This window comes from Mauremys mutica, chromosome 2 (genome assembly GCF_020497125.1).
Source record: "Mauremys mutica isolate MM-2020 ecotype Southern chromosome 2, ASM2049712v1, whole genome shotgun sequence".
In the NCBI taxonomy this organism is placed as follows: domain Eukaryota; kingdom Metazoa; phylum Chordata; order Testudines; family Geoemydidae; genus Mauremys; species Mauremys mutica.
Genome location: NC_059073.1, coordinates 227,352,549 through 227,424,637, shown reverse-complemented (window position 1 = coordinate 227,424,637; position 72,089 = coordinate 227,352,549). Strand labels below are relative to the sequence as shown.

At 41.8% G+C, this 72,089-nt stretch overlaps 2 long non-coding RNA genes across 2 annotated transcripts in view; both read left to right on the top strand.

Annotated features, from left to right (window-relative positions):
• Nucleotides 1–7,561, top strand: part of LOC123365191 — a 17,997-nt gene extending 10,436 nt beyond the window's left edge. The window contains exon 3 of the long non-coding RNA XR_006577469.1: nucleotides 7,266–7,561. This is a non-coding gene — a long non-coding RNA (uncharacterized LOC123365191). The remainder of the gene's footprint in view (nucleotides 1–7,265) is intronic.
• A 15,694-nt stretch (nucleotides 7,562–23,255) lies between these two features.
• On the top strand, nucleotides 23,256–66,244 carry LOC123364540. The gene is made up of 5 exons (XR_006577159.1): nucleotides 23,256–23,393; nucleotides 23,813–23,975; nucleotides 49,786–49,923; nucleotides 50,628–50,773; nucleotides 66,131–66,244. It is a non-coding gene; the product is annotated as an uncharacterized LOC123364540 (long non-coding RNA).
• The last annotated feature ends 5,845 nt before the right edge of the window (nucleotides 66,245–72,089 follow it).

Here is a 72,089-nt window from a genome sequence, read left to right as displayed (position 1 = left end):
AAAAACCTGTGTTCTTTCACCAGGATATTTCTGTGAAAGTTAGTGCTATGTCCTCACAGGAAAACAAGAGAGGATATATAATTATTTTTACACCGTGAATAAGGAAAATTATCCTTCTTTTCATAGGACTAAAGGAAAAAACATTTGATTGATTTTTGTTAGGGAAATACAAAGTTTATCCAGATTATATATAAAAATATGTGTTTATTCCACTTTAATGTTCACTATGAAGCAATGTATTGTTGGGATTTTTCTTTTGCCATACTATAAAATACAATGTATTATGCATATGATTTATAAGTCGATATAAGAATTTTTACATAGCATACTACCTATAATAAAATTTTATTTTGCATGCTCCAAACCCACCGAGCAGAAAATCCCAGTCGTTTTTCTAAGCAGGTTTTTTGCTTTTGCGTCTCTATCCTCTGTCTCCCCCAGGACCACTAATTAATCTTGAGTAAACACCTCGGACACACAGAGTGACACAAGCTATATGTGCAAAAGTGAAAGAGAGAATTTACCAGAAAAATGACTGGTAATCTCTAGACAGGCAGTGAGAGAGTGAGAAAAACTAGCCTATATAATGAATATTATAGGCTTTAATAGCCTATAAATTATATATGCACATAGTGTGAAATAACTTGCTCACCATGTACTCATACCATATTTATCAAAATATTCTATCTTCCTTCACTTCTCTCAAAACCCTCTATTTATCCTTTCATCAACACTCTCTAATATTTACTGTGTAGGTTCCCAAAACTGATGGAGGGAAGCCAACACAAATTTGTCCTCCTCCACATCCACTTGACCCAAATCCATAAGACAATCACCTGCAAACTCAGTCACATGAAGCACGGATATTGCATGAAGTAGAAAGCGGCATGCGCACTAAAATATACAATTGTACATACGCACAGATCAAAAGAAGAAAGAACACACTAACATATGAATATGAGCTTGGCAGGATAGCTTCATGACACTGCTGGCTCCAACCTCACATTTTTCCTGATTTTATTGGCAGTGAGATTATTTTATTTATTTATATACATTATGAAGGCATGGTCAGAATTTTACCAGTAGCATCTGGCCAACAAAACACTGTCTTAAGAGACTGATAGCAGACTTACTCATAGAAATACTAATTTTAGAAGTGTGATTATTGTTCTTAACTCAGCCCTGGCCTCCCACCTGTCAATAATGAGTAATAAGTAGGGCTGTCGATTAATTGCAATTAATTCACACGATTAAAAAATATTAATCGTGATTTAAAAAAAATATTTTTGATTAATTGCAGTTTTAATAATTTCTGTTAAACAATAGAATACCAATTGAAATTTATTAAATATTTTGGATTTTTTCTCCATTTTCAAATATATTGATTTCAATTACAACACAGAATACAGTGTACAGTGCTCATTTTATATTATTTCTATTACAAATATTTGCACTGTAAAAATGATAAACAAAGAAACAATATCTTTCAATTCACCTAATACAAGTACTGAAGTGCAATCTTTTTATCGTGAAAGTTCAACCTACAAATATAGATTTATTGTGTTACATAATTGCACTCAAAAAACAAAACTTTAAACAAAACTTTAGCACCTACAAGTCCACTCAGTCCTACTTCTTGTCCATACAATCAGTAAGACAAAGAAGTTTGTTTACATTTACGGGACATAATGCTGCCCGTTTCTTATTTACAATGTCACCTGAAATTGAGAACAAGCCTTTGCATGGTACTTTTGTAGCTGGCATTGCAAGGCATTTACATGTCAGATATGCTAAACATTCACATGCCCCTTTATGCTTTGGCCACCATTCCAGAGGACATGCTTCCATGCTGATGACGCTCATTTAAAAAAAAATGCATTCATTAAATTTGTGACTGAACTCCTTGGGGAAGAATTGTATGTCCCCTGCTCTGTTTAACCTGCATTCTGCCATATATTTCATGTTATAGCAGTCTCGGATGATGACCCAGCACATTGTTTTAAGACCACTTTCACAGCAGATTTGACAAAATGCAAAGAAGGTACCAATGTGAGATTTCTAAAGATAGCTACTGCACTCAACCAAAGGTATAAGAATCTGAAGTGCCATCCAAAATCTGAGAGGGATGAGGTGTGGAGCATGCTTTCAGAACCCTTAAAAGAGCAACACTCCAATGCGGAAACTAAAGAACTGAACCGCCAAAAAAGAAAATCAACCTTCTGCTGGTGGCATCTGACTCAGATTAAAATGAATATGCGTTGGTCCACACTGCTTTGAATCGTTATTGAGCAGAACCCATCATCAGCATGGACTCATGTCTTCTGGAAGAGTGGTTGAAGAACGAAAGGACATATGACTCTTTAGCACATCTGGCATGTAAATATCTTGCAATGCCAGCTACAACAGTGCCATGCAAACCCCTGTTATGACTTTCAGGTGACATTGTAAACAAGAAGCGGGCAGCATCTCCTGCAAATGTAAACTTGTTTGTCTGACAGGTTTCAGAGTAGCAGCCGTGTTAGTCTGTATCCGCAAAAAGAACAGGAGTACTTGTGGCACCTTAAAGACTAACAAATTTATTTTAGCATGAGCTTTCGTGAGCTGCAGCTCACTTCTTCGGATGCATAGAATGGAACACACAGACAGGGGATATTTATACATACAGAGAACATGAAAAGGTGGAAGTATGCATACCAACAGGCAGACTCTGCCTGTTGGTATGCATACTTCCACCTTTTCATGTTCTCTGTATGTATAAATATCCCCTGTCTGTGTGTTCCATTCTATGCATCCGAAGAAGTGAGCTGCAGCTCACGAAAGCTCATGCTAAAATAAATTTGTTAGTCTTTAAGGTGCCACAAGTACTCCTGTTCTTTTTGTTTGTCTGAGCGATTCACTGAACAAGAAGTAGGACTGGGAGGACTTGTATGCTCTAAAGTTTTATATTGTTTTGTTTTTGAGTGCAGTTATTTTTTTGTACATAATTCTACATTTGTAAGTTCAACTTTCATGATAAAGAGATTGCTCTGCAGTACTTGTATGAGGTGAATTGAAAAATACTATTTCTTTTTTTTTACTGTGCTAATATTTGTAATAAAAATAATAATATAAAGTGAGCATTGTACACCTTGTATTCTGTGTGGTAATTGAAATAAATATATTTGAAACTGTAGAAAACACCCAAAAATATTTAAACAAATGGTATTCTATTATTCTTTAACAGTGCGATTAATCACAATTAATTTTTTAAATCACGTGATTAATTGAAATTAATTTTTTTATTGTGTGATTAATCACGATTAATGTTTTTTAATCGCTTGACAGCCCTAACAATTAGTGAAGGGCAAGGGTAGGGTAAGGGTATTTGTGTAGCCAGATGTGTATTTTTTTGTCATATTTGAATGAAAATGTCTATATTTAGGGAGAATCTTCTTTTTCCAATGTCTCCTTTATTTATCAACTGAATTTGATAAAATTTGAGTCAGTTTTTTCTTTTTTAGAGGCCCCTCATATTGCTAGGCCCTAAACTGTAGCTTAGTTAGCTTATACCTTAATCCAGCACTGTCCATGAATGGCTATTAGCCTGGATGGGCAGGGATGGTGTCCCTTGCCTCTGTTTGCCAGAAGCTGGGAATGGGCAACAGGGGATGGATCACTTGATTTTACCTGTTCTGTTCAGTCCCTCCAAAGCACCTGGCATTGGCCACTGTCAGAGGACAGGATTCTGAGCTAGATGGACCTTTGGTCTGACCCTGTATGGCTGTTCTTCTGTTCTTATGTCAGTCATTGATGAGCACAGAACTCAGATCTCCAGACTTCCAGTCCCATATTCTATCCACTGGATCACTCCCTCCAGTGTAATACCTGCATTATCACACTTTATTATGCTGTAGCTGTGCTCACCTCCATGGCATTGTGATTATGAAAAGAGGAATTTAAAATGAACAAGTGAAAACTTGTCCAAATTATTTTCTTTCTTGACTTTTCCCCCTTTATGTTCTCTCCTCCAGTCTTTGCAAATCTATATGGCCTGTGAGCTTTTTATTTTTGTTGCTTGTTACTTATATTCTGCTATGCGCCAAGGGATGCCAGTCACTTTGTTCCCCTAGATGACTGGACAGTTTTACAACTCAAGTCCTCAGAAACCTGATGTGGCATCAACTGGCATGAGTGTCTCCCTTTCAATTCTATGTCTGGCTCAGTTTCTGGATGCAATTTTGCATCACTATTCAAAGTACGGTCACTTTTCTAACACTTTCAGAGATAGGCTGCAAAGTCAGACTCTGATATCTCTGGGTTCCCTTGTGCATTGATGATGGATTTTACATCTGGAGTGATCATAGCCCCTTGAGGGGATCACAAGTGAGGTTTCCTGCTATGAAGAGATCTGATTTTCATTCATAGAAGCTATCAAGAATCAAAAGTAGTAATCCTGTTTCCATGTCCAAACTGACTGCCTCTATTGATTGAGGTTACTCGGACAGCCCAGCCATATCATTTTTTTTAAGGTAGGATTTCAGACTGAACCACTGGAATGTGAATGGGCAAGTGTGATATATCATCTTGTACTGGACCATACAGAAACAGCCACCTGTGTTCTTCAGATCCACTACCCCCTGTGTTTTAATAAAGCCTGACTGGTTTTGAATTTTTTTCCCATCCAAAATGTTTATGTAACTCTACTGGACCAAAGACTACACTCAGCTATACAGGTTTTGAATCTGGAGTAAGTCAATAAAGCTGCTGTGGATTAGCAGCCATGTAACTGAAAGTGGTATAGTGCCTGGTGGTGGTGATTTACAAAAAAGTGTATCTCGCTTGATGGAATGTACAGAACTCCTTTTATTCCTAATTACTCCTGATGTTTCACTTCTGATACTGAGGTGGGTCAGAGAATAAAAATAAGCCACCTTTGTGCATAAGGTATAAACAGGATCTATTTAAATGTCACTTTGCTCTTACAGCCCCAACAAAAAGTCCCTTAAGGTTTAGTTTTCTCAAAAGTCTGTGAACTTTATGCAAGACTTAAGGTGCTGTCATTCCTGTATGATTCATAAGAAATAGTTTCTGTTTACACATGTACATAAACCGCAGTAAGTGGAGTTTACAAATAGTTAGAAAGGTGGTAGAAAAATCAAATGTAATAATGAAAGCATTTGGTTTTCCCATAAAAGTACTACAGTAGAACCTCAGAGTTATGAACACGTTGGGTATAGAGGTTGTTCATAACTCTGAAATGTTTGTCACTCTGAACAAAATGTTATGGGTGTTCTTTCATAAGTTTACACTGAACATTGACTTAATACAGCTTTGAAAGTTTACTATGCAGAAGAAAAATGCTGCTTCCCTTAATTTTTTAGTTTATGTTTAACACAGTACTGAACTGTATTTGCTTTTTTTTTTTTTGTCTCTGCTGCTGCCTGATTGTGTATTTCCCGTTCCAAATGAGGTGTGTAGTTGACTGGTCAGTTTATAACTCTGGTGTTCAAAACTCCTGAGGTTGTACTGCAGTAACAAAGTCGGTGTCTGAAACTGATGAGCACATTATTATTAGTAGCATTGCTTCAACAGGGCTCTCAATACACAACCCCTTATTAAGGGGTTTGTAACCTAGCAATCCAAATGTGTTGTGACTGTATCTTGGTGCAAAAGATCTCAGCCAAGAAGTGAGGCTTTTTTTCCTTTATAAACTAAAGTATAGTAAAAGAATACAAGCGGAGTTTTACCATCTTAAAGTTGTCTGAACTGATAACAATGGAAAGTTCCCTTGCATAAGGTCTGTAAGACTGAACCCTATAAATGAAGAAATAAAAGACATCACTTTTGGATACTGTTCTGTGATCATACAAATCAAAAACAAGTTTGATCATACAAATCAAAACCAAGTTTGGGTCAAAATAGATTTGTGAGGAGGAAATGGCCTGATTCCAATTGGTTATATATTGATGATTTGTCAAAGCAGATTTAAAATCATATTTACAACAACTTAAAGAAAGAAATACTCCACTATTTGGGGGGGGGGAAATGCATGATATTTATAATTGACTCTAACTTCTCAAAAGAATGATCTTCCTTGAAAATACTTAAAGAAAAGGCACATCTTCATAAGTGTAATTGCATTAGAAATGGGTTCTTTTAAACATTTCCACCCTGTTTTGAAACATGTTAACTCAAACAGTACCTACTGACTTGATGTGAAATCACATGCCTAACACCTTGTAGAATTCTAATAATGTAGGGGTTGGTACTTTTGTAAGTCATTCTTTTCTGAGTCAAATGATTTGGGGGAGGAGGGGGTAAGAGAACGTCAAATAATTCCTCCATCTGATCTTAGTGAGGCAATATTTGTATAGGATTTTAGCTTATTTTTTTGGTTGTGGGCATGGTGGTTTCTGGAGCTCTTTGAGTTTAGCTACTAGTTTAAATTTGAAATTTCACGGTGTTGTAATTGTAGGGGTCCTGACCCAAAAAGTTGTGTAGGGGGGGTTGCAGTACTGCTACCCTTATTTCTGCACTGCTGCTGCTAGTGGTGCTGCCTTCGGAACTGGGCAGCTGCAGAGTGGCTGCTGCTGGTGGTGATCCCAGCTCTGAAGGCAGAACTGCTGCCAGCAGCAGTGCAGAAGTAAGGACGGCATGATATTGTGTTGCCACCCTTACTTCTGTGCTGCTGCCTGCAGAGCTGGGCCCTGAGTCAGCAGCCGCCACTCTCTGTCGGCCCAGCTCTGCAGGCAGTAGTTCAGAAGTAAGGATGGCATGGTATGGCATTGCCACCTTTACTTCTGTGCTGCTGCTGGCGGGGTGCTGTCTTCAGAGCTGGGCACATGGCCAACAGCCGCTGCTCTTTGGCCACCCAGCTCAGAAGGTAGCACAGAAGTAAGGGTGGTAATGCCATGACCCCCCCAAACAACCTTGTGACCCCCGCTACAACTCCCTTTTGGGTCAGGACCCCCAATTTGAGAAACAGTCTCCCCCCTGTGAAATCTGGTCTTTTGTGTGTTTTTACTATCCAAATTTCATGAGGGGAGACCAGATTTCACAGTCTGTGATGTGTTTTTTATTACGTGAATTTGGCAGGGCCCTAACCATAAGTAAAGCCAACAACCACTGCACCATGGCCACTGCAATGTAGAAACACAGACATTTAGATATAACCCAATGCTGCAGGGCCAGTTTGGACATATATTCCAAGGCAGAACTTTCAGAAGCATCTCAGTGACTTCTCACCTCGTGTTGTAATAACAACCACACACTTTTTTTTTTTACAGTAATTCTGAATGATAGTATGGGGACTTACACCGGAAATCATGGCTTACTTTGAACCTCCTACCCTTTCCTCCTCTATGGCTTAAAATAAGTAGACACTGTTATCAGACTCTCGTCACGACTTGTAACTTGTCTGCAATAACAAAGTTAACCAGCAACAGCAGTCAGTGCTCAGTGGTTGCATGTGAGTAATGCACTGACAAATTAAAAACTGTAACGAGAATGAATGAATTATGAATATGCCCATCACCTTGTCACTTTTACATTAGAAACTGCAGTCATTTTAAATAGCCTTGTTTTAACCACCCCTTGTCCCTTGAAATAGGGATCCATTTTAAACTTAGCATGTGCAGTAAAATGTGATTTTTGCTACTTAGTGTATTCCAACTTACTACTTACTAACTTATTACTTAACAGTAAATAAGATTGAAAGTTAATAACAAGTCCGTTTCCTAAATGAAAATGTAAGCTGTTAAGAGATTGAATAGTAGTTTTAATTTGTGGGCAATCAAATCTTTTAAACAATGGTTGTTCTACTATTTTTGTTTTGTTTTGGTTGTATTTTAACTTTTACAGTAAGTTCAGAGAATTGTTTACTAATAAAATGCTTGAAAACCATTTTCCAACTATGAACTCTCCTAAAGTAAGCTGTGTGACATTATTCTTTAAATCTTGCCTAGGGTTCCATGAACAGGAGTGTATACCTTCAAGTTTTTTATTAAATATTTTTAAGACTAGTAAGGGGTAAAATAGTGGGTCAATGCGTTACCTCTTCACCTGTGGAGCTATAGGTCTAAATCTCACAATTTATATTTAAAAGTGAAGTGAACTTGGTAGTTTTGTTCCACTCCACAGTGTATTTAATTCAGAATACAAAACAACACAATATGAGATATTTGGTACAATAGGCAGCCTCTGGCAAACAAAAGCACAACTCTTAGCAAGCAGGTGAGTCAGTCAGTAGTGAAGTAGGTTGGCAGTGTTGTGTAGGGAGTTTTGCACAGTGATTGCCGGTGCTGTTTAGATATAGTCAGTGTTATTCTTCTGACTTTTCATAAGCATTATTAAAAAGTATTTATTTTCTCCATCATTCTGCCAAAAAACAAACAAACCTCGTGCAACTCAGTTCTAGACCTCTGGGAGGCACAGCACATAGAGGCACGGCTCAGGCATAGGAAGGCGAATGTGGCTTTAAGCCACCATTGTGGCCTCTGGATTTTGAGCTTGATTTGGAGCTGAAATGGCCCCTGGTGTAACTTAGGCAGCCCAGGAAATACTGTATGCTACCGCAGCCCTGTGTGAGCCATCTGTGGATGACTTGCAATCCAGAGCTGCCCCAGAATCTCCATGCCACTGGAATTCACCCTATACCAGGGCTTGTGAGGGAGTCTGCATAGATCATCCTTATGCAATACCTGAGCCAGGGGAATTCTCCCTTGCAGGCTGCCAAGCTTTTTGTGGTGCTTTCATATCCCTCCCAATAAGAAAAACAATTTATCACATGGAATATAAAAGCAAGGCACTGCCTACTCCAAGGCTGCCGTATGTATGGCAGTTACAGCTATTAAAGCCAAGTCCACACAGGAAGGGCTTACACAGAGGGGTCAGTTTGTGAGAGGCTCTTGTATGTACAGGCAGGAAGGGAGAAGTGGTACAAGAGGCACACAGGTCTCCCACAATAGCAGTCCCTGCACCCGCTGTGCTTTGGGGAGCAAGGGGTAGGGAGAAAACTGGGCCTTAGACCTATCATCCCTCCTTATCAGCCTGTGAAGCAGGGCCTGGATAGCGAGGGAACAATCTGGAGCAGATTACTCACCTGCCATGGAGTTGGTGTGTCTGCCTTAAAACTAAGTTTTAGCTCCCAAAAAGCAGTCACTGGAAGAACAGGGTTCACATCATAAGCCTATCAGGAAAACATTTCCAAATGAGTTTTCTAGGCCTACTTCATAACCAACTTTTTTTTTTAAACTAGCACGTTCAAGAAGAGCCCTTATTTTAGACAAGTAGAAGAAACCATCTCTATATATTTTTCCTGTAAAGTGCTGAACTTCCTCTCCTAATGGGAGCTGAACGTTATCAAAGCCTCCCAAAAATGGTTCCTTAGCAATTCTGTAAATAAATCAGCAGGAACGGATCAAGGCAATCTAGAGCCCTAAGCGTAGCATTGTGTGTCCCTCTCCCATTGCTCCACCACATACCATACCCCCCTATTTGGAGTGGTGGTAGCAGGGAGCCACTTCTTTTCCAGGGAGACATGAACAGTGACATGGGGCTCCTTCTATCACCAATGAGTAACAACTTATCCTCTGCCCCTCAGGAGCAGCAGCAGAGCAATCTCCCAATCTCAGAGGTAGGGTGGGCAGCAGAGAGATCTACCCCAACAGCCAGCATGTTTGTGCATAGGTGAATCAGAAGTTACAAACTGTAGAAAACTGATAAGGGAAGCAAAAGGACATAAGGAGAAATCCATGGTCAGCCGAGTTAAAGGAAATAGGAAAGAGTTTTTAAAAAATATATTAGGAACAAAAAGAATCTGGACAATGGCATTGGTCTACTACTAGACCAGCTGATATGGGACTGGATTAATAAAGAATTAAAGGAGAGTAATGTAAGTAATGCAAATAAATCTGGGTTTATGGAAAATAGATCCCGTCCAACTAATTTGATATCTTTTAATGATGAGATTACAAGTTTGGTTGATAAACATAATACTTTTGAAGTAATATACTTAGACTTCTGTAAGGTGTTTAACTTGATACCACATGAGATTTTGATTTAAAAACTAGAATATATAAAATTAACATGGCACATCTTAAATGCATTGAAAATAGGTAACATATGTCTCAAAATGAGAGAGAGAAGGCCAGTGAGGTAATAGCTTGTATTGGACCAATTTCTGTTGGTGGAAGAGAGAGACAAGCTTCCGAGCTATACAGATCTCTCTTCAGCTCTGGGAAAAGTGATCAGAGTGTCACAGATTAATACAAGGAGGAACCAATTGTCAAATTTAGGAGTTAACACAAGTTGCAAGGGACCATACAAAATGAAGTGGGCCATTAACACCTGCACAGTCAGAGGACAAAGGAAAGTTAGTGTGTTTCTAGTGGGGTCCTGCAGGGATCAGTTCTTGGCCCTGTACTATTTAACATTTTTATCAATGACCTGGAAGAAAACATAAAATCATCGCTGATAAAGTTTGAAGAAGACACAAAAATTGGTGTTGTGGTAATTAATGAAGAGGATGGGTCACTGATTTGGAGCTGCTATATTTCTTGGTAAACTGGGCGCAAGCAAATGATATATGTTTTAATATAACTAAATGTATACATCTAGAAACAAAGAACATAGGCCATACTTACAGGATGGGGGTCATGGTGGATAATCAGCTGAACATGAGCTCCCAATGGGCCGGTGTGGCCAAAAGAGCTAATGAGATCCTGGGATACAACAACAGGGGAATCTCAAGAAGGCGTAGAAAGATTATTTTACCTCTGTATCTGGCACTAGTGTGACTGCTGCTGGAACACTGTGTCCTGCTCTGGTGCCCACAATTCAAGAAAGATGTTGACAAATTGGAGAGGGTTCAGAGAAGAGCCTGGCGAATAACTAAAGGTTTAAAAAACATGCCTTCTACTGGTTGGCTCAAACAGCTCAAAATATTTAGCTTAACAAAGAAAAAGTTAAGGGCTGACTTGTTTAGTCTACAAGTACCTACACAGGTGTAAGCAAGGTCTGAATGAGCTCCCCCCTGACATCTAGGAAACAGACTTCAGGAACAGACCGTATTTGCATAAACACACCTACTCTGCCTAGGAATTCAGCAGAGAGGGCTGTTTTGCCAAAATGATCGATTTTGGCTAGTGTTGGGTTACAAATCTATTTAGTATGGGAGTAATGAAATGTAACTCTGATGGTACGAGTAAAGGGCAGCAGAACTGTACTTAGGCCTGGTCTACACTAGGACTTTACATCGAATTTAGCAGCGTTAATTCGAATTAACCGCTCAACCGTCCACACCAGGAAGCCGTTTAATTCGACCTAGAGGGCTCTTTAGTTCGAATTCGGTACTCCACCCCGACGAGGGGAGTAGCGCTAAATTCGACATGGCTATCTCGAATTAGGCTATGTGTGGATGCAAATCGAACTTAGTAGCTCCGGGAGCTATCCCACAGTGCACCACTCTGTTGACGCTCTGGACAGCAGTCCAAGCTTGGATTCTCTGACCAGCCACACAGGAAACGACCCGGGAAAATTTGAATTCCTTTTCCTGTCTGGGCACTTTGAATCTGATGTCCTGGTTGGACATCGGGGCGAGCTCAGCAGCACCTGCAACGATGCAGAGCTCTCCAGCAGAGGAGTCCATGCAATCCCAGAATAGAAAGAGGTCCCCAGCATGGACAGACCAGGAAGTCCTGGATCTGATCGCTGTGTGGGGCGATGAGTCTGTGCTTTCGGAGCTGCGCTCCAACAAACGGAATGCAAAGACCTACGAGAAGGTCTCCAAAGCCATGGCACTCAGAGGATACAGCCGGGATACAACGCAGTGCCGCGTGAAAATCAAGGACCTGAGACAAGGCTACCAAAAAGTCAGAGCGGCAAACGGACGCTCCGGAGCCCAGCCCCAGACATGCCGCTTCTACGAGGCACTGCATGCCATTCTAGGTGGGTCTGCCACCACTGCCCCACCAGTGACCGTGGACTCTGAGTATGGGATAGTGTCGAGGGGCAGTTCCTTGGTGATGTTCGCCGATGGGGAAGATGAGGAAGGGTTTGTGGAGGACGACGCAGGCGACAGCGCTTACAATACCGCTTTCCCCGACAGCCAGGATCTCTTCATCACCCTCACAGAGATCCCCTACCAACCCTCCCCGGCCGTTAACCCGGACTCAGAATCGGGGAAGGATCAGTCGGTAAGTGCTATAAACATGGAAACCTTTATTTTTTAAAAAACAGGAATAAAAAATATATAAAAACTTTTCCATATAAAACTATATAAAAAGAAGGTCCACACATATAGGGATGGAACAGAAATCCTCCTGGGACACTTCCACGAAGCTCTCGTACAGGAGCTCGAAAAGCCTCCGCAGGAGGTTCCTGGGGAGAGGTGCCTTATTTGGTGCTCCGTGGAAGCACACTCTTCCGCGCCAGGCCATCCTAACGTACAGCGGAATCATTGCCTCCACCATCATGGCAGCATACGGTCCTGGTCTGTGCAGGGATTCTAGCAGCATCCTCTCTCTCTCTCTCCGAGTGACCCGCCTCAGGGTAATCTCGTTCGGCGACTGCTGCATCTAATTAGGGCAATTAGTGTACTGTTACTATTGTGAATGCTTGACTTTTACTTTGCATAGCAATGACCTTCGTTTAACAGCCACGTGTTGGAGGCCGCAGAGGAAAAGCATACAGTGATCTTTCCCGGGCACAGCCGCGAGGGGCTGGAACAGGGTCAGACTTTATGCTTTACAGATTGCCTTCAGCGGGAGGGCACAGCTATCCATTAACTGTTAAGCAGCCTATAGTGTAGTGCTTACCAGGCCTGGCTGCTACACGGATTCAGCTGTACCGCCCCGCTTGTCTGATCTCCTGTGCAAGACCGCAGCCAATGAAAGCGTATTCCGAAATCTCGAACTTGTCCTGAGAGCTCATGAGACTAGGTGCCCTGTATGGTCTTGTTCACTGAAACTGAGTAGACTGTGTTCAGTGTTCGCAAACATGTATCTTTTCAAGGAAATCACTTCCTTTTTCCCATCACACAGCTGCGGCTCTTTCACGAACTGCCCCGGCATCCCCCTCACAGAGGCTGGCGCAGATTAGGCGGCGAAAGAAAAAGACTAGGGATGACATGTTCTCGGAACTGAAGGCTTGCTCCAGAGCCGAGGCGGCCGAGCAGAGACAGTGGAGGGAGACCCTATGTCAGCACCAGCGCTCACACAGCGAACGGGAGGACAGGTGGCGGCAGGAAGACGAGCAGGCGACTCAAACGCTGCTTGGGCTAATGAGGGAGCAAACGGACACGCTCCGACGCCTTGTAGATGTTCTGCAGGACCGCAGGCAGGAGCAGAGAGCCCCCCTGAACTGTATCTGCAACCGCCTTCCCCCGCCACAAAGTCCTGTCCCCCCTCACCAAAAATCACAAGAAGGAGGGGCGCTAGGGGCCGTGAAAACTGTCACTCCACCCCAGCAGAGCGCTCATGTACCAAACAGCTCTCATTCCCTAAAGTATGAGAAATGCTTCCCTTCCTGGATCACCCAGTCCCAAATCCAAGTTTCATCCCCCTCTGTGTAGTTGAGTATTAAGAGTAGTTTGTTGTTATTCACTGTTTCCGTCACGTTTTCCTTGTCAGAAGACTTTGTGTGAAGGGGGGGGAGGGGTTTTTTAATTGCATAGGACAGCCTCCATTACCAGGGTACAGACTTGGGGGCAGGATCAACAGCAGGACACACACAGACTGCAGTCACTAGGCACCAGGGTCATTCTGGGAGGTGAATGCTGCCCCGGGTCAGTCTGTGAGGTGTATGCTGCCCCAGGGTCCTAGCGCCTGCCATCCACAAATGGCAAGGCAGGCTGCCCTTACCATGCCCTTCTACCCTAGCCACGAGCCTCTCCGATGCCCTGAGCCCCAGCAAGAGCCCTCATCCACGGACACATACTCACCCTTCCCACACACCCCTCACCCCTTCCTACGCCCCAACCCCCAGCCCAGAGCCTGCATCCAAACTCCGTCCCAAAGACGGCACCCCTCACCCCTTCCTGCAAACCCACCCCTTCCTGCACACCCACCTGCAACCGTCCTCCCTCCAGAGACCACTGTAGGAGCAGGAGCCTGTCATTCCTCTACTGTAGAAGCGGTCTGTACATCAGTGCACACCGTACCCACCACAGTCTGCGTCCATGTTTCAACCCTTGAACAGGAATTCATAATTAAAGAAAACTTTGTTAATAATCAGTGTTCCATTAAATTTATTTTAAAACGTGTGTTGGAAGGGGGGAAACCTGGAGAACGGGGTATGTAACCGCAGATCGAAGTCAACAATCACTGAAACAGGCTCAGGTTCAGCTTCTCTGTAAATCAACTGGAGAGTCATAGGTTACCCTGCTCTCCGAGGAACCTAGCTTTCAAAGGTTTCAAAGACCGCCATAAAGGTCTCCCCCTTGCTCTCACAGAGATTGTGGACCACACAGCAAGCGGCAATAACAACGGGGATATTTTTTTCGCTGAGGTCCGAGCGAGTCAGTAAGCTCCGCCATCTCCCCTTGAGACGTCCGAAAGCACACTCCACCACCATTCTGCACTTGCTCAGCCGGTAGTTGAAGAGTTCCTTCTCACTGTCCAAGGCGCCTGTATAGGGCTTCATGAACCAGGGCATTAGCGGGTAGGCTGGGTCCCCGAGGATCACTGTAGGCATCTGCACATCCCCAACCGTTATTTTGTGGTCCGGGAAGAAAGTACCTGCCTGGAGGCGTTTAAACAGACCAGAGTTCCTGAACACACGCGCGTCATGAACCTTGCCCGGCCACCCGACGTAGATGTTGGTAAAACGTCCCCTATGGTCCACCAGTGCTTGCAGCACCATAGAAAAGTAGCCCTTTCGGTTAATGTACTCGCTGGCCTGGTGGGCCGGTCCCAGGATAGGGATGTGAGTCCCATCTATAGCCCCACCGCAGTTTGGGAATCCCATCGCAGCGAAGCCATCTCTGATGACCTGGACGTTTCCCAGGGTCACTACCTTTGAGAGCAGTTGCTCAACGATTGCGTGGGCTACTTGAATCACAGCAAGCCCTACGGTAGATTTGCCCACGCCAAAGTGGTTCGCTACTGACCGGTAGCTGTCTGGCGTTGCAAGTTTCCAGAGGGCTATGGCCACTCACTTCTGCACAGTCAGGGCTGCTCGCATCCGGGTGTCCTGGCGCTTCAGGGCAGGGGACAGCAAGTCACAGAGTTCAAGGAAAGTGCCCTTACGCATCCTGAAGTTTCGCAGCCACTGTGATTCATCCCAGACCTGCAGCACTATGCGGTCCCACCAGTCCGTGCTTGTTTCCCGAGCCCAGAATCGCCGTTCCACACCATGAACTTGACCCATTGCCACCATGATCTCCACTGCACGGCGTACCCTGCTTTGTGAGAGGTCTGCGCCACTCTGTGACTTCCTGTCCTCACCGCGCTGACGGAGCCTCCTCGCCCGATTTCTCAGCAGCTGACTGTGGAAGAGGTGGACGATAAGGTGCGAGGAGTTGACAATGGCCATAAGTGCAGCGATGATCGCAGCGGGCTCCATGCTCGCAGTGCTGTGGCGTCCGCGCTGTAACCGACCAGAGAAGGGCGCAAACAGATTTCCCGCCGGCGCTTTCAGGGAGGGAGGGCGTGATTGACGGTTCAATGATGACAGTTACCCAAAACCACCCTCGACACATTTTTTCCCCCAGCAGGCATTGGGGGCTCTACCCAGCATTCCAATGGGCAGCGGGGAGTGCGGGAACTGTGGGATAGCTTCCCACAGTGCACTGCTTCCAAAGTCGACGCTGGCCCCGTTACTGTGGACTCAGACAGTCGAATTAGTGTATTTAATGAGGATACACAAATTCGACTTCATAAGGTTGATTCCACAAATTCGAATTAAGTAGATTCGAAATAGTCTTGTAGTGTAGACGTACCCTTAGACTGCCCTCAATTGAACCTCACTTGCTAAGCAGAGGGTGGGGATGCCAATTCTCAGTGAAAGAGAGAGAGGGTGGGGACAGCTGTTCCTACCTGGTGGTGTGGGCTCTGCCTAAGGAGTCCTAGACACCATTTGACTCTCCCCCTCTCCAGAGTTTAAAGACAGAGCTGATTAGACTCAATGGAGTTGAGTGTTTTGTTTAGTGATCATTAGAGCCAGGTTTATGTGCTGAGCCTTAGACCCGATGTGGGACAGCATCTCAGTGAAAGAGGCTGAACTGCCTGCACTAGCAGTGAGGCTCCCCACTAACTGTTGAAATCTCTGAGAGCTGAATTATTGGCGGGACCTTAAGATGTGGCATCGCAGAGGCCGGTGGCAGCAGAGAAGTGACGAGGCAGCAGAGCAAAGGATGGCACAGCAGCCCACGGCAGCAGTGTGCACAATGGTGCAGCAGCCCATGGTGGCAGCAGTCGGCAGTGACGCAGAGTGAACGGCAGCAACCGTGAGCCAGTTGCAACGTCAGCTGCAGCAGCTGAGGCGTTGCTCAATGCCTTCCCCCCTTTCCAAGTGGGAGGTGAACTCACATGAACGCACCTCTGAACTCTGGGTCTTCGCTGACCCAGGACAGCAGCTGTGAGTGGGGTGCAGTGAGGGAGAAAGCACTGGTATGGTAAATGAACATTTGTTTGTTGGATTTCACATTGCAAGGTGAGAAACTGAGGCAAAGGACACTACCCAACATACTTTGGGGGTGTGTGTGTTTTGTTCATGGTCATGTGCTTTCGAATCATGGTTGTGGTGTTTACCCAAATTAAAGCAGGGTTCCTTTCCCCTTTTTATTAATAGTTTTCTTTGCTGGACACAGACTCAGTCCTTGCGAGAGGGGAAGTATTTCCTCTTAGATGCACACGGGGTGGTGTTTAATTTTCTGAGATTATTGGGTGGGGGCTTGAGCTGTTTCTGTTTTGTATTGTTAAGAGGAACCCCTCGCTATTGAACCCGGCCTTTGTTGCTGCCAACTGCACCTGGCAGAAGGGAACAAATATTTAATAATGGCACTTCAATCTGGCAGAGAAAGGTATAATATGGTCCAGGGATCGAAGCTGAAGCTAGGGAACTTCAGATTGGAAATAAGGTACATTTTTGACAGTGAAGGTAATTAATCATTGGAACAAGTGACTGAGAACCATGGTGGAGTCTACATCATTGATAATTTTAAATCAAAATTGGATGTTTTTCTAAAAGATCTGCTCTAGGAATTATTTTGGGGCAGTTCTATGGCCTGTGTTATACAGGAGGTCAGACTAGATTATCACAATTGTCCCTTCTGGCCTTGGAAACTATGAAACAGGGTGGGTCTCTTGTGCTCAGATACCCCAATGTTATATTGAATAAGTCAATTCAATAATACCGCTTTGAAACTCTCCACCAGAGGCCCTGATCCTGCAACCTGATCCATAGGGGCAGGCTGTCAGCCTGCAGTCAGTAGGGGGTTGACATTAACGGATGGATCTGTCAGCACAGATCAGCTTGCAGGACTGGGGCCAATCTCCACTTTCCTATTTCATTCTCTATTCTATCCATGGGGAATGATAACCACCATCTTCCATGCTGCTAGGCTCAGGTTCACATTAATTCAATTTCCTGGATTTCCCTCAAATTTTACTTCTTGAATAGAAATGATACCTTTGGTTCTCTCCCACTCATCAGCCTTAATTCCTTCCTTTTCAGTAATTAAAGAAGTTGGTGGCATTGGGTTGGCTCCGGAGTCTGGAAAAATGTTGAATAAAACAGATGAAGGGGCTGAAGGGACAGTATTAATTTACTCATAACTCCTTCAAAAGATATTAAATACAGAAGCTATGCTCAAGAATAATTTTCTCTTTAAAGAGCTGATAGAGCTAGGTAAGCATTTCATACAGGAATAACTTTATTAAAAAGAATGAACTTTATTAAAGGTTGTAACTACTTTCTCTGCCAGGTTACTTACCATATTGACAAGTTCATAGAATCATAGAAGATTAGAGTTGGAAGAGACCTTAGGAGGTCATCTCATCCAACCCCCTGCTCACATACAATATGATGGGGGCTAATTTAGCTACAACTAATCAGGAAAGAGATCTTGGAGTCATCATGGATAGTTCTGTGAAGACGTCCACGCAGTGTGCAGCAGCAGTCAAAAAAGCAAACAGGATGTTAGGAATCATTAAAAAGGGGATAGAGAATAAGATGGAGAATATTTTATTGCCCTTAAATAAATCCATGGTATGCCCACGTCTTGAATACTGAGTACAAATGTGGTCTCCTCATCTCAAAAAAGATATACTGGCATTAGAAAAGGTTCAGAGAAGGGCAACTAAAATGATTAGGGGTTTGGAATGGGTCCCATATGAGGAGAAATTAAAGAGGCTAGGACTTTTCAACTTGGAAAAGAGAGGACTAAGGGGGTATATGACAGAGGTCTATAAAATCATGAGTGATGTGGAGAAAGTGAATAAGGAAAAGTTATTTACTTGTTTCCAGAATATAAGAACTAGGGGCCACCAAATGAAGTTAATGGGCAGCAGGTTTAAAACAAATAAAAGGAAGTTCTTCTTCACGCAGCACACAGTCAACCTGTGGAACTCCTTGCCTGAGGAGGTTGTGAAGGCTAGGACTATAACAGGGTTTAAAAGTAAAATGGATAAATTCATGTCCGTCTGTCTGTGTCCATCTATTGTCTCTTGTCTTACATTTAGAGTATGTCTACGCTACGAAATTAGGTCGAATTTATAGAAGTCGTTTTTTTAGAAATTGTTTTTATACAGTTGATTGTGTGTGTCCCCACACAAAATGTTCTAAGTGCATTAAGTCAGCGGACTGCGTCCACGGTACTGAAGCTAGCGTCGACTTCTGGAGCGTTGCACTGTAGGTAGCTGTGAGTAGCTATCCCACAGTTCCCGCAGTCTCCGCTGCCCATTGGGATTCTGGGTTGAGAGCCCAATGCCTGATGGGGCAAAAACAGTGTCGCGGGTGGTTCTGGGTACATGTCATCAGGCCCCCCTTTCCCTCCCCCCCTTCCTCCCTCCCTCCATGAAAGCAACGTCAGACAATCGTTTTGTGCCTTTTTTCCTGAGTTACCTGAGCAGACACCATACCACGGCAAGCATGGAGCCCACTTAGCTCACCGTCACCATATGTCTCCTGGGTGCTGGCAGATGTGGGACAGCATTGCTACACAGCAGCAGCTCATTGCCTTTTGGCAGCAGACGATGCATTACGATTGGCAGCCATCGTCGTCATATTCCTGGGTGCTCTTTTAGCCAACCTCAGTGAGATCGGTCAGGGGTGCCTGGGCAGACATGGGAGTGACTCAGCCAGGAGATGATGATGGCTAGCATTTGTAGTGCACCATCTTCTGGCAAGCAGCCAGGAGATGATGATGGCTAGCAATCGTAATGCAGCATCTTCTGCTGAGCACCCAGGAGATGACGATGGCTTGCAGTCGTACTGCACCATCTGCTGCCAGCCTAAGATGTAAAAGATGGATCAAAACAAGAAATTGACCCGATTTGTTTTGTGAAGTCATCAGCCTGCTAAACCCAAGGTTTTGAGTTCAATCCTTGAGGGGGCCATTCTGTATGACAGTTGTTTGTGTTTCTCTTTGATGCAAAGCCACCCCTTTTGTTGATTTTAATTCCCTGTAAGCCATGTCGTCAGTCGCCCTTTCCTCCATCAGAGCAACAGCAGACAATTGGTTTGCACAAAACCAGACGAGGAGGCGACAGCAAGGTGACGAGAGGGACATGGTCATAGACTCCTCACAAAGAATGTGTAATGTGCACATCATACTGATGAGCTCTGCAAACACGCTGGCCAAACAGGAAATGAAATTTAAAAGTCCGCTGGCCTTTTCCTGTCTACCTGGCCAGTGCATCTGAGTTGAGAGCGCTGTCCAGAGTGGTCACAATGGAGCACTCTGGAATAGCTCCTGGAGGCCAATACCATCAAACTGCATCCATACTATCCCAAATTTGACCTGGCAAGGCCAATTTCAGCGCTAATCCCCTCGTTGGAGGTGGAGTAAAGAAATCAATTTAAAGATCCCTTTTATTCGAAAAAAAGGCTTCATCGTGTGGATGGGTCCAGGTTTAAATCGAGGTAATGCTGCTAAATTCAACCTAAAGTCATACTGTAGACCAGGCTTTAGATTGTAAGCCCTTTGGGTTGGGGACTGCCTTGTCTCTTCTGTGTTTCTACAGTGCCTAACACAGTGGTGTCCTGATCTATGACTAGGGCTCCTAAGTGCTACAATAATACAAATAATAATAATTATAATACATATTTAATCTTAGTGGGAGCGAAAGAAAAATCTACACATCCCTTTGACTTTTTCCTAAACTATATACTAATGGTCAAAAAGGGATTTATAGCAAATTAACTGTAAATGCCATAAAATTAAGCATTATTACAGACATTTTAAAACAAAACAAGAGCAAACTTAACCTAATGTAAAGTTTACCTTTATTGGAGTTTTCATTTCTAATGGTTCTTATCATTTTATCTTTTTGTAAAGTCATTTGAGAGAGGTGGAAAGACATAATGCCATAGTATTTGCCATATAGAGTTTAGAAAAATATAAATCCAAAGCTTTGTAGTGCAGACAAGTCCTAAGACAATGAAAGAAAGATGTAGCATGAATGGCATTAGTGAAGGCTGTGCTTCAACCAGAGCAGAGCAGGGGAAACAAAGAAAATGTGATATGAAGAAGCAGATGAGAAAATTGCCCTCAAGCTTCCTGAGCAGCAAAGATTGAAAAGGATTTTTAAACAGCTGCTCCACAATTGCATTCTCCTGCACAGGAAGCAATGCTGCAGTGAAAAGCAGAAAGTTGCAGTCCTCAAGACAGGTCAAAGTCCAATAATCCTGCAGAGACTACCTTGTCTGTCAGGGCACAGATAAGGGCTAACTCCTGGTGATTTATTCCGCCAGCTTCTATTCTCCTTTTCTTTCTGAGACATTTCTCTAAGAAACTGTTTGCAGCATAAACAACATAATATGCATTATTGTGAAAGAGAGAATTACAATAGTCCGAATATTATGCAAGCACTTCAGCAACCAAAGTGCCATTGCCCAAATATATTTCATTGAAGGAATAGTCACATGACCTATTTATTGTTTTTTTGGATTGCAAGAGAACTGGCTTTGACAGCTCTCCCCACAAAGCATTTAAACAGGCATTTATTGCTCGGTAATCTGCTTCCTTCCCAGTATTTCTTGTTTCTCTTAAACGATGCACACTTCTGCATTTCTATTATTTAGTGGTTTTTGAATGATCTGTTTAAACTACGTAGAGACAGCTTTAGCAAGCAGTATTAGCAGGATAAATATATCTTTCAAAAACGTACATTTGATCTTGCCTATTTTCATATTATTAAAGCCATTTTTTCTTTCTCTAAATAAGCAGTCTTGCATTTTTTTCCCGGTATTATGCCAATATAGTTGTCATTTTAGGGTGCCAGTTTTTAGTTTTCACTCAATATCTGATTCACTTACTCTCCATGAATTTGGAATCATCTTCAGATGGTTCTGCTCATTGTAGCCACAGTTTCATGTATCTAATTAAATGTTATTATATCCATATAGTAATCTGTGCAGATGTAGCAGACATGCTTTAGATCAAGGAGAAATTATGGGCCTGATGCAGGAATGACTGGGTGAAATTCTATGGCCCATATTATGCTGGAGGTAATTTTAGATGATCATAATGGTCCCTTCTGGCTTTAAAAATCTGTGATCTGAAGGACCAGGATGCACTGCTCTATTCTGTTTAATTGTTTGAGTCTCATCAGATGATTAATCACTTTTTGCCATATTTATTTCAAAGACATTGTATGAGGAGGATAAAAATATTCTACAAAAGCTCCAGAAAGATGATACTTAAGCTTTAGGATAATCAGAAGGTGAAAGAAAACAGGAGTGACATAGAAAGACAAACCTAGGTCTATACAGGTATATAGAAGCAATTTTTGATTTGTTTAGTACATTTATCATGAAGGTCTATGGAGATTTTTGTGAAATTCAGGATTCATATGCACATAGCCCCAAGGGAGGAGGAGCTTTGTGAGTTGAGTGCCTTTGAGGTAACTTTATCACTCTTTCTTGATGTTTTCTGCAACAACAGAATCCTTTTGTGTGCCTGATAAAGAAATTAAACCAAATCAATGGGTCTCCTCATGACCCATTGTCAGTAGGGATTGCAGAATTGGCCCTAAGTAAATTAGGGCTTGTCTACATGGTGCATGGTCTACTCCAGAGAGGTATACATTCTAGTGCACACTAGCATGTCATGAACAAACTCTCTGGTATGGACCATGCTGGTGCACACTATAAGTTCCCTAGGATGTATTAATGTAGTACCGTTTGAAACAGAACTATATTAACATGCACTAGGGAACTTTTAGTGTGCACTAGCACACACAAACAGTGCACAAAATGCAAGGGTGCACTAGAATTTACACTCCTCTGCTCTGGACTAATGCACCATATAGGCAAGTCCTTATAGAGCAAAATACACAATTAAATACAATCTCCTGTCAGCACAGGAAGGTTTTACCTTGTACATGGGGATAGATAAACATTTTTAACACTAGTCTCCTTGTGATCTGATGCAAATGAAATATTTTGTTTTTCTCATTTAATCTATACAGTAAACATACATATCTGCAATTCAAAATCTGCATAAGAACGTTGTGCTTTTTTAGGTCTTTTATCATTATTTTTTCTCCTTCACCGTTAAAAGTCTTGATCTGAAAACAAGAAAACTAAACAACTGCTTGTAATTAAATTTTTTAAACTGCAAGGGCCAAATTCGGAGATTTATTTACACTGAGTAGTAGTTTACTCCATGAGTAATCTCCAAAGGGACTATTCAAGGAGCAAGGTGTTAGTCAACATAAGTAAAGGTGGCAGTGAAAAAGAAAGGGTATGTCTTCATTGCAGAGTTAAATCAGGCTCTTGCTTACATTTTGCTCCCATCCTTTCTCCCATCTACACACAATAACCTCTGACTTGGGTTTAGTGATGCTTTCCACCCAGGCTCACATGTGGATTAGAGCCTGGACTCTGTTTTCACTCAGGCTGCTAATTGCCCACTTTGCAGTGAGGACTGTGTGTGTGTGTGTGTGTGTGTGTGTGGGGGGGGGATAAAAGGGATTAATTCCAGGTCTGAGCAGTGGAGGTGAGTCCTCCAAGCAGCCTAGAGAGACTGTGTTGGGTTCAGCCAATCAGGGAAGGGTGGCAGGGAGCAACCAATCAGGGCCAGAGGTGGTCAGTTGCTGCTGGGAGCTCAAAGAGTCAGGACTGTGGGGTCTCTAGCAGGCTCAGAGTCCTGTGGCTCCATGGAGAGAGCAGCTGCTGGCAGGGACCAGAGGAGTGAGAGGGAGCTCCTGGTTGGCTGTTAGGACTGACATCCTGAGGCGAGGGTGAAGAAGGTGCTGAGGCTGCGGGGAAGTCGAGCAGATGGAGGGGATGCAGCACATTACTGCCATCTATGGGGTCCCTGGTCTGGGACCCGGAGTAGTGGGCAGGTCTGGGTCCCTGCCCAACTTGCCACTGGGGGAGTAGCTGGACTATTAGACTGTGATACGAACCCCCGGAAGGAGGGGACACAGATGGTGATACAGCCGGAGGGCTGAGTCACAAAGAGGGTGCTGCGGTTCCTGAGGCTGCGAGAGGGACTGCAGGCAGATGCAGTGATGCTGTGCAAGCCATGGACAAGGGGCGCCGGCCTCGAGCTAATCCTCAGAGCAACCAGGAGGAGGTGCCAGTCTGGCAGTGAATGATGCATCCCATGACAAAGATAAAGGCTAAGTTACTTAAGTGCTGATAGTCCTCCAATGTCTTCCCACAGTTCCTCCTATGTGGCCAGGATAGACAACTTCTCCCAGAATTCAGTGGAAAAGAATCATAGAGTGGCTCAGCTTATAGCAGCACAAAGAATCATGGGATATGACCCCAGAAGTCCCAGTGACAACATGGGGGAGCCCAGCACCAGCAAGAACACAGTAACTGAGGTATGGCTTTGCACTATAACTGCTCAGATGAGGCGAGGCTAACCTGGCTGCTCAGACCGGGGCTAACTCTGCAGTGAAGACATACCTTAAGAGTGCCTTCACTTCAGAGTTTTCAGTTTAACCACTGTTTGCCTTTCACAAATATTTAAGGGATGATTTATTTTTTCAGTACTGTGAACAAGAATTATTTAGCAAAGCAACACACGTTTTAACAATATTGAGAGTCACATAATGGAATCCTTGTAAACCAGCTGAAAATGGGTTTTTGGGGGTTCTATTTTTTTAATGTGAAATCAGAACGAAGAGTTGGTTACCACAGTATCTTTCTGAGAAGCTGGTATTTTTATATTCCATGTATGGTTTGAGATCTCTGGGTACTATAAGCCTTTTACTGCCTCAATTGAGAAGCAGTCGAAGACATAAAGAATTAATTTTCTTATAGGTATGGCATGAAATCTATTCCCTCTTAAAGAAATAACAAACTTGTTGACATTTAAATTAAAACTGTTAGATGTCTTTAAATTATGTGGTAAATGTAGGTGAAATTTTATAATTTTTTGAACTGCTGCTGACACGCTGGCTTCTCTCTGGAGCAGAACTGCCTTGGAAATAAGATGATGGTATCTCTATGTTCTCTTTCTCAGTGACAAAAGGTAGAAATATATACTTAATTCATCACCATTAGAAGGTAGATTTTCAAGCAATTGAGTTTGGGGATCTGATCCTGCAAACACTTATGCACATGCTTAATTTATGGCATGTGTCTCCAGGATCGAGGCCTACATGACCAATGGGCTTTTCCTATGTAATCTTCATAAACCTGGTATTATTATTATTTAACATTTATATTGTGTTTATGTATTACCTAGCCCTTCAACCAACTTGGGGTTCCATTGTGCTAGACACTGCATTCACTACTGGCATTTAGTATGACAAGGGAAAGTAGGGAAATGGATGTGAGTGGATGCAATGCAGGGAACATGCCTCAACCCCCAAAAGGGATAATCATAAGCAAGCAAAAAAAACCCAATTCCTGGATGCAAAGCTTACACAACTTGGAATACAAGTTAAAAACAAGTGTAAGCAAAGTTATATAGCATCAGTAGCAGAGGATGTGGAACTGGCAGTTGTCTGGCCAACCCAAGAGCCAATAGCCATTAGGAAGACTAATACACAAGTTCTCCTCTGCATAAAATTAACAAATTCCTGAGCTCCCTGATACATGCTGTGCATGCAGTTTTAGCTTCTTTGTGAGCTGACTATATAGCATCTGTGTTCTAATGGCAGTGGTAATAAAAAGTTGGGTCAGAAGGAGAGAATGGGGAATTCTTTTACCCAGGATTGAAATCATTCTCAAGAGCACATGTGTGGACTGGCATTTTTGTTGATCTTAAATCATGCAGTTTTTAAAATTTAATATACAATATTAGTTTTATTACATTAAATAATTTTACTTTTGCCATCTCCACACTGTTGTTTTGTTCTCCCGCTTTACTGTATCATGTCTGAAATTAGGGCTTGATCTAAAACCCTTTGAAGGCAATGGGAGTCTTTCCATTGGCTCCAATAGGCTTTATATCAGGCCCTGAGATTGTAAATTCAGGGCAGGATACCTGCACTGTGAGGTATTAGCATACTATGTAAAATACTACTAATAAGAACAACTAGACTGTGAGTTCTTTGGGTAAGGGATTGTCGTTTATTATGTACTTGTATAGTACTTAACACAATGGTGTCCTGGTTCTGACAGGGGTCTCCGGACATGACCAAAATATGAAAAACAATAATTGAAATCTAATACGTCAAGATAATATTATATCAATTCCAGAGACCTAAGGGGATTCACACAGCAACGATAAAGGATTCTTAAGTAGTGAACATAAAGCTTTTGCTGAGCAAATGATAAACTTCCATGCTATCGCAGAATGACTGTCAGTTCTTGTCTCACAATCTCTGAATGTGACTTTTTCAAAGAATTAATCTAACTGAACCGCCAAGAATAACTCATTTCAGGAATCACGATCAATGAACTCAGTTGAACCAGCCCAGCTGCCACCTACATCTCCAAACAGCTGAACCATTCATTCCAGACATAGTACCTTCCGTGTTGTCCATCGCACCTCTTCAAAATATGGGGAAAAGAACTGTTACAGCTTCAGAGAAGTTCACAGAAAGGTTGACACCAAAGATGTGTTTTTCCTTTCTTGATGTGCTAATTTTCTTTTCACATTTATAAACAGCGGCTGGTATAAATTTTGGCAGGATTGTGCTTCTGGGTTTATTTGCATCGTTAATGACAGTTAAGTAAAGTTTTTCCAAGAAGTTCAGATCATTTGTGGTTAGAGGCCATTGACATAACAGCTTAAAGAGTTTTGTTATTGCAAGATTTCTTTTTCCATCTATAACAATTTTTTTATTAAATGAAAATGCCTTTAAATAGGCAAAGTCTGCAATAACTGTATGACTAATTCTACCATTTGATTTGTATATGTATATTTCTAGATTTTTAAAGAAATATGCCAAGAAACAAGGTTGCAAAACCAACTAGAGTTTATTCATAATGGTCATCCATAAAAAAGAAATTGTCAGTTGTCTCTGTAACTGAATAATATTACTGCAGTATTTTCATTATTCACTAGGTAATCCAGATACCGACCACAGTGAACATCATGAATACCATGGTAATGTTATCAAAGGCAAAACTGGAACATTTTTAGAACAGCGGGCCAAATTTAGAGAACATGCAAGGGGTTAGGAATGTAAATTACAAATTAGTAATGGTTGTGAATCCAAGTGATTCTGGGATAATTAAGGAACTCTAAAGGTGTCTAAGTACATCAAAAGGGAGCCAAAGACAGTGTAACATATTTCTTCAGGGCTAAAAGAAGGTGTAAATTACACCAACTTAGACTCACTTTGGAATTTGACCCAAACATTGCATATCCAGTGCTTTGTAAATTCACAAAGCCAGATATCACAGGCTGTCAGTTTGTTAAATGTTTTAATTAAAGGGATTCTGTCAAGGTATTTCTCATGATTAAGAAAATGTTATATATAAAACAACTAGGGATGGGTGAACTCATTTTACCTAATTACAAACCCATTCAGACATCATTTTTGCACATGAAATATTACTGGCTTTTTGTTCTGTTTGGAAAGACTGAAAAAGGAACAGTCACAATAAAATCCAGTGATAAAATGAAGTGAAGAACAGAGCAGAGAAAGCAAGCAGTATGCAGGGGCGGCTCCAGGCCCCAGCACACCAAGCGCGTGCTTGGGGCGGCAAGCCGCGGGGGCCGCTCTGCGGGAGGTCCGCTGAAGCCGCGGGACCAGCGGACCCTCTGCAGGCAAATCGCCGAAGGCAGCCTGCCTGCCGTGCTTGGGGCGGCAAAAACCCTAGAGCCACCCCGGCAGTATGGATACAACATGAAAACTTTTGTGGGGGTAAGGAGACAGAAATATCAATACCATAATAATAATATTATAAGAGGTTCACAAACCCTCAGATTTCCAGTTTGCCCAGCCCTAATGATAATCCCTTGGGAAATGTAAACACATTTGTTCAGCAACCAAAAGTTTTTCTCCTTCATCCACTCACATGCTGGTTTGTTATTGTAATGTAGCTTATGTGTGCAGGTCTCTCTGACTAGATTAAAATAATTACTGAAGAGCTGATTTTATCAAATAGATTTTATAAGTAAAGATAACAGACTTTGCAAACAGAAATAGGAATTAAGTGGACATCAATTAAAAGGGCAGGTCAGCATTGAATTTTAAGCTTTTAAAAGCCTGTCTGTTAATTATCCTATGTCTCTTGATTATCTTCCATTATATCATACATGTTCTAAACTGGACAGGTCCTATTGGTACAAAATATTGGAATGACATTCAGATTCCAAAAAAATCTCAGTGTGGTATATTTTACCAACACATGAAGAAGAAAATTTCAGGTATAAGTCTGTGGCTTCTAACATCATTTTACCAAGGTTAAAATAACACTGTGATCTGGTCACACAACTTCTGCAACACAATTACTGGAGTGTGAGATTTGGCACAGATGTACATTGCCACTTCACAATGAGCCCGTAGGGAGAAATCAGGTTGCCTCTTGCTGAGGTGGATTGAAAATAAAAGGACTCCCAGTGAGTGGTTTTACATGTTTAGGCTTAGTGAGGGGTGCATAGAGCACTGGGCAATATAATTTTTTTAGCTCAGGGCACAGATGCAGATGTTGGTACACAGTATGTGCTTGACATCATACAGTTTATAATTTCCTGGGATCAACATTTCTTATGGCACTGGCAGATTTTTATGTTCTTCGTCAGGTCTTTTGATAATAACAAGCTACTAGATCTTTCAGTCTACTGCTCCCATGTAAATCATCAAACTACATGGTGTTCTTAGCTTTAAGCCCTATATCTGGGAAAACACGTAACTGACACCCCAAGAGGAGCACTGAGAAGGAATTGTGACTCAGAACCAAAATTCTTTCCCAGCTCTTCCCTTGCTTCGGGGGAAGTGTCTATCTATGGTATTTATATGGCCTCCATTACCACAGTATCTGAGTACCTCAAAAACGTTAATGTATCTATCCTCTCAACACTGATATCAGGTAGGGAAGTACTGTTAGCATTGTTTTACAGTCGGGGAACTGAGGCATAGGAACACTAAGAGAATTGCCCAAGGTCACAGAGAAAGTCTGTAGTCAAGCAAGGACTTGAACCCAGCTCACCAAGTCACAGACTAGAGCTCTAACCCCTGAATCATCCATTCCATTTACCACAGCCTTGAAAAAGCCGTAACTTACTTCACTCCTCCTATTGCTAGCTCAGTCATTCCGCCTCCCTCTCCGTCCTTTCTCTGCTCACCTGTTTTGGGAGCTGGAGTGTTGGGTATGCATCCTCTGCTCCCTCACCTCTCGCTGGCTAAGAGCCATGGTGTCTGGAACCCTAGTGCAGCTGCACAACGGGGCAAATATGTAGGTCTTTCTCCCCTGCATGTCTATGTCACGGCAAGTCACAGTCTGACCCACTGTGTGAAAGGGCACATCTACTGGGGCAAAGTTTTGGATATACTGTGCATACCTTTCAAATTACCAGCTACACACCTACTTCAGTCACTCTCCTTGTATGCTCTGGAGCTGTTGCGTGGAGAATTGTTGTTTTTGTTTTGCTTGTTTAGGAAGCCATCTTTCATACCTCAGTGCTGGAAAAACAGGTTCCGCTGGGTACTTGACTTTAACACTCTGGAAGTGCAAATTATGTGAATTTCCCATTTCCTTAAGCTCTCAGTTTCTACAAAGAGGGTTGCAAACTGATTGCGAACATTCTGGTGACATTGGCTCTGGAGGGAACAGTTTGGTTTCTGTTTCCTTTTCCCGTGTTTCTTTAATAGAAGGTTTCAGAGTTGCCCTATTGGAAACAGACCTAAAAACAAAAATACAGGGGCTCCAGCCGCTTCTCTTTTGCTCATGTCCCTTCCCTAACCCTCTACCACATGACCTACATACAATTACCTGTCTTTTTGGATAAAGCAGGCAGAGTCAAATCCTTCAGCCTTTACTCAGACAAAACTCCCTTTGACTTTACTTAACATATTTGAATCTAAAGAGTGGGTATTTGCTCATGAATATTTGTCAATATTGTAAGCATTAATCATACATACAAAATGTATTGCCTTGTTTATACATTTACACTTCTGAGCATGAAATCACATTTTCCACTTACAAATATCTTTTTCCTCTGGTCAGTACCTAGTCAAGCAAATCTCCCACTGGAAAACATGGCACACTTTGCGTGGCCCCATCTGACCATAAATATGGTAGCTTCCACCCCTCTGATGCTGGTATATGCGGACCAGGAAAAACAGCCGTCCCTGTACTCTCAGAAGCACAAGGACTTCTACTGCCTGGGAGGAGATTAAGGAAATAAGATAGGGAGGAAGTGAGATCAGGTCATGGACTGCTCCCATCCCTCTGAGATGTCCTGTAGAGTTGGGTCAGTATATACAGAAGAGTAATCCTGTGCAGAAGGAGCAACATTGCAAAAGACAGTGCTTCTTGTGACAAGTCTGCACTGCCTCTCTTCCCAGAACTGCAGCTAAAAAGCCATACTCTCCTAGGCTGTAGTCAGGTACAGAAGGACTTTATCTTACACTATCTGAGTAGTAGCTCTTCCTGCTACAGTGCCCCAGTCTTTGCCCCTGCGTTTGAGTTACATAAGCTTACATTAAGTTTCACCACCATTGATATCAGGGGTGCTGTTTGTTTGAAGACATCAACAAAGAAGATAGTCAATACTGACTGGGAGGGGGAAAGAGAGAGACCATTTTGATTATTTCATCTCTTCATAAATGAGCTGGAAGGATATCACAGAAAGGGGTAAATGTAAGGAAAGGAGAGAACTAAAAAAGGATGAAAAGTATGTAGAAGCTTAAAAAATACATTGTCATGTGCTGGTTTTCGTCTACTTGTTATTCTCTTCACGTGCCACAAGATGGCTCAGTGCAGAATGGCCTGAGCACAAAGTGAATTCCCAGAGGGTGCAATAGGTGAGGAAAACATTGGTGTTTCTCGTTCTATCACATTTCATAGGTGCTTGCTCATCCCCTCTTAGTGAAGAACAGACACACCCCTATGGCAAATTATAAACTGTACTGAGAAAATAGAAAGACTCAACTAAAGCTGGGCTGTGATTTAGGCCTGTGCTCAGACTAAACACCCTGTAGCCTCACAAAGTCAGAACATTATTGGCAGTTCTGTTTAGGTATATACATTAAACATGGAAATAGCTGATTAATTTGTAGGCAAATACACGTATGCCTTGGTTTTAAAAATAAACAGTTAGCAGTAGAAAATGGGTGGGGTGACTAAGTAGCTAAATGAAAGCCATTGCAAAGACTTTACGAGCTTAGAAAGTTAAAATCAAACTTTCTCACCCCTTTGAGACATAACATTTCTAAAAAGAAAATTCTGCTCACATTACAGAAGGGGGATGTCATGGGGTTTGACTGTCATTAAGGTTGAAATGAACTCTGTCACCCCGTTTAAATATTTAAAAACTGCAAAATCTCCTGATACAGGCAGATACATCATGAAGTGCTAAAAAAATGCAGCTGCCTTTGAAATTAAGCATTCATATTCCTGTTGTATCAGGTCACTTTGTTTCTGCAACCCATGAATTGTCTAAAGTACAGTATAGGGTAAGAAATAGTATAGTGGAGCCACTTCTCCGGTGAACTATCAAAACCTGGGTCTTTTTGTGTTTGAAGTGGTTCTCAAAGCCAGTTAAGATTTCTGGTTTCAACTAGTCCATTAGCTTTACTGATTTCCAAGAGATTGTGCATAGTACTGGTACATATGAGTGGCTTTTTGGCCATTACCAATCCGATTAATGTCCCATTCCATCTTGTTGTTATATTTTTGACTAAAGTTTCACAGATTTTAGAGTAACTTAAGGGGGCTTTTTCGATCTTCTCTCGCACGCTCTCTCCCATTTCCCTGCACAAATACAGGATTTCCTCTACCACCACTCCCCATCTGTAAAATAACTATTTGTCTTGATGCCACCAAATGTGGGCTCCTTTGAGGACTTCTACATATTATTTCACAGCCTGAGTTACTTCACTGTGTAACAGGGGGCTTGGAAGGCTGGGCAGCCTAGTGGTCGGAGCACTTGATTTCCAGCCCCATGCTTGTCAAGGTGCCTCAGTCTTTCAGGTAGGAGGATTTAGGGAGACTTAGGCCCTCCCACTCTATTGGTCCCAGCTCAGTGCCCTTGTAAGACAACCCCTGAGTAGGGGACCTCCAAGCGAGGAGTCTAAGTCGACTGCCCTGGGCTACTTCCTACTGCTATCCCTTCAGTTTGGGGTATGGCCCTATAATCCAAATCGCTTGTTTCTAATAATGCCTCCTCGTGGACTTTGAGGGGTGTCCTGCTGCAGGCCCAGGTTCCTCCAGACAGGGCAGCTGTAAATTTGGTGGGGTCAGAACCCCACAAGGTCTCCATGCTTTAGCACTCAATTTTGTCTTAGGCTGGGTGCTCCTAGGCCTCTTCTTCAGCCTTCTTTGGCCAAGGAGATGGTGCTTGTTCCCTGGTGACCCTTCCCCTCAGATAGGGGGACATCTGGCTCCTGCCTCTTTGCTACTCAGCTCTAAACTGAACCAGGTTCTCCACTTTTCTCTCCTTTCCAGGCCTGGCATTGGCTGCAGGTGTAATGGGGAGGGGCTAGCTGTGCCCAAAGGCTCTCTGTAGCCCCTTACATGCTGGCGGGCAGTTTCTCTGCTTCATCACATACTCTTAAAAGTATTCCTAATATATTATTGCCAACCCCAAATGTTCAAAAGTCATGAGTGCCAAAAAGATCATGAGATTAAATATCTATCTATCTATCTATCTTCTGTTTCATTACCTTCTAGATTTGGAGCCTTTCGGATGCACTCAGATTATCTTTTTAAACTACAGAGTTCCTCCATTTTTAGTTGTATTCAAAATACTGATTTAATTTAGAATACAAGTGTTCTTTAAAACCTACCCCTTAACATTTTCTTGTTTATGCTGCAGTGCTGCTCAGGAGATTTCACCGACACAGGGTAGAAGAAGGAAGTGGTAAAGAAGGAACAGGATGAACTTTAAAATGAAGGCTCAGTTTTCTAGATGGAGTTTGGTAATGAGGTGTGCTACGGAATCCATTTTTTTTCTCAGTCAATTCTGCTAAGTTCTCAAAGACAGTCTCAGTAAGAGCAGTGGTCTCTTGAGTGACTGAGAGTGGCAGATTCAGCTGGACACAGCCCTTGAGTGGAAGCAGGTGAAGAGCTCATTTAAAATTTTATCATAGGGCCTAATTGTACTCACAGTATGAGTAGCACAGAGGTGATGCTCCAGTCAGATTTCCCCCATCACAGGAGGAGAGAGCTGAGGGAGAGGGTGGTCAGTTGCCTCCAGGACACCATCTTCTCTCCAGGACCCCACTCGTTGTAGTGTTTGAAACCCATGGCCTGGAAGGGACAGGAGGGGAATGGCTAAGGATGAGCTCATATCATCCCCATGGACAGTGGTGGAAATGCTACCAGAAAATTATAGTAGCCTAATAATAGCAGGAAGCCACAATTATGCCCATCTACTTACATGGGACCTGATCCTCCAGCTCTCTCATGATTCATGCTTGCACAACTGGGCCCTTAATTCACCACAAAGGAAGTGCCGTGCAGCATCTAAATGCTCGAGCCTTCCACAGCCGTGTTCAGATAAGTTCTATTTTCTGTTACCTTTTAGAATTTTATTTACAAATGTATCAAGTAATTATGGGACTTTCCTTTAGAGAGAGGAGACCTCTTAGGACATGCTCTGTGTCTCACAGCACTAAGGCCCTAGGGGCCTAATCCTAAAACATGCAAAGCCCCCTGCAACTCATGTTGAAATTAATGGAGGTTGCAGGTGCTCAGGGGTATTAAGAAAATAATAATCACTGCAAATTTCCCTTCTAATGTGATTGTGTGGGGTCTGAGACAATATCAAATCATACACCATGTTTTGTCCTTCATGGCTTCCAGCTGTATGACATCACTTATCACTTTACCCAGATTTCTTCAAGCTAAGCCAAAAACCAAAGCAGATCCTGGGTCTGAAATCTAAACCTCTAATTACAACCAAACATCCTCTTTAATGAGTGACTCCAATTTTTATTACTCTTATTTTTGTGCTAGTGAGAAATGAATAAGAAATAAAGAGTTAAGGCAAAAGCTAAAACATGCATTAGAGAAAATAGTAACCAAAATGAGCACATCTGTGTCTTGAGCCCACATACTTTGTCTTTTAGTTATATGAGTAGTCCATACTTCAGTAAGTACTCCTAATGGGTAGGGTTTTCTTAAATCAATGGGATTACTCATGGGAATAAGGATTATCTGTATAAGGGTTTGCATGATTGAATTCAATTTATTTTTCCCAGAATGACTTGATTTGCATTTGTGGGTAAATGTGGGGTTTGCACATGCTCAAAAAACCAAAGCCCCTTTGAAAATCTGGGCAAGTGGCTTAAGTGATTTAACATACTTAATTTTTCCTGTTTATGGATCTGTATCTGATATAGCTTTTTGTTTCATGGATGTGTGTTTTATGCTGTCATTAAACTGTCTGTTTGTCTGAGTGGTATGTGAACACCTCCAAAATGTATAGAGTTTATACATAAAGATATAATTTTCTGCCTCACTTTCCAGTCAACAAGGAGTGGATTTTGTTAATTTTGCACTTATTTTGTTTAAAAAAAATTTTTTTTTGAAAGCTTCAGTGGAAGAGGTGGGTTTGCATTTTGCTGTGATGGTGCTGTGGTTCCTGGTCATTGTGAGTTCTTTTGCAAGTGAGTTCCAGTTATGTGGTCCAACTGCCTTGAAAGCTCTGTCTCCTGTACTACTGAATTTCATCTTGAGACTGGCAGTTCTCTTGTTCTTGTAGAAAGTGGCTAACACAGAAGGTTGTGATCACAGGGCATGAGGCCATCCCACAAATAACTTGGGCCAGTTCTACATATGGTTTTGAAGATGAGGGCCAAAACTTGAGTTTGACCTAATATTCAACAGGAAGTCAGCAAAGAGAGTGGAGCAATGAAGTGATGTGGTCATAACAACTGATGGTGCTCAGTAGATGGGCTGTTATGATCTGAACCAATATTTTTAAGGTTGGTGGTTTCATACCTAGATAGAAGAACTACAGTAATAAAACTTGGTGGTCATGAAGGCATGGATCACGGTGACCAAATCTAAATATGAATGCTGAGACTTAATGATTTTAGGGCAGGTGCTCTGGATGAAGAGAGATGCTATAGAGTTGGTGAGATCTTCAAAGTGCTTTCCTCTGCTCACCATCTAATGTGGTATTCTGTATGTGACTATGTCAGTGCAGTTTAGCTGGCCTGCTAGATAAGGTCAAGGAAGTAGGGGGCAGTGGGAGAGGGAAGAAAAAGAAGAGCTTAGCAAAAAGGGGGAGTGGAAGGAAGGAAGAGAGGAGCAAATAACTAAAAGGAGACAAACAATGGAAAGAAAAATAAAAAAATATGTAGATGGGAGTAAGACAAAGATATGGAAGAAGAGAAAGAGAAAAGAAAGGACAGTGTTAGGTGAGATAATTTTGTTTGATTTATTTATATTTTTACATTTTATGGTGTATGCTGGAAGACAACGAGAGCTGAAAAGTGGGAGAGTCCACTTTAAGTCCTGGGAGGAGTACATAGGCTGATTGCAACATGGGAGAGAATTTCAAGTCAATTGTTGCCCAGGGTGGGTGAGAAGTGCTTTCAGAGTTAGTCTGGCCTTGGAGGGAGGACCATACCAGTACTTTTATTTTCCAGTTTGAATATTGATGTGGGTGTATAATTTTACACACACACACACACACACACAGAAATGAAATAGGTAGCATGAAATGAACTTATCACAAGTTTTCATGATGGCTGGATGATCTATCTTTGAGCATGTATGTGTGTGTGTGTGAGTTTATGTTTATATATATATATATGAAAACATATATTGAACATTTCTCATTGGAGATTCCATCTCTGGAAAAACCATTCCCAGAGAGCAGCTATCAGTGGCTCACAGTCAAGCTGGAAGGGCATATCAAATGGTGTGCCACAGGGATTGAACCTGGGTCTGGTTTTGTTTAATATCTTCATCAATGATAGATAATGGCATAGAGAATGCATTCATAAAGTTTGCGGACCGTACCAAGATGGGAGGGGTTGCAAGTACTTTGGAGGATAGTATTAACATTTAAAATGATGTAGACAAATTGGAAAAATGGTCTGAAGTAAATAAGATGAAATTCAAAACGGACAAATGCAAAGTACAAGTAGGAAGGAACAATCAACTGCACACATACAAAATGGGAAACTTAGGATGGAGTACTGCAGAAAGGGATCTGGGGGTCAAAGCAGATCACAAGCTAAATATTAGTCAACAGTGTAACACGGCTGCAAGAAAAGCAAACATCAATCTGGGATGTATTAGCAGCAGTGTTGTAAGCAAGACATGAGAAGAAATTCTTCTGCTCTATTCCATGCTGATTAGGCCTCAACTGGAGTATTGTGTCCAGTTCTAGTTGCCACATTTCAGGAAAGATATGGACAAATTGGAGGAAGTCCAGAGGAGAGCAAGAAAAAATGATTAAAGGTCTAGAAAACATGACCTATTAGGAAAGATTGAAAGAATTGGGTTTGTTTAGTCTTGAGAAGAGAAGACTGAGAGGGGACATGATAACAGTTTTCAAGTCCATAAAAGAATGTTAAAAGGAGGAGGGAGAAAAATTGTTCTCATTAACCTCTGAGGATAGGATATGAAGCAGTAGGCTTAAATTGCAGCAAGGGAGGTTTAGGTCGGACATAAGGAAAACCTTCCTAACTAACAGTGTAGTTAAGCACTGGAATAAATTGCCTGGAAAGGTTGTAAATTGTAGAGGCTGTAAAGAGGCTTTTAGACAAACACCTGATAGGAATTGTCTAGATAATACTTAGTCCTGCCATGAGTGCAGGACTAGACTAGAAGATCTCTCAAGGTCTTTTCCAGTCCTATGATTCTATGATATATCTATGTACCATGAAAAAAAAAACTAAGTTAATTTGATATCTTAGTTTGAAACTTTAAAGCATAAAAGTCAGTAATCCCAAGTTATTATTCACAGCAACTTTAAGACACCTCTTCATGTTCAGACACAATATATGGTTTTGTTGTATATCGTATTAAAATTGGGATCAGTGTATAATGTGGCAGGGCTGTGTTTGATGTGGGAACTGCCACTATAGATTTCCTAACTTTTGTGCATTAAAATTTCAATTTTAATACTTTGCATTTTCATTTAATTTTGTATTTAATTTAGATTTTAATATGGAAAAGGAAAAAAGAAAATAGAAAAAACAAAAAGAAATGGGTAAAGATCAGCAATCAGCACATTCAGATTAAATCACAGTTCCAGAGTGTGGGAAATTTTTCAAAGGAGTTGATGTGGGGTGGGGATGAGGGAAAGCAGAGAGTTTATCAGATATGCTGGTCCCTTGCTGATGTTATCTTTATGGTGGCGGAATTCAAGTAGTTGTGCAAGACAGGGAATGATTGGATTGGCCTGTGGAGAGTTCTAAGGCTGAAGGTGTGTCAGTGGATATCTCTATCTGTATGCATGTTTTGTTGTTTCACGTATGTATGTACCTATCTTGAAGTTTTATACCAAACCATTCTGAGTTATCTGAGAACACAGAAAACATCTGAGGAATTGTCCTAAAGTGTAAAACCAATAGTTTTCTCTGTGTTTGGAAAAACTTGCAAAATAGCTGCATGCACTTGCTTTGCCTTGCCATAAAATTCCTCTCTAGGCAGAGCATGAGGGCCAAATCTTGCTCACCTTAGACTGATAGTTGCACCCAGATCTATTGGCGTAAGCGTAACAACTACAATGTTGCCATTTGATTTTTGTATTGTTTATAGAGTGTTCTAATGGTCAGAATACTTAATTTCTTTGTCTATAGTGTAAATGCACTGTGGTGGGAAAAATACCCCCCAGTCCTGTTTGGTGGTGGTTTGTGACTGCCAAGTGCCATCTAGTTTCTCTCAGAAAACACAGGGTAATTTTAATCGAGATATTGATCTTTCATGAACTGAAACATCATTAGTCCAGATAAAGGAAGACTTGAAATATTTGAAATGAATTGTATTTGATCAAATTACTGTTGTTTAATGAGAGCCAGTACAAGCATCAGAAGGTGTGAGAGATTCTGCATCTGCTGCAGTCTCTGGCAAACCAACACTGACATCAGTGGCAGGAGGAGTAGGACCATGGACCTTATTCTGAGGAGCTAATTGTCAAACTAGACACAGACAGTACAAATCAGGCATACATAATATACCGGTATATGTTTCCTTAGACTCCAATTCAATGAAGCAGTTAAGCACATGCTTAACTTTAAGCATGTGAATAGTCCTGTTGACCTAAATGGGCTTGAAGCTTTACTTGAAGCTAAGCACACATTTATGTGCTGTGTTGGATCAGGGCCTTACGGACCAAACTTAGTGCAGTTCCTTTAGACCAGTGTTTCCCAAACTTGGGACGCTGCTTGAGTAGGGAAAGCCCCTGGCGGGCTGGGCTGGTGTGTTTACCTGCCACGTCTGTGGGTCCGGCTGATCGCGGCTCCCACTGGCCGCAGTTCACTGCTCCAGGCCAATGGGAGCTGCTGGAAGCAGTGGGGGACTGAAGCATGAGAAATTGAGGCCCAACATTTTTTGGGAAAGGTATAAGTCACTGTAAATATAACGGAAAGTGCCTTTTCAATGATGCAGGTAATAAATGTGCCAGTAGGGTGACTCCATGATGTAAACATGCTGTTCATTGCACAGACACACAAGGAAATTTATCTGTAATACAGTTAAAAAAAAAAAGAGAGAGAGAGAGAGACAAATCTATTAGTGCACAATAGATAAAATATTTAAATGGCTATAGCTGTACAGGCATGGAAATAGAGATATTAATCTGATGTGCATGCATGGACTGTACATCTTTATACTAGAGTTGCGACATAAATGACCCCATTAAATCCTGTTATTTTCCTAATCCAATAAGTGCTTAATCTCATTGCAAGTGTTGGAAATAATTATTCATTTATACACTTGTTTTTGCCACACATTTGATGTCAACAAGGAGTGTGCCTTTGACCAATCAGTTAAAACAGCTGGTGGATAAAGTAGTGAATGAGGATCAAGACTATGCTATTCATAGAAGAAAGATTGTTGATGCTTTCCTTTGGTCTGAGATGTTGCTGCATATACAGAAAGAGACATTTTATTACACATAGAGGAAAAACTCTGTGAATCATATTCCCTCCTGCACTAAGATCCATTCAAGACAAAAGGTGGAGAAGGAGGGTGTCAGGGAGCCATAACCAGCTGTATGATTCTCAAGCTGCCCCAGCAGAGCCCTCTGGATTGCTCTATTATTTATGACATCTGACTGGTCTCTGAAGAACTGCACAGCAGCTGTAGATTACTGTAGGAAAGTTCTGCCCTCTTCCTACCCCCTCCAACATATAACTCATCTCTACACCAGGTTGGGGTGAGGGTAGTTGGTGTAGGAGCCAGCTGTGCATGCACCAGTTGAGAATTCCTCTTCAGTGGGGAAATTTTTAGCCTGCAGTGAGATTTCAGCTCCTTTGCACTGCTCAGGCAGCACAAACCAGGACAGAGGCAGAAAATCTGTCCTGGCAATTACCTTTGGCTGCACTGAGATTCAGGAATGTATCTTGTTTCTGCCTACAAGCTCTGGACAATGATGTATTTTTAGGTGAGTTCAGACCAGTTTCACAAGTTTCCTGAATCCTCCTTCTCCCCAGTTTGGGGTATTTGAATACCTAATGGAGATTGTTGTTGTGCACTTTAGGACCATCTTTGGAACTACTATCCCATCTACTAAGGCTTCTAGGTTCCAGTCCTTTGAGGTGCTGAATGCCTCCTGTGAAGAGCTGAGCACACTCAGTTCCCACTGACTTCACCATTAGCGGGCAGCATGATCACACAGTCTTGAGCAGGTCTGGTACAATTTTCAGTGGAAGGCAGTGCCACACGCATATGCTGTAGGAAGGCAGACATACAGACATAGCATGAGATACATGTAGAGATGTTTTCATCCTAATTTGGCCCTCTGTTAACAATCCTTAGTACAGATGTAGAGACACATATATGTGGATATGTAATTAAGCAACTGTACTCTACCTTGTCAGAAGTACAGAAAAAATGTAAGATGTTTTGCTGCCACTTCTATACAGCAGAACAAAATGCAGCCATAAAAACCAGCTCCATTTAAGAAACGAAACATTTAAAAGGCTAAGGATCACTTCACAGTGGATCAGCATGAAACTATTTTTAACACATTTGTTTCTGTAGTGGTGACATACCGTATCAGCAAACTTCACAGTTCTGAATGGCACTCAGGTTCACTATTACACCTGTGTAGAATGGTTGCATAGTGTTAGTAACTAAGGCTGTAATATAATACATGTCGGAACACTGGCAAGCTCTATTACTGCTACAGATATTTTCCTTTGCACAGCCATGCTTTTTTGTATCAGAGATTATTTCTGTACTTACACTGACACACATTTTTACTAAGGGGTTTAGCTGTATGTGTAGCTGAGATTTTCCTATGCTACATGCAAGCTGTGGATGTACTCTACTCCAAAATTTGACAGTGGGAAAATGAGGGGTGTATTGGTTCAGAGTTTATAATCAGTGTGTTCCAAGGTGTGATTGTTTGGGCAATATCACTCTGAGATTTCATTTAGTAAGGAGTTTGATCTATGTGTAGCCAAGGCAGCTCAGCTCAAGTCAGATAGATCTTAGATAAGCCCAACTTACAACTAGCCAGTAAAAACTGGTATACCTCATGGATATTCTATTCTAAGGAGAGTGGACAAGACATTCTGCAAGGGACAGAGGGACCACAGGGCAGCATGCTGCTTCCAGGAGCAAAGACAAGGATATCATCCAAAGGATAAATACGATTCTGAGGTCACTAGGAGAGACTCTACACTGGAGATCTACATTGGCACCAATTATCATAGGGGTATCCGTGTTAGTCTGGTTCTGTAGAAGCAGCAAAGAATCCTGTGGCACCTTATAGACTAACAGACGTTTTGCAGCATGAGCTTTCGTGGGTGAATACCCACTTCTTCGGATGCAAGTAGTGGAAATTTCCAGGGGCAGGTTTATATATGCAAGCAAGAAGCAAGCTAGAGATAACGAGGTTAGTTCAATCAGGGAGGATGAGGCCCTGTTCTAGCAGTTGAGTGAAAACCAAGGGAGGAGAAACTGGTTCTGTAGTTGGCAAGCCATTCACAGTCTTTGTTTAATCCTGAGCTGATGGTGTCAAATTTGCAGATGAACTGGAGCTCAGCAGTTTCTCTTTGAAGTCTGGTCCTGAAGTTTGTTTGCTGCAGGATGGCCACCTTAAGATCTGCTATTGTGTGGCCAGGAAGGTTGAAGTGTTCTCCTACAGGTTTTTGTATATTGCCATTCCTAATATCTGATTTGTGTCCATTTATCCTTTTCCTTAGAGACTGTCCAGTTTGGCCGATATACATAGCACATATCTACACCAGCGACACCATCACAGGACCTAACCAGATCAGCCACACCATCACCGGTTCATTCACCTGCACGTCCACCAATGTAATATATGCCATCATATGCCAGCAATGCCCCTCTGCTATGTACATCGGCCAAACTGGACAGTCTCTAAGGAAAAGGATAAATGGACACAAATCAGATATTAGGAATGGCAATATACAAAAAACTGTAGGAGAACACTTCAACCTCCCTGGCCACACAATAGCAGATCTTAAGGTGGCCATCCTGCAGCAAACAAACTTCAGGACCAGACTTCAAAGAGAAACTGCTGAGCTCCAGTTCATCTGCAAATTTGACACCATCAGCTCAGGATTAAACAAAGACTGTGAATGGCTTGCCAACTACAGAACCAGTTTCTCCTCCCTTGGTTTTCACTCAACTGCTAGAACAGGGCCTCATCCTCCCTGATTGAACTAACCTCGTTATCTCTAGCTTGCTTCTTGCTTGCATATATAAACCTGCCCCTGGAAATTTCCACTACTTGCATCCGAAGAAGTGGGTATTCACCCACGAAAGCTCATGCTGCAAAACGTCTGTTAGTCTATAAGGTGCCACAGGATTCTTTGCTGCTTCATTGGCACCAATGATGTTGCATCTGGCACTGTTGCAGAGATCCTGGAAGACTTAAGGGAAGTGGGAAGGGAGCTGAAGGAGAGGAGTATCTAGGCTACGTTCTCAGAAATCCTTCCTTCCCTTGAGTGAGAGAAAGGAAGCAGAAGATATCGGAAGTGAACACAGAGGCTGCTCTAGCTATAAGGCAGCTCCATCATATTTGAGTGGTGCTGCAACACTGCGCACCGGGTCGCAATGCCACTCACTCAAATATGGCCTGGCCACCCTATGGCATGACATTGTTACCTGTTACAGAGTCATAGACGATTCAGAATCACAGCTTAAAAGCATATGAGTTAAAGTTCTAACTAATAAAACTAAAGATGGGGTACTGGCTGTCATCTGTTACAGAGTACCAAATTCCACTAGTGAACAGGATGAACTGCTTCTTAGCATGTGTCTATAACTGGTAGGAAATAAAACTGTGTTATTGGGGTAACTTCAGCCAGGGAGACATTTACTAGTCATCTTATGCAGCCAGTATCAAAATTTCATTGGAGTTTCTAAGAATAATAGATCTTAATTTCTTAATTCAATTTCTTAACACAGTCAACACGGGGCGGGGCGGGGGAACTCAATATTTGACCTTATTTAATCGACAAAAAAAAGTCAATTGTTGACTTAATATCACAATCTGGTTACAGTTACTTTGTGCAAACAGAATATAGCACCAACTAGTAATATGTATACTTGGAACTTCATTGAGGCGCATTTTCCGAAGCTTAAAGCAATTGTCAGCATAACTGACTGGAAATGTAAATTAAAATTGGGGAGTGTTAATAAAATTTTGGAATTGTTCAAAGAATCCTACTTGATGCCCAAACAGCCATGATTCCACATGCACAACGAAAAGTTATGATGGGCAAGAAGTCATCAAACATAAAAGCAAATGTGGAAGCAACAATAAAACATTAAAAATCAATATGTAAAGGATGGAAAAAAAGGGAAGTAAATGGCAATGAATATAAGTTCCAAGTTAAAAAATGTAGTTGGCTGATAATGGAAGCCAGAGGAATCAATGCAATATCAGTGGCAAATATGGTTAAAGATGTTGTTTTTGAACATATTAGGAACATATAGAAAAAACCTAGATTAGATAGGTCTATTGCTAGATGCAGATGATAAAATTATAAAAAAGTGATACATAAAAGACAAAAATGGTCAATAGATATTTTTTCTGTATTTTGGAACAAAACACAAGAGGCTATTCCATATGATATTGTGGTTGGAATAGAAAGTTTATCATCTGTAATAAATGAGGATGTGAGGCAGCATCTGCTAAAGTTAAACATTTTCAAGTCAATATGCCAGACAACTTACACCTTACAGTCTTAAAGAATCGAGCTGAGGAGCTCTCTTACCCAATAAAGATAATTTTTAATAAAACTTAGAAAACTGTAGAAATTCCAGTGGACAGGAGGACTGCCAACATAGTTCCAATATTTCAAACGGGTAAAAAGAGAACTATAGGCTGATTAGCCTGCTATCACCCCCAGATGAAATACTGGAATGGTTAATTTGGGACTGTAGCTGTGTTTTAGCTAACAATTAAATAAAAATAATAAAAGAAAAAATAAAAGAGAAAAATATAAAAATATAATTAATTCCACTCGCATGGTTTCATGAAAGGTAGATCAGGTCAAAAAAAGGCCTGGTCTACACTACAGGGTTAGGTCAAATTTAGCCACGTTATGTCAATTTAAAAATGAATGCATCCACACAACCAACCCCATTCCGTTGACCTAAAGGGCTCTTAAAATTGACTTCTATACTCCTCCCTGGCAAGAGGAGTAGTGCTAAAATCAACTTTGCTGGGTCAAGTTTGGGGTAGTGTGGACGCAAATCGACGGTATTGGCCTCTGGGAGCTATCTCAGAGTGCTCCATTGTGACCACTCTAGACAGCACTTTGAACTCCGATGCACTAGTACACAGGAAAAGCCCCAGGAACTTCTGAATTTAATTTCCTGTTTGGTCAGTGTGGCGAACTCAGGAACACAGGTGACCATGCAGTACCCCCAGAATCATAGAGCGTAGAATGTTTCTACGCTCCCCCTATCATCTCCATCCCTGAGTTTATCGCAGATTAGAAGGTGAAAAAAATGCACTCACGATGTCTTGATGTCTGAGCTCATGCAGTCCTCCCACACTGATAGGGCACAGCTTAATGCATGGAGGCATTCAGTGGCAGAGACTAGGAAAGAATTAAGTGAGCACGAAGAGCAGAGGCAGGACATGATGCTGAGGCTAATGTGGGAGCAAACGGACATGATCAAGCATCTGTTGGAGCTGCAGGAAAACCAACAAGAGCACAGACCCGCACTGCATCCACTGTATAACTGCTTCCCCTCCTCTCCATGTTCCATAGCCTCCTCACCCAGATGCCCAAGAATGCTGGGCATTTGGGGGGAGGCTCCGGGCACCCAGCCACTCCACTAAAGAGGATGGCCCAAGCAACAGAAGGCTGTCATTTAAACAGTTTGATTTTTAGTGTGGCTACAATAACCAGTGTGGTCTTGTCCTTCTCTCCTCCCCCACCCCACCCGGGCTACCTTCTCCATTATTTCATTTTTTTTAATTAATAAAGAAAGAATACATGGTTTCAATACAATAGTTACTTTATTTCGAAGGTGGGAGGGTGGTTGGCTTACAGAGAATAAAAATAAAAAAGGGGGTGGATTTGCATCATGGAGAAATACACACAACTGTCACACTGAAGCCTGGCTAGTCATGAAACTGGTTTTCAAAGCCTCTCTGATGCACAGCGCGCCTTCCTGTGCTCTTCTAATTGCCCTGGTGTCTGGTGCGAAATGATTGTCTGCTGTTGCGTTCACAGAGGGAGGGGCGACTGATGACATGTACCCAAAACCACCTGCGACAATGTTTTTGCCCCATCAGACATTGTGAGCTTAACCCAGAATTCCAATGGGCTGCAGAGACTGCGGGAACTGTGGGATATCTATCTACCCACAGTGCACCGCTCCGTAAGTCAGTAAGTCGATGCTAGCCACGGTAGTGAGGACACACTCCTCCGACTTAATGCGTTTAGTGTGGACATATGCAATCGACTATATAACATCGATTTCTAAAAATCAACTTCTATAAAATCAACCTAATTTCGTAGTGTAGTCATACCCCAAAACTATAGTGTTTTTTTTACAGGATTACAGGCCTGATTGATAAAGGTAACCGTGTTGGTATAGTATATTTGGTTTTCTCTGAAGCATTTGACAACATGATATTTTGATTTAAGAATGTGTGTTGTATGGAATTAATAAGGCACACATTGGATGGCTTTAAAACTGGCTTACGGACAGACTCAAAATGTAGCTGTCAATGGAGAGGTATCAATCAGTGGGGCAGCTTCTAGCAGGGTTCCCCAGGCATCAGTTCTTGGTTCAAAACTATTTAATATTTTTATTAATCTTTTAAACAGTGATCTCAAAACTTTGTTGGAAAAGTGTGCAGGTGACACAAAGATTGGTGGGGTAGTAAATAATGAAGAGGATAGCTTACTGTTACAGAGTGATCTGAATCACCTGGTTAAATGGTCACAATCCAACAAAGAGATTGGCCACAACATACTGGTTGGGTTAGACTGGTGTTCTGAGGTGGTACAAAGAATCTTTTTCAGAGTGGTAGCCGTGTTAGTCTGTATCAGCAAAAAGAACACGGAGTACTTGTGGCACCTTAGAGACTAACAAATTTATTTGAGCATAAGCTTTTGTGGGCTAAAACCCACTTCATCGGATGCATGCAGTGGAAAATACAGGAGGAAGATATATATACACAGAGGACATGAAAAAATGGGTGTTGCCATATTAACTATAACGAGAGTGATAAGTTAGGTGGGCTATTAGCAGCAGGAGAAAAAAAACTTTTGTAGTGATAATCAGGATGTCCCATTTCCAACAGTTGACAAGAAGGTGTGAGTAACAGTAGGGGAAAAATAGCATGGGGAAATAGCTTTTACTTTGTGTAATGACCCATCCACTCCCAGTTTTTATTCAAGCCTAATTTAATGGTGTCCAGTTTGCAAATTAATTCCAATTCTGCAGTTTCTCGTTGGAGTCTGTTTTTGAAGTTATTTTGTTGGAGTATTGCGACTTTGAGGTCTGTAATTGAGTGACCAGGGAGGTTGAAGTGTTCTCCAATTGGTTTTTGAATGTTATAATTCTTGACGTCTGATTTGTGTCTATTTATTCTTTTGTGTAGAGACTGTCTGGTTTAGCCAATGTACATGGCAGATGGCCATTGCTGGCACATGATGGCATATATCACTTTGGTAGATGTACAGGTGAACGAGCCTCTGATAGTGTGGCTGATGTGATTAGGTCCTATGATGGTGTCCCCTGAATAGATAAAATATTTCCATCAATAATAATAGCAATGCACAGATAGGAAAAGTAATTTAAATGCTGCTTGAAAACTTAGAGTTTGTTTTAAAGATATTTACATGATGTATTTTAACATGTGATGTTAACAATTTGTGTTTTAAATTTTAAACTTTAACATTTTGAATCTCAACATCTACTATCATTAAATAACTATTGTGTAGTCTAACCCTCCTGTAGTTTCCCACAACTCTGAACATTTAAATTGATAAAAATAGGAAAAAATGCTTAGAAACCATAATTTTGCATAAATGTGAATAAGAGAGAAAGAAAGAAATGTTTAAAACAAATCATCAATAGTATTGGTTGAAATTATAAAAATAAATTAAAATTGAATTCTGTCAAGCCTGTTTGTGTAGAGTGAAAGATGGGTAAAATCATAGGTTATGTAAAAATATTCCTTACCTTTCTCCCCTCTGCATGCTGTATAAACCAGTTGATGAAGAAAAGCCATATGGATGGTCCTTCCCAAACTTAACTGACTAATGTCCATTGTGGTCACAACAGTATGTGGGAGATCACATTAAGATTTTGGGGAGGATCAGCAAGATGATTGCTTGGGCCACTCTCTGTGCCCTCAGATTTAACTGACTCATGGTATTAATGTAGGTTCCATGACTATTTGTAAAGATTTTAAAAAGATTTTCAAATGACAATTTTTCTAATAAGGTGAAGATTTAAGGTCTCCTAGGCACCAATCTACCATCATGTGGGGGTACATTTTCAGAAGGGCAGTCTTCTTTTGTGTGCACAGTTTAGACCTGCAAAACTTTCTGCCTCATTTTTGCATGTGCAATTCAATTATGGATGGAAATGTAAGTAATTGCATCATTCACTACCTGTCAGTTCAAGTCAGGTAATTAGAATTACAACTATTAATGTGCAAATCTTTGTAAAGGTATAAATATGAGGCAATATGTTTTGCTGGTCTAAATTGCACCTGTAGACAGGAAGGCCTGGCATTAGCCTATTGGAAATATTCCATTTTGGGTGACTTGGCCAATGACACAGAGGGAGTCAATGCCAGAGCCAGAATTAAAATGGAGAAATCCTTTACTCTGCCATTTGCTTAGTCTATTAATTAATTCTGCTTTACATTATTGAGCTGCCTCTTCTTGTGGTCAAAGGCAGCACTAGCTGCTCAGCAGTGAAGAAATTTCATCTGCAAACAAGCAGCCAGGTGGGGGCTTGCAGTCACCTTAGTGTCATTGTCTGAAGCCTGGGCACCACCCATTCACTAGCTGTTAAATGGTCTTGGCCCCACCTAAAACAGAGATCACAGCCACAGATCTTCACAAATCTAAGAGCCACTTTTAAAGAGTTGTGGGAGGAAGACCATGAATAACCTAGGATATTTAGGAAAATTTATGATGACTTAACTTTCCTGGTGATTGGTTTGCATCAATAAGAATATCTCTGCAACAAAAAGAGCAAGACACTTACTTAAAAAATCCCCACAGGAATAAGATTAGCCTTGACATTTACAGAGTCCCAGATAATTAGGGGGAGGGCTGCAGTCATGGGTTTTGTGGGTCCCAAAGGCTGGCAGTATGAGACATTATATTAAACATTTTGAGACCTTCATGATCCATTCTGCATTAAAGAAGATTTACAAGAGCCTCGGAGTATGCTTGAAACATTTGACTGAGAATCAGTCTGCGGACTTTCTACTTTTTTTTAGCGTGGCTTCTCAAGGGCATGATTAAGGAATCAGCCCTTCAGATTGATGGAAAAATAAAGAAATTGAAGAAGAAATGAAAGACTATATTATGGACTTTTTCCTGCAGTCCCATGATGTCTCCAAAATTAAGTGATTTTGGCAGATAATTTCTGCTATGAAGCATGTGGCTAGCCAGAAGGCTATTAAGCAAGAATGATGCTGTAATATAAGCATAGCGGATTCTTATAAAGTGTATCTTTCTCCCATTCAAAGTATATGATGAAAAATGATGTGTCCAGAGTGTTAACAAATTATAACGAAGTATAAACTCTCCTTATATGTAATACTAAAATCTCTTCAGCATAGTAAGTCATGGTTTGATATTTTTTATCTTTCATTTCCTATTTATAGTTTAATAATTAATTTTGAATATATCCCTTATCTAATCATGGATAGTAAAGTAAGATGACTGTATGAACAGTATATTTCTGGTCAGCTAAACTTGCGCATGGTGTGTGCAAAATGCATCAATGTGAATGCAGAATTCTGATGGTGTAGTGTTTTGCATTCACTTTGCACTGACATAAAAGACTTCACAAGGTGGAAGACAATAGAGCAATTAGACTCCGTCTTTCTGCGTGATGTGTGTGTGTATATATATACATAATGTATACACACATGTATATAAATAATAAGCACAATGTATATACATACATTTTAGAAACGGATGAACTATTTACAGGAGGCAGTTTGTCCAACAAATTTCACCGTTTGAAGTTCTATGAATTATTTGTGATTAGATTTCATTTTTTATTAATTTGGTCATAATTCAAAGTAATTCAGTAAATGTTTTCTGCAAACAAATTGCAACCTACAGATTGCTCAAGAATTGTGTTAATCATTGTGTGATTGGTCACCTTACTGATTGGTCATGGTATTGATTCTGTTCTTTGCTTGGATGAGTGTAAATAGGATAACATTCTAAAGAGCATGACCATTCACTGGTCCTTTGATTCTGTTAGGAAGAGTGTTGGAGCAGTTTTTGGGGTAAGAAAGAGTTAGGCTGGCGCTACAGGAAATTTTTGGATGTTTTAACCCTTTTTCTTTCAAAGCCACTTCAATCAGGATTCAATATATGACCATATCCTTTCAAGGTTTATCTACTTGCTTCTGTGCCAGAGAGTTGGCCAGGAGCATTGTGTGGTATTAGCTGCACAGAGTGTGATGCTGGTACTTTTAACTGCATTAGTGCACAGAATCTGGCCTTGGATTTTTTAAAACACAGTCACTTCTTAGGGTGCTGCTGGTATTAGCTATTATACAGGAATATTTCAAATACATTTAATGAATGTAATGGCGTACCCTTTTTTGACACCATGAGTCATGAGCATTAACACTTTGGTGCAGGATGCATCTATGGCTATGGTGCTAGATAGGAAGAAAAAGGCATGAGTCAGGGTTCTGTCCAGGATTTATGGAATATTTCGACAATTTCTTTGGTTAATTAAGCCTTGGTGGTTATAGTTGTAGCCACCTTTACTAGTCATCAGCACACACAGAATGATCAAGAGAGATAATTGGCAGGAGGAAGGTCTGGTAAAAAACTACGTTTAGTCCCTGGCAGACACATGAGAACACATTAACATGAGCAATGTCAGGATGGCTTTGTCTTTACAATCTGAATCTTCTGCTAGTGTCAGACCATGGTGATCTGTAGCAAAGAAACAGCAAACTTTTCTGGACAAGTATTCTCAGAATTATTCACCTTTTAGAAGTCCAGTCAGTACGATAATCGGTGGATAGCATTTGTGACCTACAGAACATGTTTATAATTCTTAATTAAAGGGTTTGCTTTGTGAAAGGTTTACTGTTATTCTATTCCAACAGTTTTTTTTTTTTTAGAAAATTACAGTTTTACCCCTAATGATTAAAATGCGGATATTTGGTCAACTGTTTCTTTAAATAAAATTCAGTCATGTCTTGTTTTCCAGCAGGTAGCCAGACAGAGGGATTCCAGTTACCGGAGACCTTAATGTGGCAACTGCATTTATTGGATATGTGTCCTGTATATTGGGACAGGCAAGACTCAAGCCAGAATTCTTACACTTTATCAGAAGTTGGTGTACCAAGTAAGTTTTTAAAAGGAGTTGTTTTCCTGTGGCTGAGCCAGTAGGAGCTAGGTGCTAAACTTGTTTCCGCTTGACATTGCTCTGTGAATATTTGTTAAGGTTGAATGTTTTACCTTTTCACCTCTCCAGTAGTGGGTGTGAAACATGAGCCTTTAGGTGTTTCCTGGTTGGCAAGAATTCAACAGTAATAAAATTAATAGTACAAGAAATGTTTTAGCAGCTGAGTTCTCTTCTCTTACTGGTTTGTAATTTTTTTATTAATTATTACAAATATGTTTTAAATACACTGATTTTAATCAGACATATTCCCAGAGTTTATGTATAAAGGTTTTTCTCCCACAGAATAATAAATGATAGCCTATCTCAGTGCAGAGTGATGAAATACTGAAGACTGATATTACAACTACTAGCAATAGTTCATCTTGTAAACTGCTAGATTCTCTAGGTCATTCCTTCTTTATGGCTCCGATCCAAATTCATTGAAATCAGTCTAAAGATTCCCATTAACTTCAGCAGACTTTGGATCAGGCCCTAAATTGCCTTCTTTGGAAGTAATCATGCCGTTAGTATTATTAACAATTTATACCTCATCATAGGTGTGAATGGCACAGACATTTTCCCTCTCCCAAGGAGTTTAATGTTAAAGTAATTTGATAGGGCCAGATCCTGAAGCTCTTACTCAGATTTCCCCCTTCTTTATTCAGGCAAACACCAGTTGGCTTCCATGAGTATTGGAGTCAATGAGATCATTCAGATGAGTAACTGCTCATCTACGTGAGTAAATGATTCACAAATTGGCCCTTAGGAAATAAGTCAGGATTGGGAAGATGACACTGACAGCTACAAAAAGGTAATTTCATTATTTATATCATATTAACAGGTTCTAATTAAAATAAAAACTGATTCAAAGCAACACCCTAAACTCAGACTGAACTGAGTGGGGCATACCTCTCAGCTGTCTCTCCTTTTAGCCCCAGGTGACCTATATCTCACATGCTGTTGAGTTTCCATTTCGTTCAGCAAAATTCAATATCTTCCATTGTTTCTGCTGTTGTTGTAGCTATGTTGTTACTCTGAGCACCTTGCCCAGACCTGAAGAAGAGCTCTATGTAGCTTGAAAGCTTGTCTCTTCCACCAGCAGAAGTTTGTCCAATAAAAGATATTACCTCACCTGCCTTGTCTTTACATCTCACATACATTTGGTGCTCCATCACTTTTATTGTTGAAAATTTACATTAAAATAGAGAATCATGAAAGCAAGGATATAGAGAGAGCCATTTACAAAAGGAATGAAGCCTACAGCATTTTAAATTTCCTGCATGGATAATTTTTTGCTTCCCTCTTTTTGGGTTGTTTGTTACACACTGTATCCTACATTTGGACCTTGGCAGGTTGAAAGGTATGGAAGTGGAATATTTTTAGGTGTTTTTTTTTGTTTTGTTTTGTTTGGAGCTGAGGGGTTGCAACATGTATTTCTAAACTTCCTAGTTTATTGAGGACTGGAACCAGAAATACCAAAATACTGTTTTAAGGGTATATAGTATTTGTGAATGAGTCAGAATCAGCAAGTAACAAAAATCTTGATACAAACGAAAGACTGGGTTTTTCATAGCAATGCTAATGGACCTCTAACTGTAACAGCACTGCTGGGTGCTAGTATTCTATGGGCAAGTGTCAGATAGAATTTCACATCATAAGGGCTACTCAAAAAATACCTAACAGCCTTGTCTAGCAGACAGGATTTATAAATATGAGCAGTTAGTGTTTGAAAGTTCCTTACTCACAAAGACACAGCAACAAAGCTATCCAACAGAGGCCTCTTCTTCTCACTTTCAAACTCAGAAAGTGATTTCTCTGAAGCAAAAGTGACATCAAATGCTTTTTCAGATAAAAGGTTCTACAAACAAGAAATATCCTCCAAGAGAGACTTTAAAATGTCTTTCAAAATTAGGAAGCACAAAAAGCCTGTAGGTCAAGAATCAAGTCTTAGCCTATAATCCGTATTCACACTTTCAGCGTTTCAAACTCATGCTTCTGGAACTGACCTTGAAAAAGTCATTTCTTCAGGAAAGGGGTGTTATGCTATTGTCACCATTCATCCACCTCTCTAAACACTTAATATCAGCCAAAGTTCAAAGGAATCAAACAATTGAACTGACCCTTTCAGAAAAAAGAAGCAGCATTAGGACTATAGGGCAGCACTGAATGGTGGAGAATGGGCATCCATAGGCAGCAATATGGGAAGCAAATAATGTTGAGTGGTGCTCACAGAGGTTAAAATATATTGTTATTATTGTTATTATAAAGAAGAGTTTACTTATTGTGTATATTGTATTTGTAAATATTGGCCTTTTCCTTTTGCTGGGTCTGACGAATTGCCTGGAATTAACTAATATACGAGTCAGGGTGAATTATATCTGTGCAAATGACAGTGCTTCCTTTAACTTCATACTTGAAAATATCTCAAACATTTACAAGGCAGAAATACACAATAAATACAAAGTAATAGAAATGAACAAGTCATAGAAGCACACTAAGATGTTGAATGACTCTGTAGTCTCCTCTTTTGAGTTTCACTTCAGCTATTTTTGCTATGTGAGGAGTGTAGTTGCTTTTTAACATATTGTTTACTGATGCAGTACCCTCCAAAACCTTAGCTTTGTCTGCTGAAGACTTGACCTTGTTCTCCCAAGATCCTAGAGGCTGGAAAATGGGCTGCCTTCTTTCAATTTCCCATCAATATGATCTGAGCTACTCAACAGTATCAGATACAGACATTTGGTAGATATTATTGAAAGGCTTAATGTGGTTCAAGCTACAGTAGGTGCAGTGTGTAGAGAGTTTGATAGCTTTCTGTCAAGATGGCAAGGGAGATAAAAGAAACATGGAAAACAAAGAGATAACACTTGCTGGACACAATACTGTTCTATCTGAGACTAATAACTGCAGCAAGCAGTGAGAAATCAACTTTCTGACCAGGAGAACAATCTCAGATGTCCTGAAGGCACAGAGATGACAGAAATCGGGATTTAGTTAAGAGTCCTGAAATGCTGGGGATAAGTAAGTTTGAATGGATGGGCAGGTGCACACACACCCTTAGGAACTTGAGGAATGTGCACCTCTTAGAATAGAAAACAAAAAGGTGAAATTAGCTCAACAATTTGAATCTACAGTGGTTCAAGGGGAGGAGGGGGAGGCTCAAGAACCTCATTCTTTTACGATTGCAGCCTTGTTCTACTTTGTCATTAGAAGACATTTATGACATTTTAAATAAGACAATGTGGACCTGCAAGGACAGACTCTCTGTTGAGATCCAGCCCCTTTGCACCACTCAGAAAATATAAAAGGCCTGGATTCTGGTCATAAGTGCCCATCAGGGAATACCCCTAGTGTTGGGGAACTGCCTATTGGTTTAAAGCTAGTAGAAGTGGCTCCTTGCCAGCTGCCCCTTCTACCCACGTCCCCTGCCTATCAGAGGAGATGTATTGAGTACAGTGGGATCATATCAAGGTGGAGAGAGGGCATGGCATGGCACGGCAGAGCAGAGCTCTGTTATACTTATGCTTCACTGATATAGGGTCCATTAGGGACTCTGTTCAAGTGATGTAAGTTAAAACAGCCCTTTGCTCTAAATCTTGGCCAGGTTGGTACAGACCAGCCCTCAGAATCAGGGCTTGTAATCAGCTCCCTAATGCTCTCACACTCTCTCCTATGACTAGCAGACAATGACGGCAAGAGTGAATCTAGCCCAGAATATCCAACTAGACTACAGGTTGTCTGGCTATCACATTGGCAGGCCTTTCTTCCTCCCATGAATACTATGGTATTTTTGGATAGGAAAGAAGACTACATCTGAAAAGTGAAAAAGCAGCATGGAGGATTCTGGGGAAAGGACATTGGAAACAATCTGATATGAGCATTGTCTTGCTACTCTGAGTTTAGTGAGGTGTATGGGAGGATGTAAAAACGACTGGGCCCTGTGACTGTCCTGGTCTTGTTGCAGTTGATGGGAGCTGTAAGTGTTCAGTGCATTTGAAAATCAAGCTGCTCACTTAGGATATGTCGACATTACACACTAAGCCTAGGCTCTGATTCAAGTTTGAGCCAGGCCCCCTTCCATCCACACACAAATCAGTCTGACTCAGGTTAGCAAGCACTCAGAGCCCAGGTTCTAGGATCCTGCTAGGGGATGGGTCAGAACCCGAGTCCCACTGTAGGTTGAGTACAAGCCCTGTAATTTTGCAATGTGGACACAGGTCAAGCTGCAGGCCCAAGTCAGAAGGTCTGTGTAGTGCAATATGGGGGTATTAGCATGGCTGTGAGACCCAGGTCCAGCAATCGTAAATTCAGATTTACAATGCAGTGTACACACTCAAGCATGAGCCTGGAAACATCAAGTCCATCAACCTGGGTCCCACAGACCTAGGCTTAGCATGCAGTGTAGACATACCTTAGGTGTCTCAATAAGGATGATGGGGGCAGACTTGAAAGGCACAAATGGCAGTTTTGTGCTAACTCCCATGGAAAGCCAATGGAAGTTAGATGCCAAACTACCATTTGTGCCTTTAAAAAATCTCCTCTTCAATCGTCTAACTTTAGGCACTCACATTTGAAAATATTAGCCACATTTTTTACCTTTATCTGATATATACCAATGCTCCCCCAGTCCCTACTTACTATCTAGCGAAACCACAGCCAAGGGACCGAGCTTCGCAGAATCAGTGGGGAAAGAAGACCCTGTTGAGCTTGACTCTAGTCTGGCACTGTGAAGAGACATGAGAGGTGTAGAATAAGTGGGAGGCTTCCGGGCCGCCGGTGAAATACCACTACTCATCATTTTTTCCACTTACCCGATGAGGGGGGCAGGCCCCGAGGGGCTCTTGCTTCTGGTTCCAAGCACCTGGTGCGTGCCGGGCGTGACCTGCTCCGGGGACAGTGTCAGGTGTGGAGTTTGACTGGGGCTGTACACCTGTCAAACCGTAACACAGGTGTCCTAAGGCGAGCTCAGGGAGGACAGAAACCTCCCATGGAGCAGAAGGGCAAAAGCTCGCTTGATCTTGATTTTCAATATGAATACAGACCGTGAAAGCGGGGCCTCATGATCCTTCTGACTTTCTGGGTTTTAAGCAGGAGGTGTCAGAAAAGTTATCACAGGGATAACTGGCTTGTGGTGGCCAAGTGTTCATAGCGATGTCGCTTTTTGATCCTTTGATGTCGGCTCTTCCTATCATTGTGAAGCAGAATTCACCAAGCCCGGAGGAATTCTTTTAAAAATATTGATCTTGTTATTGGCTGTATATTACATTTCTCTTGTATATGGTACAACTAAATACACTATATTCCAGAGTCCTAGAATCCCAGTAATTTATCAAGAAATTACTCCAAAGTGTCAGTGTAATCAGGGCCGGCTCCAGACCCCAGCGCGCGCTTGGGGCGGCGTCCCAGTAGGAGGGCGGCAGGCGGCTCCGGCGGACCTCCCGCGGGCATGCCTGCGGAAGGTCCATTGGGACCGTGGCTCTGGTAGACCTCCCGCAGACGTGCCTGCGGAGGGGCCGCTGGTCCCACGGCTCCGGTGGAGCATCTGCAGGCATGCCTGCGGGAGGTTCACCAGAGCTGCGGGGCCAGCGGACCCTCCACAGACACGTCTGCGGGAGGTCCACCGGAGCCGTGGGACCGGCGACCGCTAGAGCGTCCCCCGTGGCATGCCGCCCTGCTTGGGGCGGCGGAAATCCTAGAGATGCCCCTGAGTGTAATTCATCTGCCATATAGATAAAATTAAATGAGGACCAATGATTTTATGACAGATTTTAAGACAGACGTGTCTTGTGAAATATGGACTGTACATTAGTGTAACACTCGTGGCATGACTCTTTTTAGTTTATTTATTAAAAATACTCAAACCATAGCAAAAACATAGATACGTTTTAAAAAGCAACCAGATTCTGATTTCAGTAACACTGGTGTAAACATGGAGTAAATTCATTGTATTTGAAGGAGTTGATCCAGATTTACACTGGTGTAACTGAGAACTGAATCTGGCTCTAGGAGTGACTTAATATGACTCAACAAGCTGAATTGTTGCTCCAAATAGTAGCTCTCAAATGCATCTTGCCTTTGCGTAGATGACTAATATAATTAGCTTATAACATCACCATAGGCATTGGCAAAAGTAATCATCATTACTATCCATTGTGTTCCCAACATCTGAACCATTCATTTGGAAGGCGGCAGAACAGAAAGTTCTCTACATCTCAGGAGAACTTTGTTTCCCTCCCCTCCCCCCAACACGTTTTCCACGGGGGCCTGTTTTCTATGCCTCCCCATCTTCCTGCCCATTCTTAAACTGCAAGCTAACCATAATTATCATTGTTCCTATTTGCTTTGTCTTTTCAATTTAAAGGAACTGAGGCGGGGCTGAGAAAACATACTTTCACAAGACAAAAAACTCCTTAGTACACAAAATCTAGTCCTGGATGGTTAGCTCAACTGAATGCATGCAGAAATAGGCACACCAAAGGTGTCTTGTTTTGCCCTCCATTTCACTCATGCAACCCTGAGGTTGTACGGGTATAACCAAAGACAGGAATGTTGTCTGTGGTGTGACAAAAAGTGTGCAATGGTACAATTTGATTTTTCACTTTTCTTACACAATTAATGTAGCGCATTAGCTGTGAAAGTACAATGGCATGATCTTAATGGATCATCAGCAGCAGAATGTTTGATAAGTAATATGGCATTGGATGCTTTTTTAAAGCACTATGACTAATAAGACCATGGCAGCAATATGATCATTTAGTATAGCACTATATAGATGTTAAAAGATGCCAGTTTCCATTGCTTTGTTTTCTTGTAACACACACACCACCCACTTTGTAATTAAATAGGAATTTTGCTATGAACTCAACGTTCAAGTTGGTTCTGTCCATGATGATCAGATCAGGCTTGACCCTCCAAGTTGCTGACTGCTCAGATTCTGATCCAGCAAGACACTTAAGCATCTGCTTAAGTGCTTTGCTGGATTGGGACCAGCATGGTCAGCACTTGCAGGATCAAACCCATGCACGGTCCTGTGTGGTGTATTGAAAATTGATCTATCACTTTACATTCTCTGCTGGGATCACACTCTTCCCTACAGAGCCCCCAGCCTGTAAGCAGGACCAGAGCCTGCTTACAGGCTGGGGGCTCTGTAGGGAAGAGTGTGATCCCAGCAGAGGGTCTAGTAGCAGTCAGTCTGCAAACAGCCAGCCTAGAATAAGGTGGATGAGTTGTGTCTCCATACCTCAAGGAACAACTCTCTTTGGCCTGGTCCACACTAAAAAGGGGGTTCGAATTAGGGTACGCAAATTCAGCTACGTGAATAGTGTAGCTGAATTCGAAGTACCCTAATTCGAACTACTCACCCGTCCAGACGCGGCGGGGTCGAACTCCGCGGCTCCAAGGTTGACTCCGCCACCGCCGTTTGCAGTGGTTGAGTACCGGAGTCGACCGCGGCGCTTCCGGAGTTCGAACTATCGCGTCTAGATCAGACGCGATAGTTCGAACTCCGAGAAGTCGAACTCACCGCGTCGACCCGGACGGTAAGTGTGGACTAGCCCTTTGTCTCCTCTCTGTCTTGTGTGTTAGGGTTCTTAATTCTAAGAAATAAAGTAGTGGTACATTGCAACCTTCCAGCAGTGGTATTTTTCTCCCTAATTTCTTTGTTTGTATGCCATGAACATAGCATCGTCCTCTTTTTTTAGTAACCTACGTCCTGTGAACCAGATTCTGATACTTTCCTCCTGTTGGCTAATACCTTACTCCATGAATAGTCTCATTGAAGTCAGTGTGATTATTAATGGAGTAAGGTGCTACACAGTGTGAGTAAGGGGACCAGAATCCGTTCCTATATACTCTTCTAAAAAACAAATGAGGATGTTTTTGTCCTATTTGCACTGGAAACTTCTCCCAGTGCCAGGTCTGCATCCCTTCACTTCTGCTTTGCTCTTCCTTTGACTTTTCTTAGCAGAAGTGCATGCTGGATTTCTGATCTGCAGTACACCCTCTTAGAATATCCCATTCCTATAGAAATCATTATTTAGTCTCAGTAATCATTCAAACAATTTTGCAAATAGTCTCCTGTTCTTTTAGAAGACGTACATGATTGGATAGTTAGACATTAAGCTTCTTTGTATAAGATCAGGAGGTGTCCTCCTTTCCATTATTTATAGTAGATGTGTTTTGATTAGACAGTCACTGAGGCAATGATTTTTTATGAATAACGGAAACACTGTGCAAGACTATTGGTTTATTTCTAATTTGTGTAAAAACAAATGTGTAAGAAATAACCACATGGAAAAGACTGGCTTCAGAAGTTTGAACAGGCCATGATAATAGCAATAAAATAAACCTGTGCTTAAATGGTTTTTAATAAAACCTTTGAAGTCATTAAATATTATTTTAAAAAAACCAAAACACCACCACCAACAACAAACCCAAGGCCCAAGATTTCCATAAAAGGGTGACCAAGGCTGGGTAACAAAATCATTATTCAGATGCCTCAATAAGGATTTGGGGGGCAGGTCTTCAAAAAGTATTCAGCATCCAGATGTTGAAAAGGGCTCAGCAACCTTTTAAGTAAGTGGTCAGATTTTCAAAAGAGCTTAATATACAGCAGCTTCCATGGGTCACGCAGTGGGAGCTGCTAGATACCGAACTCCGCAAAATCTAACTCTTGGTTTTTAACTTCAGGCAACCATTTTCTTTTAAACTGTGGTCAGGATTTCTAGTGAATATTTAATTATACAAAATATGGGCCAAATCCTTGGCCCCATTCTGGCTGCTTTCCACCATTCTAGGAACGCAGAGGTGATTCAGCCATTGCTGGCGTATTGGTCCTGTGTAGGGGCATCCTGAAGTGGTGCTGAGCAACCCTAAAAGCTCTGCGCTATGCTAGTCCTGGCCCCCAGCAAAGGAGGTGTGGGCAGAATATCCCAATGCTCTGGTGATCCCCAGCTGCCAGCTGCCCCATGCAGGCCATTGGCAGCCAGCTCAGTTTCAAATAACCTGATGGAATTTGTGCTGAGAGACTAGACCAGATCTGAGGCAGGGGTCAGGGATCAGTGGTGGTGGGGAGGGGCACAAGCACAAACTACACTTTTGTACCCAGTTTTTGAGCTATGCTCAGCATTTTTCAGCTACAGCCCAGGATCTAGTTCTGTGCCTTATCTATGCTACACAAATGTGATCCAATATCATTTAAAAAATCACCAGTAAGCTCTCAATGAAGACACAACAGTATCTTAAGGTGCTATCGGATGCTTTCTACCGATCAGGAACATACCATTTCATATACAGTAATTTACAAATGTACAAGTTGGGATAATTGAATGTAGCTTTAAGACATACAAGCATTGTGGTTGCATGTCTGCAGTTTTAGAACCCAGCAACAACTGTTTTCATTGTTCTTCTTTACCCAGATTCTTCTTTAAAGTGTCACGATAGAAAATTGACTCCATTAAAACCATACCTATTAATCTGCTTTAAAAAAACACAAGATCTTCTTAACACTATACTCTCTTTATGGCTCTAACAAACAATGGAAAGATTTGAAACTGACACAAAACATGTCCAAAGAGCTGCACTGTTGTAGATTAATGCATTTGTAACATATTTTACTTGGACTTATCTCTGTTCATATGGAATGATGTATTTTTCCCCAAGAACAATACAGAAAAAAGCTGAAGATTACGGTTTGTGTTAGAGTGGTTAACAATAGATAAGGGTAGTTCTCTTTGTGAAAGATGAAACAAGTAAAAGAAAAGCCTAAAAACAACAAAGGCACTCTTTCACAGCAGGGTATATATTTGATGGCCTACAGTAAATGTTATAAATGGCCAAAAGTGCTTTTATATACAAGTATCACTTTGTAGTGTATATTTTCTATTCTATTCCAACACAAACAAACACACAAAGCAAGCACCAGGCTAGTGGAGTGTTATATAATTGCAAGATTATGCTGATGATGAAAATGTATCATTGCCAGTAATTACTGTCAAATGAGAGAAAGACATTGAGTACTTTGTAAAGTGACATGACCTCCATATGCCATCATTTGTTATACCTAGGCCTAGTGCTATTGGAAGTACTGTAACAGGCAGGATGGCATGGAGGCCAAATGCTCATTACATAGTAGAAGCAACCAGTGATGATACATATATATTTTTTTAAAAGACCCAGTAATACTGTGTTATAGCTGAATCCTCCTTAATAAAAGATATGCTCTAGCTCAAACTTAAGTTATGGGTTTGATACACAAAAGCTACAGAGTGAACTTCTATGGCTTGTGATACTCAGGAAGTCAGACTAGGTGATAGTAATGATCCTTTGGGCCTTATAATCTCCGAATCCAGTGTCTTGCACTCTAAGGGCTGATTGGTGGCATTTTGCCACTGGCCTGAGTAGGGGGCAGTGCAGCTACATCACTTCAGAGGAGTTCAGGGAGAGATTGGACAATCATTTCCCAAGTGGCTTGGTTGACACTCTGGTCACATGGTGCAGACTGCTTCCCCCATGTGGCTGGTATGCTTGTCGGTCAGTGTGGAACAGCAAGGCCATGTCCTTTCCTCCATCCATCTCTCTAGGGCACACTAGACTTCAATTCTGCATCAAGGAAACTTGGCTTCTGAGGTTCACTGGGGACTGAAGTTGAAGCTAATTTAAAAAGTTGAGCAGGTTAGGATGAGTAGGAAATATTCAGAAAACAAATCTTTTTTTTTTATGGCATTGTACATAACTGCATTCATTGTGCTGTTCATTTAGGCATTGATCCTCCAATCGTATCTGTGTGGATAAATCACTGAGTCTGCTTGGAGTATCATTGAAATCAGTGGGGCCCACGAAGGGGTTTGCCAGTACAGAACAGCTGCAGGGGAAGGGGGAAGGAGATCTGGACTGCAGGCCAAACTTTCCAAAAGTGTTCGCTGATTTTGGGGAGCTTCAATTTTTGACACCCATCTTGATACCTAGAGCCTAATTTTTCAGGGGTACAAGCTATGAGTGCCTAGTACCTGTGAAAATCAGGCTCTAGGTGTCAAGTTGGGCACTCAAAGAGAGTAGACACTTTGGGGAATTTTAGCCTTACTATTTAATTTGATAAGCACCAGTTTTGTGATAGATCCCCCTGCTTTTCAGGCTGAGATGCAGTTTTCAGTGTGCCGCGGGGTACAGTATTTGTGCTGCAATAATCGGGGACCTTGGTGCAGAATTTAGGTTCAGTATGTCATACACTTTCCTTGGCTCGTGGTTTGTGGTAAGAGGCTCTATTCACTTTCCTTCTGTCTGTTGGGGGATGGTGGAGATAGGAGTAATTAGCAGTCAGAGGGAAGATGTGGGCTCCGTCCTGCTTGAAGGGGACAGGAGGAAGCAATGAATGGGAAATGGTCGGCACTAGGAGTCAGTAGAGTTATGACCCCCTTTGAGGAGGGGGTTAGAATAGATGACCTCCTGAGGTCTCTTCAAGCCCATATCTGTTATAATTTTATGACTGTCTACACCAGCAGTGAATATGACCTGTTTGGCCTCTGCTTGCTTTTTTGAAGCAATATTGTAGCTTTTTCTCTCTGTCTTCCTCTGTCATTCCCTTCAGAAGACACTTGGAAGGCAGGAGATGGAACACTCTTCTGAACTGGCTAGAATTCTAACAGTCAGCTTGTTCCAGCCAGTCTGGCTCAGTCAGAACTTAGACCATAAATTAACAGTGACATTGTCAAGAAACTTCTCACACTTACTGTAAATAGCTCAGAAGGATTGAAAGGGACTTTTGCTGCCTCCATGGATCATGTAATTTCTATAAGCTTCTCTCACTAGTGACGATTCTTAACAGAAGTCTATAAGTAATACATTGAAATTTTTTATAATGTAATCACATCAGCAGTGAACATATCCAAGATGGCACAGGCAATCAAGTCAAAGTACTACTTTATTCTGCCTTCTGCAGTTAGCGTTGACCTAGAGACTATCATCTAATGTCAGTCCCGTCAAAAGATTTTGAAAGTATAAACATTATTTATAGGACACAGAATGTGATAAAGGTTGGCTTTATTCATAGTATCAGAAGAACCATAATTTCCATTTGTAATTTGAAAAACACTTCAAATTTATTTAATTTTAGTCAGAATTAAATGGCAACCATCTGAAACATCATTCCATTTTTAGAAAGTACATTTTCTTCAAAGCTAGGGCTGGTCAACAATCAGGATTCTGTGTTTTGGAAAAGAAAAAAAGTGTTTTTTTTTTAAATTCAAAATGTTTACAATTTTTAAAAAAAATGTTCCGAATAACATGACAATTTCAGTTTTGTTCAAAACTGAAAATTTTCATTTGGTTTATTTTTATTTTAAGGTTTTTGGGGTTTTTTTAAAGAAAACACACCAAAAATTCTCCACTTTCTCTTACGTTCCTACTTGTACTACAGTCCCCTCATGTGCTACACAAAGCGGGATTGGGGCCTAGCCGGTAAAGTGCTGAGAGCCTGCAACTCCAGTGAGAACTGAGGCCAGTCAGCAGCTCTAAAGATTGGTCTTAAACCAAGAACTGTTGTCTTGTACCTCGCAGTCAAATGAGACAAAATGAAGAATTTTTAATTAAAGTTGGCAATAATGAAGCTGAACTTTAATTAAAACTTCCATTGACTGTAGTGGGGCCAGGATTTCACCTAATATTGTTAAACATTTATACTAATGGAGAATAATGGAATAAAAGGAATTGAGAGTCTATTTAAGGAACCTACCTGGAGAGATGGGAAGGAGGTTTGGAATGTCTGATTATGAGGATGCGAGGTTTGGGGGCCTATTGAGGGAACCTCAGAAGCTGTCCAGAACCATTCACTGTAACAGAACTGGAACAGACACTTGGTAGCATCAAGTGTGGAACAGCTGCGGGCTATGACAACATATCTCCAGAATTCCTGAAAAATCTTGGCTCCGTGCTCAGCTTTGGCTTGAGAAATTCTTCATCAGGGTCATAAGTGAAGGTAGGCTACCGAAGATATGGCGCACTGCAAAAGTCATTGGCCTCTTAAAGCCTGGAAAGGACCCAAGTCAAGCATCAAGCTATTGTCCCATATCATTATTGTTGGTGTGCTTCAAAGGTCTGGAGCGCTTGGTCCTACAGTGCAATACGGTACGGCACACTGGCCTGCTTATGAAGGTATCCCGGGTCCTGCTACCTTGGGTCACAGGCGTTGTTGAACTGTTCCTCCATGATAGGCAGTTCAGAGTCCATATGGGGGAGAAGATGAGTGCTTGGAAACGACAGAGCAATGGGTTACCCCAGGGCTCTGTGCTTTTTCCAACCCTGTTCAACCTTTACATCAATGACCTGCCAACAGTGGAGTCATGAAAGTTCATTTACGCAGACGATATCTGTTGTGGTACCAAGGCCTGGACGTTTCATGAGCTTGATGCCACCTTAAACCAGGACATGATAAAGTTAGCTGACTACTGTAGGACTTGGCGCCTCCAGCCAAGGGTCATAAAAACAGTGTCCAGTTTGTTCCATCTTCATCATGCCAGCACAACCTGAGAACTGAATGTTTATCTGAATGGTCAGAAGGTGAAGCATGAAGTAGAACATAGAATATCAGGGTTTGAAGGGACCTCAGGAGGTCATCTAGTCCAACCCCCTGCTCAAAGCAGGACCAATTCCCAACTAAATCATCCCAGCCAGGGCTTTGTCAAGCCTGACCTTAAAAACCTCTAAGAAAGGAGATTCCACCACCTCCCTAGGTAACCCATTCCAGTGCTTCACCACCCTCCTAGTGAAAAAGTTTTTCCTAATATCCAACCTAACCCTCCTCCACTGCAACTTGAGACCATTACTCCTTGTTCTGTCATCAGGTACCACTGAGAACAATCTAGATCCATCCTCTTTGGAACCTCCTTTCAGGTAGTTGAAAGCAGCTATCAAATCCCACCTCATTCTTCTCTTCTGCAGACTAAACAGGAACCGGTTTATCTAGATGTGACCTTAGACTGCACACTGAGTTACCATGTCCATCTGAAGAAGACAGCAGCTAAAGTTAAGACACCCAATAATCTTCTTAGGAAACTGACAGGTTCATCATGGGGTGCTTGTGCTCCAACTTTGTGGACATCAGTTCTTGCCACCTAGTATTCGGTGGCAGAATCCTGCACACCAGTATGGAGTTGATCGTTACACACCAAACTGGTGGATATGCAGTTACATTTGTATAATCTCTGGCACCCTACATCCGACTCCACTCCCATGGCTTCCAGTTCTGAGCAATATTGTTCCTCCTCATATCAGATGAGAGGTTGCCACTGGCAGGTTACTGGAGAAAGTACATGCCAACTCAAGCCTGCCGTGCACAATGACCTTTTTAAACCATCAGATGCATGTTTGCTGTCATGTTGCCCATTATGGTCTCATCTGCCACGCCAGGATGCTAGGGCAGAAACACTCTGACGAGAGGAATGGAATCTGTTATAATCCCCAACCAGTCCCTTGTCACTGACCCCACAATCTGCCCGCCTGGTTTTGACCTGCCCCATCGCCAATGGTCCCTGTTGAACAGGTTTCAGAGTGGGCAAGGTCTCTGTGCAGCCAAGCAGTATTACTGGGGCTTTCGTGACAGCCCTTTGTGCAGCTGTGGTGCAACACAGACGATGACGCATGTGGTCAATGAATGCCTGCTGACTAGGTTCAGCAGTGACCTAGAAGAACTGCATCATGCCACTGAAGATTCCATCACTTGGCTAAATAAATTGAGGGAACCTGATTGTGGTGAGGGAGAGAATCTGATTGGAATCTTTTGGGGATAGAGTTTGAGGCTCTATCTGGGAGCCTGAAAGAAGGCTGGGAACATTAAACAGCTGCAAAAAGTGGAAACAACGTCTTTCACCATTGCACAAGCTCAGCAATCAAGAGTTTTCAGAACTTAATTTTCAGTTCATTAAATGAGATCCTGGATTCCGTGTGGGCTGTTTCAATTAGGCCTGTACAAATAGACAAAATTAATGGGTCAAATAAGTAATTAATGATGTTAATATATCAATCAGATTTCTAATGTGTGTCTAATCTAAGTCAGGGAAAAATAATCTAATAATTAATTGGAAAGCTGCTATGAAGCTTCAGTCGATTTGGATCAGAAAAAAAGTTTAAAAAACTCCAGAGAATAATTACCAAGAATTAGAAAACAATATCACTTTTAGCAATCCAATGGGAAGATGAATGTTAAATAGAAAAGTGAATGAAATGCCATTTTTTATCCCTGTGAGGGGATTGGGGAAGTCCTATAAACAACAGCCATCCTTTATCATAAAAGGTAACACTATCCTGGCCCAGTCCTTCTTCACTGTTAGGATATGTCTTTCCTCAGCTAGCTTGGGTGATCAGCATGCTGGCCTCAGCACTATTGTTAGCCTAGCCTGGACTGCAGAGCTCTACCCAAGTTACTGTGTTGTCATTGTTTCTGCACTTGTGAGCTTTTGTCTCAAGATTGTACAAGAGTAACTGAGAGCAGAATTTGTCTCACTCTGCATATCCAACACAGAAACTGATTCTCCAAAAACAAACCTGCCAACATAAAAAGAAGGTGTAATCATCCCTAGCTTGCAAAGACAGCTAGCAAGTGATGCACATGCACAATCACAGAAATAAGGATCACAACAATATACATAACTATCAGAGGTAGGCCTTTGCTGGCTACTGCTTACTTTAGTTGGGATCCTAAAACTGAAAAATAGGGAATAGCCAGATGGTTTTAACTGATGAGTGAAAAAAGGATGCATCATCTGTGAACAAATTTCAGGTTTCAGAAAATAGGACTCTAAAAGCTTATAAATGGAAGGAATACAGGTAATTTTACAATTATGACTTCAGCATCTACATCTCACTTCACAAATGACAGCTTTCATATAGTTCTTTTTAAGTTAAAACATGAAATAACTCTTATCACTAGAAGGCAACTAAAGCTAGCTTAACACAAACACTATAGAAGGGTACATCATGAATGGTAGGAATCAGAGAAGTGCGTTGTTTGTCAGTAGCCATTTTGTCCAACAAGCTTTGGTTGGACCAGTATCTCTGCCAGTCCAGCCAGCTTTCTTCTAAGGTCTGACCCACACTTTTGCACTTGAAAAGGAACAGGTTTCTCCTCTGACTATGACAAGGCTAACCTGTTTGAACTCCCTTCTTCTCTCTTGTGCAGTTTTCTGGCCGATGCAAGAGGGACAGATATCTGATGTCTCTGATCTCTGCTTCACCACAGCTCCTCTCATCTTTGCTTCAGCGAAATGCTGTTGGGTATTTACTTCAGACCACCCAGGAACTGGAGCTTTTCCAACCCAGCAATTGTTGTTAAATAAACAATTCTTTTAGCATTCCTGCATTGTTGTAAACTGATGCTAACTAAAGGATTTTTATTTATAGATTATGGCTAAAAGGAGATCCCATAACTATGGGCCAATGAGGAGGAAAACATATTAAGATTGTGTTCAAAGAAATGTGCTAGGAAAGAAAGAGAAAACAGGCAATTTTTCAAATAAAAATACCCGAGTAGAATCTTACTTAATAATCTATGGCATATTTTTGTTCCATCTATTCTTTATTTTTACTCTTCTGTTTGTCCTATGTGCAAGTAATTCCAGCAAACTGTGTTTTTTTAAAAAGCCAAAAGAAAAACAATATTTTGTGTTCCCCTTGGTATGTTGCCTATAGCTTGTACTCAACAATCTTCATTCCTAGTTTTGTGCTGACATAGATCGATGCTGGTGAACAAAGAGAAATGTTTTGGCATGATAATGCACTTCACAGGTTGAATTTCTAGTTGTTAAACAAAAATGGCCATGTTAATTTCAACTTCATTTAACACACAGGGGAAAAAATCAATGTGGAGAGGAAAAAATCATTTTCAAACCTCTAAGAGGGTGTTATAAACAACGGAGAGGAAGAAAGCTAAAAACCTATAACAAGTTACTTGACAGGGTCCTTTTAAAATAAAGAAAATATTTTCTTCTGAGGTTGTCTTCTACTAATTTTAGATTTAGTGGGTTTTTTTCAGTTCAGTGAATTGCTTCAGTTTTAATGGTTCACTAAATTGTAACTAGTGTATAAATAATAGCAGATATATTTGAAAAGGTCTTTACTAGGACCGTGGGCAATACATATATTGTTATGGTAAAGGAAGAAGCAAAGGGGTAAGATATGGCCTTTAGCCACTGGCCTGAGTAGAGGGAGGCATGCATCAGACTAGGGTACAGGGTGATTTCTGTGGCTCCGTCTATACTCCATCCCTTTCCAGGCACCCAGTAGAGGCACAGTTTTTCTTATCCATTAAATAATACATTTACTATCTGAGTAGTCACATAAAATCAGTGAAACCATTCATGAAATACAGTGCTACTCATTCTGAATTGGGCGGTCCAGTTGAGCTCACAGTGAGTAATCCTGTGCTAGCTGAGTGATGGGACTGCAATTGTGGAAGGCCCTCATGGAGACTATACGAGGGGAGGAGAAGTTGCTTGTGGGCTGCACCAGTAAGTCCTGGCACAATCTGGCCCTAATAAATGTACCGAAACAAGCCACTTGCCATGGGTTCTCATCAATAGCAGGTGCACCCAACTCTGAACTGTTAACAGGCACTTGGCTGGGGTATGTACTTACATATTCATTGCCACATTAAAACCTATTTTTTTAAAGACAGTGGTCCTCTCCAGAGATAGGGGGGCAGAAGTGAGTAATCACTTTCTCTGGCAGCAAAATCTAAGACTTCAGGTACATGTTGGTTCTGGCTAAGGCGTGCGTAGTTTTGAGGCCCAATCCAAAGCCTCCTGAAGTCAATGGGGGTCTTTCCATTTACACAGCGGGCCCTGGATTGATTCCTAGATGACACACATCCCGTGGGTGATGGGTCAAGTACATAAAGAATTGTTAATAATGTATTTGTCATGCTATGTAATTTGTAAAAAGAATATGAATGGTTGGTATCCTTACTTACATTATAGCCAGTTTTAGTCTCTCTTCTTTTAGCATTCTCCTAGCACCTTTATTTTTCTATTTGCTCCCCTCCTTCTACAGTGGGAAAAAATAGTTAACACTTTAATTTAAAGTCTCACACACACACAAAATCATTCTTAAAAGTGACTAATAAAAATTGATCTTTAAAGTGTTTTAAACCTTTGTACAACCACATCTCGATGGTTTCAGAATCCTTAGCCTCTTGATATAACTGGTTCACTGAGCAAAGTGCACTTCCAGCTGTGCCACTGGCATAGGCACTGACTCCGTTGGTGCTCCGGGGCTGGAGCACCCATGGGGAAAAATTAGTGGGTGCTCTGCACCCACCAGCAGCCAAGCTCCCCGCCCCACCCCCTTGCCTCACCTTCGCCTCCGCCTCCACCCAGCGCACCGCGTCTCCGCTCCTCCCTCCCTCCTAGTGCTTGTCGTCGCCAAACAGCTGTAGCAAGCCCTGGGAGGGAGGGGGAAGGAGTGGGAAAATGGTGCGCTCAGGGGAGGAGGCAGGCCGGGGTGGGGATTTAGGGAAGGAGTCAAATAGGGGCAGAGAGGGGGTGAAGTTGGGGCAGGGACTTTGGGGAAGGGGTTGAAATGGGGGTAGGAGGGGGTGGGGCAGGGGTGGAGTCAGGGCAGGGCTGGGGGCAGAGTGGGGTTGAGCATCTACTGGCGCCAGAAGTCGGTGCCTATGGCCACGGAAGGGGGGGATCACGTGACCCCACCCACAGGTCTTGAATCCAGATCTGCAGAGTTCAGAGGAACAGCTATGCTCCAGCCCTCCACTTAGCAGCATGCTGCCAGCTACTTACCTAGGACCCAAGAAGTCAGCCCCACTTTGAGGCTCTGCCCTGAGATCCTGTTGGCAGAGTCCCAGTTGGCACCTTGGTCCTACTTAAGCCAGCCGCAGGAACAGGAAGCTGTCTGAACAGCTGGGTAAGGTTCCTTTCTGTTCTGGGCTGTGTGCCTCCCGAACCTTGATTTCCTGGCATCCTGACCCAGTGTAACTCCTGGCATCTGATTCATGGTTCTGATATCCAGTTTGTCTCCTGCCTCTGACCCGCTGGTATCTTGACTTGGCCTGACTCTGGTTCCTGACTTGTGTTTCTGACCTCAAATTTGTGTCCTACTTCTGATCTCCCAGTATCCTGACCCAGCTGATTCTTGATTCCTACCTCATGAGTGTGAACTCTGGCTCTCACCATTAGGTTTGACTGTCCACAACCCAGCCATGACATCATGTTGCCTTTGGTTTGATAACATTCCAGTGAGACACTGGCATGTCAAAGAAACACAGCCACATTTTTGCATAGTGCAGATACTGTTGTAAGGACTGGTACTAAGGCTTTCTAGGTGGAATAATGGAGACCTTACAAAACACTTATGGACTGTAGTATACAGGCTTTCCTGCAACATGTTATAATAACCCATTTGATAAAAAGGAGTTTTTACTCATAATTTATTATTATTATTATTAATACATTATTTTATTAAGAGTATTTATAAATGCTACATGTATTGAATATGATTAATATTTAATACTGAATGTTTTTTTCAGACTCCAGATACCTCAGGTTTCATTCTTAAGACCTTTTTTGTTTCTGTTTTCCTTCCTTGGCTTTACAACATTTACAGTGAATTTGGGTTTATGGTGAGTCTTGTGGAATGTCATCAATCACAATACTAATGAAGAGAGTAAGAAGTTTGCAAATAAAATTGGACTTTAATGTAAGTCTCTTTCTCCATTTTTCTGTGGATTGCACATGAGTCCCCTGTCCTGGCACCTGGCTTTGCAGTGTGCTGCTTGTTGGCTGGCATGTATTCTGTAATTATATCAAATCTGCTCTTGGATCCTTTCTTCCCTGGAAAGTGGCATTCCTGTGAATGACATTTCCAGAGCACACCTCAGTCTGGTGATTTATTAAGGTAATACATCATCTGAGCAAGGTGCTTTAATGATCTTTTCATCAAAAGATGACACCATCCAAAAAGAAGCAAACGGGGGGTGCTCTTTAATTGTGTGATAAAAGGTATGCTAGGAAACAAGATGCTCTGAAACACCAAGCCTGTTTGCCTCCAGGTATAACTGGCATCCTAGCACCTTCTCTTCACAAATGTGTTAGTACACTGCATAGGCCTCCTTACCTGGTCGCTACGGTCTCAGTCTCCTTGACAACAAAACTTTTCAAAGATGATATGAAAAAATGTTTTCTTCAGCCCTGGAGCTGTTTTAATGCTCTAAAATGTCAAAGAAAAGATCCTCCAATCGCAAGAGCAGGGATGATGTGGTGATGGAGGGGGAAAAGGATATTTAAGAACATGATTATAAAATAATTCAGCACCACAGGGCAGCTCAATTGGCATTTCTTTAAAAAAAAAAGGGGGGGGGGAGATTCTGAAATTAAACATAGTAGCTAGTGACTGAAAAGCTTTTCTACCTCAAAGCTCTTTAGTTGCCAGTGAGAGATGAGTTTGTCTCACTCCAGTTCCCAGAGGATGATTGTCCACTCCAGTTGTCACCTTTCTGGCAATCTTATAAAAAATAAAGGATTGAGTTAGCATGGAGACAGAGCCACCCTCCAGGCCATGTTGAGACACCAGCTTGTGAATTATAGATACCAGTGAAACTAGATATTAGCTAGGCCACATGTTTCATAACATTTTTCAAATGTTACCTATTTTCACTTTAAAAGTATTTCTACTACTTGGTAATTATGTTGGCACGACTCCCACAACTGGCTGTTTAACAAAGCTTCTGGGGGCATGCTAAGTTACCTCTAGGCCAATGCTCAATCAGAAACTACACAGAAGTGACTCTGTATGCAAGAATGGGTCTACTCTTTCAGAGCACAGGTGCACTTCTGATGCTCACTGCCTTAACCAACACTTGTCTCTTGTAACTTGTAACAAAAAGCTTGTCTCTCTCATCAGTGGAAGTTGGTCCAATAAAAGATATTACCTCACCCACTTTGTGTCTCTAATATCCTGGGATTGACATGGCTCCAACAACCCTGCATTGACAAACACTGCCAGCCCAAGCGAAGTATTAGCATATTAGAAAATGTAAGGAAAAACCTGTCCTTCAGGCTGATCTCCCACATCAACCCCTCCTGAAATACCACCAAAAGGGGAAAGGGGGAGAAAACAGCACGGTGACAAAAGAACTAGAGAAACAAGAAACTAGACCAGTCCAGAAAGGGATCCCAGAAGAAGGTAGCCTGGACAGGGAATCCAAATCCTCCTGTCATGAACTCCATGTCCCTCAGCCAGCTGTTCTGTGCACCAGCAGCTGAGCTCTGCAGCAGTCACCAGCTTCAGTACTTTGCTCAGGGAGGGGAAAGAGACTCTCTGTGCTTGCTTGCATTGGTTCACAGACATCCACTGCTTTAGGCTAGCCAGCTTTGACTCTTTCCAAGTTGAAAAAGAGGAAACAGGGAGCACAGAGACTGCCCCTCTGGGACTCAAACACTTTAAGTCACTCTCCGATGGGGAACCAAAGAGGCAGCTTGTCTAAAGAGAAAATCACTCTGAAGGATCATTGGGCCACATAACTTTGTGCTATTAGTGTAACGTGACAGGTGTGTTCTTGTTCTAGAGATTCTGCTCACCTTGTTCAGGAAGTCTGGTGAGCACCTCTCTGCTGTTTTGTACCCTACTGATTCTCACCTGTAAATGAGGAATTAGTGAGATTATTGCTGGAGGGAAGTCTAAGGCCTGGAACTTTATTTGCACAGGCCTAGGAGAAGAGCCTACTATCTGCAGCCCTAGAACGCTGATTTGTGGAACTGCTTGTCTGTAACAAGTCCCTGCAGTTCCTGTCTGGACTTCTGACTTGTCTCAGGCTGTCACTGTGGCTGCATATGTGTCTATGACAATTTGCAAACGCTAAGCCTGAGGAAAAGTGGAGCTCCTAGAATCATATGTGCATACACTTACTGGTAGGAGCAATAGGATTATGCCTGAGAAGTCTGGGGACTGGGAAGGGAAGCCAGAGATGTGGGATGGATAGAAATACTGTAATTATTGTTTGTTAGTCCAGATCTATTCTAATTCCTAACTAGTTCACTAACTGTTTAGCACACAATGTAAATCAAACATAAATAGTAATGCTTCATATTTGTTGGGCACAAGTCATTGTGTAAACACCCTCTAGGAACTGG